Genomic DNA, 70750 nt, shown 5'->3' on the forward strand with positions numbered 1-70750 from the left:
ACTGTTAATACAGGAATATTCAGGGGTAAATGTTTAGATCATGAGAGCTGTAACCTAATCAGTCTATCCTAGTTTGAATGACTGGTTGGTAACTGCAGGGAATGGGTGCAGCTGGAGAAGGGGGGTCACCAGAGGCATGTCTTGGAGGGATGCATTTTTATTGTGGCCCCTTATCTTCTCTCTCTGCTTTTTGCCCTTCCCTAAGTGAGCAGCTTTTCTCTTTGGGGCTTTCCCCCCATCACTGGGCCAGAGCAGTGGAGTTGGCTGTCTGTGGACTGAGACCTCTGAAATTATGAGTGTCAAACTTTTCTTCCTCTAAGTTGTTCCTGTTGTGTGTTTTGGTCATGGTGCCACTTGAGCTGAGATCTGAAGAAGAACTTAATTATGTAAAAATCAGAGGAAATAGCATGTCAAGGACCAGCATTTGCAAACACCCACTACAAGAAATATGTATACCAGGAGTATAGAAATCTGGGACAAAATTATCCAAGGTTTGATTATGCAGGACCTGTGCAGCCCATGACGAAACTTTCTGTCTCTATTCTGGTTATAGTAAGGATCCATATGAGTAGATAACTTGTTTGACTTGTAGCAGAATGAGAAACAGTAGGAAGAAACTAGTGCTTGGAATTTCTCTCTAGCTTGGAAGATAGGAACATGACCTGGTCTTTGCTCCCTTAAGCACTCCTTTGTAATATGTTCTCCTTATTTTTTTCTGTGGAGATTAGTTGCTGAGAACAGTAGGAGAGCCCTGAGATCTTTTCCTTCTTTGACTAGTCTGGTTTCATATGCTGCCTATCTAGCTGTTCAGGGAGATCATGTAATAGCATCTTATCCTGGGGCCTAAGGTATAGGCATAGTATAAATCTTTCTCTTTCCATACACAGAAATCAAAATATTTCTTCCATATTGTGGGTATATAGAAAAACACATGAAGCACACCTACCTGCATTAGTTTTCTATGCTGTGTACTAAATCACCATACATTCAGCAGCTTCCAACAATACACATTTATCATCTCACAGCTTTTCTGGCCCAGGAGTCTGCACATGGCTTAGTTGTGTCCTTTACAAGTTTCCTATCAAGGTATCAGTCAGGGCTGCATTCTCAGATGGAGGTGCCAATGGGGAAAGGCCCATTTCCAGGCTCACTCAGGGTGTTGGCATAATTCACTTTCTCGTGGCTGAGAGATTTACAGGATTTACAGCAACATACTTCTTCAAAACCAACAAGGAAAGCAAAACCCTAGAGCCAACTGGCTAGCAAGATGGAGTCCTATATAATGTAATGAAATCACAGCAGAGACGTCCCATCAACTCTTGCCATATTTTATTCTTACAGTTTCTGTCCACACATAAAGGAAGTTGCTAAAAACAATGGCATGAACCACAAGAGTCAGGGATTGTGCAGCCAGCCGTCTGCCACACTACCTGTACCTCAATCTCACAGACACAGGCACAGGGAATACCTACGCCACGCGTGCGCTCTTCCCAACTGATTCTGCCAGGGAGCTTCCTACACCGCTTGGTTGCACCTAATCGCACGGGTAAACCTTAACAGCCAGTGAAAATCCTCCCTGCACAGCATCTTTCCCAGATCTACATCTCTGCTTTGCTTTCAGATTTCTCAAGCTCTTCTTAGCTCTTTCTTCTTGTTTGACCAACCGTACATTTTCATTCTTGATAAGCACTTAATAGGTCAAGCTCCATCTTGCTCTGGTTCCTATCTCATGAGGCCAGTTTGCTTTTTCTTGAGTGCCTTCAGTACCACATTTATCCACTGTGTCCCTGGGCAGTCGCCTGCCCTGTCCTGACCAATCAGACAAGCTCCTCCTTCAGTGGGAGCTGCAGTACTGCCTTAGTGTCTGTCACAAGCAGGTGAGAGAATAAAAATCAGCCTGATGTCATGCAGTAGTATGATTTGTCTTTTCCAGTTTGGCATATATATGGAACCACATACTAGGAATTCTGTTGAGTCTACCTTTTCCCCCTCACTTAACCCAATGGCTTTACGATGTCTCCAAGTTGTTACACTTGTCAATAGGTTGCTTCTCTCAACTGATAAGTATTCCATTTTAAGAATGGTCAGCTCTTTTTTTTAAATTTAGCAGTTGAGAAGTTGGCAGTTTGGGACAATGCTCAATAATGCTGGATCCAGGTTTATATATATATATATGTTTTTTGGTAGACATGTGTTTATTTCTCTTAGATAAATAGTTGGGGGATGACTGCAACCAAAATGATCTTTTAGAGGTCAAGTGATGAACGATCTACATACCACAAGTATGACATGTTGAGGAGATGGTATTTGGGGGGATGCAACAAGAGATGGCTGAATGCTTTTTCAAATAAGAATATTGCTATTGCCTTAGTATTATTCTTGTGTGTGTGTATGTGTGTGTGAGTGTGAGTGTGTGTGTGTGTGTTTGCCAAAGCAGAACTGGATAAAAGGGTAGAGTTGATTTCTCAGGGCCTAATCTTTGACTATGAAGATGAAATTCAAGATCATTATCCTTTTCTAGTGTGCTCTCCATAGACTTGTGGATTTATTTTTGCTCTGTCTCCAAGGCTGAACCTTCTGGTAGGACATGCACACCATCTTCTAAAGATCCCTTTTTAAAGATGCTGGGGCTCACTGAAGGTTCCATGTTAAAGATGCTGAGGCTTTCTTGGAAAAACTTCCACTAGCTCTCTTGCTTTGTTTTCTGTCTCTGTTATGGACTGGAATTCCTCTGCTAGCATCACTGATGTTCTCTCTCCAGGTAGCCCTTGCTTCAGCAGTACAGATTATGTGTTATTCCTTGACTACACCTCTGCAAAAGTAGCCCCTCTCCTGTGACTTTCTGTTTTTTTCCTCCTGAACTGATAGACCCTCTTCTTCCTTTCTAGAATAATACTTTTACATTATTATGACATTCTTACTTGACCAATGAATCACAGGCATTTACACAAATGATAAGAATATTTTCTTGGATTTTTTTTCTTTCTATATGGCTTCTCTGGTACAACCTGTGTCTTTCTTTATTCTTTGTGTGTTAGTTTGTGTCTCAAAGACCTAGTCTGGGTCCTTGTGGATTGCATAATAGATGGAGCACCAACTGTTGTGGTTGATGAATGAATGGTAAGTTCTTCAGGGATTTTTCTCTAGTTCATCCTCATCCTTTAGAGGAGATCAGCAATTAGGTGGGTAAACTGACACCAAAAAATGAACAGGACTCCTGGATGTAAAGGCAGGTTTGGGGTGGAAAAGAACTGAGGCTTGAGTCTGGAGCCTGACTCTGTTGCCTCAGGTGGGTTTTCTTGCTCCTAAGGGATGACTGATGAATTGAAAGAAATTATTAGGAACAGGTTATGGTGATGGTGGTGAGACAGAGACAGAGAAAGGCACATTAGGTCAGATAGGGCCAAATCCTCAGCTGATCCAGAGAGTGGGGAAAGAAAAGGAAGGCCACAGAGGCATCATATGCTGGACTATGGCCTTTGGCATTGTTTTATCATCCTATAAGATAAAAGATTCAGCAAAAAAAAATGTTGCAAGGTGTTGCATTAGCCAATTTACAGTTGTTTTCTTTTGATTTCTCCTTCATTTCTTCCTTCACCATGGCTTGCTAGCCCAAGGAGGGAGGTTTCAGGATACTCTAAGGAGGGCAGGAATAAAGGGGAAGATGAGAATTGCTTAAAGGAGTATTCCACGACTCCTAAATAGAGGAGAGGACTGTTTCAGTCTTTTACTTCAGTGAGGCATGTGGCTTTCTCCTCTGACCAGAAACTTCCTCTTTTAAAATGTGACTCTGGTAGATGGTGGCATTCAGGCTGCCCTTCACTCTATACCCTGAATGGGAGGCAAGTTTTGCTTTACATCATCAAAATGTCTGTTAGATGTGGTACACCATACAGAACATTTTGCAGGCTGGTGATCTTACTTTGGCATCTCTTTGAGCCTATGAGAGCTGGTATGTAATCCTGCCATGACCTGAGCTCCTGCCAAGACAGGGATGCTGATAACTCTGTCATCTCTTTATAGAGAGACCAGCTCCCCAGTGTGTCACAGAGGAGAGAGTATCACCCAAGCTTCTTGATTAGTAATCTTAGGGATGCAGATGGAAACAGTAATTAGTCACAATTTCCACCCATCAGAGTAACGCAAAATGAATCAACTACTGAGTAGTGTATGCATGATAGAGTCACTTTGGAGAGCAATTAGGCAGTTCCTGAAAATAAAACTAGAAGTGCACATACATTTCACTTATAAACCAATGTCTCAAAGTAACTTGGCTTTTATTTATTTATTTTAATTTTTTTATTATTGGTTGTTCAAAACATTACAACGCTCTTGACATATCATATTTCATACATTTGATTCAAGTGGGTTATGAACTCCCATTTTTACCCCATATACAGATGGCAGAATCACATTCGTTACACATCCACGGTTTTACATACATATTTTACTAGTGACTGTTGTATTCTGCTACCTTTTCTATCCTCTACTATCCCCCCTCCCCTTCCCTCCCATCTTCTCTCTCTACCCCATTTACTGTAATTCGTTTCTCTCCCTTTTTTTTTTCTTTTTCCCTTTCCTCTCACATTCTCTTATATGAAATTTTGTCTAACAATGAGGGTCTCCTTCCATTTCCATGCAATTTCCCTTCTCTCTCCCTTTCCCTCCAACCTCTCATCCCTGTTTAATGTTAATCTTTTTCTCATGCTCTTCCTCCCTGCTCTGTTCTTACTTGTTCTTATATCAAAGAAGACATTTGGCATTTGTTTTTTAGGGATTGGCTAGCTTTGCTTAGCATAATCTGCTCTAATGCCATCCATTTCCCTGCAAATGCCATGATTTCGTCATTTTTTAGTGCTGACTAATACTCCATTGTGTATAAATGCCACATTTTTTTATCAATTCATCTATTGAAGGGCATATAGGTTGGTTCCACAGTCTAAATATTGTGAATTGTGCTGCTATGAACATCCATGTAGCAGTATCCCTATCATATGCTCTTTTAAGGTCTTCAGGGAATAGTCTGAGAAGGGCAATAGCTGGGTCAAATGGTGGTTCCATTCCCAGATTTCCCAGGAATTTCCATACTGCTTTCCAAATTGGCCACACCAATTTGCATTCCCACCAGCAATGTACAAGTGTACCGTTTTCCCCACATTCTTGCCAGCACTTGTTGTTGTTTGCCTTCATAATGGCTGCTAATCTTACTGGAGTGAGATGTTATCTTAGGGTGGTTTTGATTTGCACTTCTCTGACTGCTAGAGATGGTGAGCATTTTTTCATGTACTTGTTGATTGATTGTATGTCCTCCTCTGAGAAGTGTCTGTTCAGATCCTTGGCCAATTTGTTAATTGGGTTATTTGTTTTCTTATTGTTTAATTTTTTAAGTTCATTTTGTACTCTGGATATTAGGGCTCTATCTGAAGTGTGAGGAGTAAAAATTTGTAACAAGGATGTAGGCTCCCTATATACCTCTCTTATTGTTTCTCTTCCTGAGAAAAAACTTTTTAGTTAGAGTAAGTCCCATTTGTTGATTCTTGTTTTTAACTCTTGTGCTATGGGTGTCCTATTAAGGAATGTGGAGCCCGACCCCACAATATGTAGATCGGAGACAACTTTTTCTTCTATCAGATGCAGAGTCTTTGATTTGATATCAAGCTCCTTGATCCATTTTGAGTTAACTTTTGTGCATGGCGAGAGAAAGGGATTCAGTTTCATTTTGTTGTATATGGATTTCTGGTTTTCTTAGCAAAAGGCTGTGAGCAAAATGTCTACTCGAGTCCCTAGTCTGTCTTTTAACTGGGCTGTGGGGTTTTCTAGTACTGCATGGTGGAAGTCCTTTACATATTTTGGAGATCAAGCTTTTATTAGGTATTTGACTTGGAAATACTTTCTCATCCGTAGGCCACGTTTTCCTTTGCTGACTATCTCCTTTGCTATGCAGAGGGTTTGGAATTTGAGGCAGTACACTTGTTCATGTTTGTTTGCTGCCAATGTGTTATATCCATGAAAGCAGTGATAAAACCAAGTTCATGAAGGTTCACCAATGTCATAAAGGTTCCCTCTATATTTCTTTCTAGGAGTTTTGTGGGAACACCCAAAGATCCACCAACAAATGAATAGATAAAGAGAATGTGGCACAACGTTCAGTGCAATACTAGTCAGCCTTAAAATAGCAGGAAGTGCTTCCACATGCAGCAACACAGATGAACCTTGAAGGCACTATGCCAAATGAAATAAGCCAAGCATGTAAGGTAAATGCTGCATGCTTCCATTTATAAGAAGTATCTAAACAGTTTTAAATTCATAAAATTAAGGAATAAACTGGTTGTTGTGTGGGGCAAGGGATTGAATGGGGTGATAAGAGAGATGTGGACTTGACGACATTGGGCATAAAGTTTCAGTCAAGCAGGATGAATGAGCTCTGGACATCTACTGTTCAACACTGAACCTGCAATCAACAATGCACACTTTTAAAAATATTATAAGTTTGCTAAGAGGGTAGGTCTTATGTCACATGTTCTTATCATAATAAAACTTTAAAAAGTAAGCTTCTAAAAGGGAGGTACTGACACAACAGCATAAACACCATCACTTACCAAGTCACAGGGACCACATGTTGGGTACTTCATGACCTAACACTGTTCTTATTCACCATAGGAGGCAGGTACACCAAATTCATCTCACAAATGAGAAAAATCAAGGCTCACAGAGGTTATATTGCTTGCTGGAGATCAGAAAATTGGGGAATATATTGTAATTCTGATGTGCGTGGCTCCAAGCTCCAAACCCTTCTCCTGCACAACATTCAGATCCTTGTCCCATTCTACAATTCCACTCCAACATCCCAGGGCTACTGTAGAGCAGGGCTGTTGCCTATAGATGATCCTGTATAACTTACATTAGTGCTGACAACAATAAGGAGAAAATGAGGAGAAAAACAATCCTCTACTGCCCCTATGCCTGATACCACTATAACAGGGACAGCTAGTCTGAAACTGCATTTTTCCTACCTTGCTTCTGGACAAGACCTGACAACATGTACTTAACAAGGCTGCAGAGGCTCAGCAGTCTCCATCAAAAGCCCCCTGGTCTCATGACTGCTAAAGATTAATTTAGCAGTAGACCAGGAACAGAACCCAGAAAGTTCTTCTCTGTCATGCCCTACAACCCAAGCCTTTGCTGTGTGGAGGGAACATTACTGTTACCAATCCATGTGTCTCTCACAACCTCTCCACACAAGTGTGCACACACACACACACACACACACACACACACACACACACACACACATCCCAGCCCCTGCTTCACCACCTCCTGCACCTATCGCACTTTCCTTACTGTGAAATCAACAGCCCATTCCTGTCCCAGTAGCACTCCTCATTTTCCTTCCTACAATTCACCAGAGCTTGAAAATAATTTTCAGCAAGTCTTCTCACCCTCTCCTCACAATCCCTAGCTCATTTTTCCATTTATAACAGAGATGCTCCAAAACCAATCCTCTCTTCTGGCAATACCAACCAGCTCAGGTCACCATGTCCCCACCACAATTGCCTTCCAATCCCTATTGGCCCTGAGATTACCTTGAAAGAGGACAAGAGAAAAACACTGTAGAGTTTCCCACCCCTGCTCAATTCTTCCTTACAAAATGTCCCAAATCTGTAGCCAAATTCTACACAAAATCCAAGCAGTGCACTTAATCTGTTCAGCTATGCCCCTACTGCTATACTCTCAGCTGATCAGTCCTAGACAAATCATCTTATTTACCCCCATCTATGCCCCAAATTCTCCTTTTACTAAGGAAATTGGTTGGTCAGAGCCCAATTTCCCATCCTCAGCTGTGGTTTACATCATTCTTTATGACACTGCTTAATTCATAAAGTACTATTTTATATCCATAGCTCTTAGAACTGTAATTTAATAATTTTTGTGTCATTGTGTACAATTCTTAAAATGCCATCCCCACCTGCCCTTCCACAGAACAAGGAACCTATCAGTTCTGTTAAACAGTAACAAGTAAACAGTAAACAGTGACAAGTTAACAGTAAACCCAGTGTCTAGCATATAAGAGGCACTAAATAAACATCTGTTAAATGTAGAGGAATGAAAAGCAAACCTCTCACCTATCAGCCTTAGAAACAGCCTCAATGGGCTTATCATAGTTCAATGGTAACCTAAGCCAGGTTGCCAAATAATTTTATTTCTTTTACTGACAGAGTTCTGAAATCAATAATACTAAGTGGGTAAAAGCATGTATTCCTCTTCTGTGCATTCTTTAAGTACATAGGATAAAGTACTCATCTCAAATGGATGAGACCAAGCACTTGTTGAACTAGAAAGGCAAATGATGACAATGGTTTACTTTGAGAAGAAAAAGCAAAATCAGTCCAAGATGAGACAAGAAACTACACAAGGAACTGCAGGGTGTACTCATCAGTCACACCAAGATCACAAGTGGCTCTGGGATGCACAGATTCTCATTCCACAGCAGCTCTCCTGGTACAGAGCCAGCCCCCAAATTGTTCAGTTTCTACTTTTTCTAAACTAAAAGAAGGGTGATGACTCCCCAAGATAGGTGGGGACTTCTACAAATGCCTGAAATCTATAACACTTCAGCAAACTCCCTAACCCATTTTTTTTTTCAAAACACTTGCACAAAGGATTCTGGGAGGAAAGGGCAGATGGGGCACTAACAAAAAATACTAAGCCTTATTAACTGGTCTTCCATGTGCCATATTTCAGTTTGGACAGAAATAATCTACTCCTTAATCATCCTGAAGAATTAGTAAAAAAAAAATCTTTTCCACCTTTGTGACATTTTAAACAATTAAGCATCAAAAAGATGAATGGATGAATGACAGCATCCTAGCATCCTATAGTTCAGGAACAAGATTTCTTGGAGCACTCCTCTCAACCACAAACCAAGTCTACTTTTAACCATCCCAGGAATGGAATTTGTCTCCTTGGTAGGAGGCTGGCCATCAGAAATAGCCACAGAAAGTCCCTAACACTGAGCTACTCCAATACTTTTCTCTCCTTCAAGGCAAAAGAATTGAAGAGCAAAGTCTTTCTGACCTCAAGGTCAGCTTGGCTGTGCTACTTTTATCACCCAAGGTACCACAGGAGGGTTGAAAAATAAGATTTTGAGCCAGGCATAGTGGTGCACACCTGTAATCCCAGTGGCTCAAGAGGCTAAGGCAGGAGAATTGCAGGCTTGAGGCCACCCTCAGCAACTTAGGGAAGCTTTAAGCAACTGAGATCCAGTCACAAAATTAAAAAGGTAGGGGGGGTGGGAATGTGGCTCAGTGGTTCACTCCTAGGTACCAAAAGTAAATAAATTAAAAAAAATAAGATTCTGAGATGCTGGTGTTTCCTACTGAAGTCTCTTCTGATATTATTCAAACTCTTAAAGGTATTCTGTTACCTACAGAAGACTGCATTCCTCCCCCTTCCTTCACAGGACACTGCAACTACTCTAAGCATGCATACAGACTGACAATATCCAAACTGCACATGAAGGAGCCCAAACAGTACTAATAGCAACAAAAAATGCACCTGTTAATTCAAAACCACAAATTCCATCTTGTAAATTCTTCTCACTTCAAAAAGTATTGCATCAGCTCCATGATCAACCTACTTCTAAATGGTTGTCTCAAAGGCCTCTTTTCACTTTGCATTTTAAATAATTCAAAGGTCCAAAAATTTTACAAGAGGAATCTAAAAGTAGGTAATGATAAAAGCATTGAGTAGCTAAATACATGATTGAATTACTTTTTTGTTTTCCAGAGTACCCACACTCAAAACTACTCAATACTCAATGGGAAACCCTTATTTCACTTTTTCAATGCAAAATATTTTAGAAGCAAGCATGTTTCCAGCTGTAAAATCACTGCTATTTCTGTTCTACCAAACAAAAAAAAAAAAATCTTTTCTATCACATATTTCTCCCAAATTCCAGAACATGATTTTACTCTGTAAATACTTTTAAAGATGATTTGTATTTATTTAAAAATAGCTAATTCCAAACTATGCCTGAAATCTAAAGAATATATAATGCATAAAACTTTCTTGTCAGCATATTATTCCAAGTGAAGTGGAAATTACACTGTTTTTCCTTTGTTTTCCCTCTACTTTCTGCATAGGTTTTTATTTACAAGGCTATAAAAATATAAATTCCAAAACAATTTTTTATTTAAGAGTGATATAACTGGTAAAATTTAAGAATCAGTAGCTTAGTGTGTGCATCTCTCTCTCTCTCTCTCTCTCTCTCTCTCTCTCTCTCTCTCTCTCTCTCTCTCTCTCTCTCTCTCTCTCTCTCTCATTCACTCACTTGCACAAACACCAGGACAACCCAACAATAAATCAAGCAAAGATACCTTCAGCCACAAGGTGTGTTTGGGTGGTATTCCCATGAGTAATCTTTTCCCACATTTTTTCATTTTTTAAATAAATATACACAATTTCATTGTTGAAAGTTCTAAACTTAAAATCACTAGCACTTTGAAATCACTAGACAAACACCCCAGACACTATTTCAACTTAAAGCAACTCAGACAGCTAATATGTCCAAAGTCATGGAGGGGTAGCCTGCCAAGGGGGTAAAAAAACTGATATATCTGTTAGCAGGGAATCTCGAGTTGGACCCTTCTAATCAAGAAACTTCTCTCTGCTGTCATTGACTAAAATATTTTTGCAAGAAAGGGTGGATATGGCTATATCTGCACTTTATCCTCTGAAAATAATTTCTCCTCAAATTTTACAAAGGTTGATTCTATCCCTTACGTATATTAAAACTTGAACATATTAAAACTTCTCCTAGTGATCTAAACATGCCTGGGGGGAAGTCACAGAACTCAAAACTGGAGTACTTTTTGAATGTGCAAACATCATCTGACACACTGGTTTCACTGGAGTAGCAGAGACAGATGAGTCAAATCAGAAAAGTTACTTGCAGTCTAGAAACTGTCACCTTTTAATTGGGGACAAATCCTGGCGACTCCGCCTTTGTCTGCCGGGCTGGGACTGGCGTCCAGCAGCTGACTCGATAGAGCCGCTGGGGCAGCCAGGGCGAGCGAGAGCCAAGGACCGGGCATCTGCCCGTGAGCGGCCCGCCCGGAGCAGCGCAGCCCACTTAAGACAGTCTAGTCTGCAGGGCCAAGGAGGTAACAATGAGCCGAGCAGCCACCCGGGCACCCCTTTCTCGCGTCGCCCCCGTCTCCCTAGCGCCTCTGTGCCAGGGCCGCTGCCCACACCCACCGCCTGCCAGCCCCGACTCCCTGCACCTCCCCGGGGGCGGCACTGGGTGACTCAAGCTCCCACACGCCCACTACCCTTCTGCGCACCAGAGACCCCCGCCCCACACCGCTCACCCCTCCACCGGCCTCCTGCCAGGAGGGTCCCTCAGGCCAGGGGTCTGGGCAGGCCACCAACGCGCCGCATCCCTGCGGGCAGCCAGCCTCCAGGAGACCCTTGTCTTTGTGTGAGAACTAAGTGCCGGGCCAATCTACCGCACTTAGCGGTAATGCGGTTGGGATTTCTGGAGCCAGTTAAAGCAACAAAGAGGAATGAGAAGTAGAATCCAAGGACAAGGTTATATCTAGGACCAAAGCAGTGAAATAATGTAGGGCATGCATTTTAAGACAGGGCCTTGGAGGTGTTTCTAACTTAGGAAATTAGAAAAAAATTCAAGGAGATGCAAGTGGAGATGAGTCTTATGTAGAAGCAAGTTCAAGAGAGGACAAACCCAGGACCAGGTGAAAGATAGGAAAGGCAAGGTGACAGTGGGAAATAGAGTGGCTAGTTCAGTACCCCAAGGCCCTGGGGTACGTGCAGGAGAGCAGGGAGAAGTCTGAAACCCTAGCTGAAGCCAGAATAGAAGGGACTTTGAGTATTAACACTGAAGAGCATGCATCTCAAAGAGAAAATCCTTCAGTTATTTAAAATACCAAGTGGAAAAGAACTGAAATAAAAAATAAGTCCTAAGACTTTCAGAAATGGTGACTTACAGGAAGAATTGGCAAATATGGCCTTATTTACCTAGTTAGTTTTTGTCTCAAAAAAAGCCACATAAATATACAGAAAAGGTTGTCTTTTCTAAAACCACAAAGGAAATGGATTTTGCAAACAATTGCCAATTCATTTGAAAAGTTAAAGCACACTTTCTAAAATGTGATATAATTTCCATATTTAAATTCAAAGTCACTTATAAACATTTCCCTTGATTGGATAAAAGAGATTTCAAAATTTAAACCTTATTTGTGGTTTAGTTTCCTCTTTCTTCTTTCTCTTCCCTTCTTTCTTGATCTTTCTTGTATTTGAGCTGGGTTCACTACTCTGTCCTAGACAACAAGTGTTTTCTTATTCTTTAATTCTGATCTCTTCTTCCTGTTTTGAATGTTGTCATATGAGATTTCATATTCATTGTGACATGAGTCCTCAGCCACTTGGAAGTTTAATATCCCTAAGCAGAGTTGAACGGAGCAATAGAGATTACTCCCAGCTGAGAAGACTAAGGCTTAGAGAGGGAATGTGACTTTTATAAGAATATGGAGCCAAATCAAAGCAGGATGAAGTCTGAGCTTATTCTCTCTTACCTTGTGCTCATTTCAATGTACTATCTGAGCACATGTGCATTCAGGGGCTTTGTGGAAGAATTAGCATCATAGAAATGGTTCAGAAACTCAGAAGATTCCTTGTGTACTATTTCAAGACTTTATTGAGTATTTAGAACTGAGGGGAACCTGAAGATCAACAAGTTTGCCAACCACTTTGCTATGGCTTGAATGTATCCCCCAAGTGATTAATTATTTAATTTCATATTTGGTACTAGGGATTGAATCCAGGGACACTTAATCACTGAGCTACATCCTTAATCCCTTTTAAGTTTTATTTTAAGATAGGGTCTCACTAAGTTACTGAGGATCTTGCTAAGTTGCTGAGGCCGGCTTGGAATTTGCAATCTTCCTGCCTCAAACTCCTAACACATTGGGATTACAGCTATGCCCTCTGTTTTAGTCAGCTTTTATGTTATTGATTTTTTTTAAAGAGAGAGAGAGAGAGAATTTTTAATGTTAATTTTTTAGTTTTCAGTGAACACATCATCTTTGTTTATATGTGGTGCTGAGGATGGAACCCGGGCCGCATGCATGCCAGGCGAGCGCACTACTGCTTGAGCCACATCCCCCACCCACTTTTATGTTATTGTGACTGAACTACCTGAAAAGAACAACTTAGAGAGGGAAAAGTTTACCTGGGGCTAACAGTTTCAGATGTTTCTTTCTATAGTTGGCCAACTCCATTGTTTTGGTCCCATCAAGTCAACACCACACATCATGGGGGGAGGGCCCAATGGAGGAAAGCTGCTCAGTTCATGGCTAGGTCAGAAAGCAGGGAGAAGGGGAAGGAGCCACAGGAAAGGTTAACCCTTCCAGAGGAGGCCCCAGTGACCTACCTTCTCAGTCATGGCCCACCTGCCTACATTTACCACCCAGGCTATTCAAATTAAGATACACGTTTCACAATTCAGTCATTTTCCTATAGAAACACAGAGCTTTGGGGGAGAGACCTTATATCCAATCCATAAGAACCACCATAATTGACTGTCCCCACAAATTAGTGTAATCCCAAATTCAACAGTGTTTGAAGGTGGGGCCTTTTGGGAGGTGTTTAAGTCATGAGGACTCTGCCTTCATAAATAGAGTAGCACCATTATAAAAGGACTTGACAGAGAGAGCTTGGCACCTTTTCACCCTCTGTTCCTTTTACCACTTTATTTTTATTTTTTAAACTTTTTATAGAGATAGAGATGAGAGAGAGAGAGAGAGAAAATTTTAATATATATATATATATATATATATATATATATATATATATATATATATTTAGTTTTCAGCGGATACAACATCTTTGTTTGTATGTGGTGCTGAGGATTGAACCCAGGCCGCATGTATGCCAGGCGAGCGTGCTATCGCTTGAGCCACATCCCCAGCCCAATACTTTTACCACTTTACGACACAATGTTCCTTCGCTCCAGAGGATGTAGCATCAAAGTACCATCTTGGAAGCAGACAACAGCCCTCACTAGAGAGCTGAACCTGCTGACTCAATGATCTTAAACTCCCCAGCCTGCAGAACTGTGAAAAATATATTTCTGTTAAATTGCCCAGTCTTAGGCATTCTGTTATCATAACACACACACACACACACACACACACACAGAGAGAGAGAGAGAGAGAGAGAGAGACTAAGATACTCCTCTTTCAGAGGAAAAGATTGAGGCTGAGAGAAATGAGGGGAACTTGCCCAGCTTACATGGCTGGTGAAGGGGCAGAGCAAAGTCAAAGATTCCAATCTGCTGACTCTCAAGAGCACATATTCCTTCTGTATATGCTCATCCTTATTTTTCAAAGTCTCCATTTCAAGAGTCCATCTCTTTACAGTCACATATACTAAAAGGAATTCCACTTCACAATGCCTGGAAGAACATCAAGTGGAAAGTCTCCAAACCAGGGAGAAACCATTCCCTTCATTTTCCTCTGCATGGTCAGTTCAGACTAGTGTGTGGCAGGGGAGGAGGTGTGGAAGGGTGGATAATTTGGTGTCAGCAAGTTCTTTATCTTTCTATACCAAGAAAGTACCACAGTTACTGACTTTTTGATGAAACCAGAATCCAAAGCCATTAAAGTGGAGCTGTGATTCTGGAGAAGAAATAACTTGATCCAGCAACTGCAAGTTTATTTGTATGGAGCTTCTGGAGACATCTTGTTCTTCATGGTCATAAATTGAACACATTACTGAAGCTCAATGGTCCGGCTATGTAGCAAGTAAGGGATGTGCACAAGTGTGCACATGTGTGTAAAAGCACTGTGCAAACACTAAAACATGTACAAAAGGAAAAAAAAATCCATGTCTCTTTCCCATAGCATTCTGTTCTTTCTCCTCTATCATGGATTAGACCCAGAGAAAAAAATATGGGTCCAAATCTCCAGATTTGAAGTTTTCAACCTTGCCTGTCTAGTAAAACCACCTGGAGTTTTGAAAATAATATTGATGCCTGAACTTTACCTTCAGAGATTCTGTTTCACTTGATCTGGATGAGGCCTACATATATGATTTTTTAAAACTCCCCAGATAGCTAACCTACATCTAGGGTAGAAAATTACTTACATATACTTTGTTATTTTTGTTGGTACCAGGAATTGAACTCAGGGGCACTCAACCACTGAATCAAATTCCCAGCCCTATTTTGTATTTTATTTAGAGATAGGGTTTCACTGAGTTGCTTAGCACTTCACCATTGCTGAGGCTGGCTTTGAACTTGTGATCCTCCTGACTCAGCCTCCTGAGCCACTGGGTTTATAGGCACGTGCCACTGCACCTATCTTACATAGACTTTGAAGTAGATTTTCTTGACTACTGAGATCCATTCTTGTGCTATAATTATTTTGTAACCATTTATGGCCAAATACACTTAAAATGTAGACATTTACTGCATTCATTCAATTTAATAGAAACTTGTTGAATGCCTTCTGGCCCACAGTCAGATGGACTGCAATATGTGTGTGTGAATGGAAATGTCCTCTGCCCTAGAAGAGCATAGGGCAAAATAAAGGGCTCTGTCACTTACACAAATAACTACTGTCTAGTTACTAAAGGGAGCAATTACTTTCTGCTAGAAAAAATTCTAAGGGTCTCATGGAATAGAACCTTAAACATTCTGTAGTGTGTAGGAATATTTTTAATAATTTTAGGAGAAGATTCCTTTGTAAAAGAAAACTCACTTGATTGAAAAGTTGCTTTGATAAGTCCACCGTGCTTTAACAATAAGTCTTAGACTAGCATTTGGGTTTGGAACATAGAAACTTCTCTACATAAGAGAGTGGGAAGAGGGGAGCAGGGATGAATGCTATGTGGGGAAGTGGTCACAAGAACACTCAGTGAGTTTCTGAACAAGAACAAGGATTCATAGGTCATTTTTAATGAGAATTTTAAAGACAAACTATTATGGAATATAAGCAAAACTATCCCCAGAATCGGTGCCTCACAGCTGGCCAGAAAGACCCTCTCTTCTCATCTCCCAAGTTCTTGCAAATAGCAGGTCTCACCCCTAGAAAGGTGCTCTGGGCTGCCATCCCCTGGGCCCATGGGAAGTGACCAGACAGGTGTGGGGTGACACCAGAACCCCCCCCCCCGTGCCGTTTCCTCAAGAGGAACCCACATGCTATCCTGTGTCCCTGCGCCATGTTGTACCTACACGACCCGTGACATCCCCATCATGTACCCAGACCAACAGGCCACAGAGAGACGCGAGGGGGCTCCTGGTCTCGCAGAACGATGTGGCCACCAGTGCACCCCCCCTCGCAGGAGCTCGCGCTGGCCTCTGAGACCCTCCAGAGCTGGAGGCCGCTCTCCTCAAGGCCAGATGCGGGGCGCACACGTCAGGTGGAGCCGCCTGAGATTGGATCAGCCTCTGCGGAGTCTCAGCACACGCCTCCTCCCCCACGGGTCTCCCTGGGGTGACCTCGTGCAAGATCTTCGGGGTTCAGAGGGGTAGGGGCAGCAGCGGCCACAGCACCGCTGGGACCACCCTAGAGGTTGGACCCGCGAACCTGCCTGAGCGCACAGTGTCCTGTCCCCGTGGTCCCCTCCTCCACCCCCGTGGTGCTGGGTCCAGGTCACCTGTGCCCTGTGAGTGCGCAGTGTGCGCTTGAGTCCCTGGAACCGCCTGCAGGGCTCACCGTGGCCACCATCATGGGTCCTGGTCCTGAAGTGGCTGCTGGCAGCCTGAGCTGGGGTCCTGTCACACTTGTCTTTGACATCCTCGCTCCCTCCTGAGTGCCTCATACCCCCTCAGAAAGCAGCCCATGAGACCTGCCAGGCCCCACGATTGTGCAAGGTTGATCACATGCATGTGTGTTTGCCCACGCACACACCCAAGACGCATCCGTGTTTATGTGCACGGGTACATGCATGTGTATGTGGCTGTGTATGTAAAATATGCATTTCTGTTTCTGGGAGTGTATCCACCTTAGGATTCCCCAGGGAGGCCCATCCTGGGGTATCTGTGGGTCAGTGACCACTGTCTGGACCGTCCACCTGCCTGTGTGTCATTCTACCACCTCTACTGACCGTTCTGTATTTGCATTGATTCCTGTATTACGTGTTTACCTGGGTGCTGAGGGGTCTCCAGGGAAAGTGAACCTTTAGGTACCCATCAATCATCTACCTCTGTGTCTGTCCATCCACCAGATCCAGCTATCTGTCCACTCATCCACCCATCCACCCATCCACCCACCCATCTGTCCACCCAACATCCATCTGTCCTTCCATCTGTCCATGAACTCTGCCATCTGTCAATCATCTATCCATCCATCCACCATTTCCCTATCCTATCTCTCTCCTGGATCCATCTATCCATCTGCCCATTATCTGCCCATCATCTGTCCATCTCCCCTGGGCTGCCCCTCCTATGGTCCCACCACCTCCCAGTAGGGTCACCCCAGGACTGAGTCTTCAACACATGAGTTTGTTTTGGGGGTAGACACTCCAGATGTACATGGTGACCGAGGTCAAGGTCAGCTGTCAGAGAACTTAGGCAGAGTGTCCTCCAAGGCAGGTGATTCTGTGGTGGCCCAGACCCCGGGCATGGGGTTGAGCAGCTGGCATTATCTCTCTGGCTGCTCAAGCTGAAATGAGAAGCAAATTATCTCCAAGGATCAGGTAAAGGAGGAAATGTCACTGAGAGACAGCCATAAACAAATGCAGATGGAGGTCCCTTGAGAAACAACTGGCGGCAGAGGAAGTCAACACATTACAACATGCATTGCAAGCCCCTAAGAGGAGGGTGGACATGGGCAGGCGCTGGGCCCACTCTGCAAGCCTCTGCCACCTCCGCCTCCCGCCTCCTGTTCTGGCCAGAAGGGGGTAAATTTCCCAACTCCAGGAATTTGTGGCGGAGAGGGCCAATAACCACGGGCTCTCCTGGCGCCCTGATGCTCGCACCATGTAGAGACGCAAGCAGGTGAGACTCCAGCACATCAACTCGGAGGACCAGGGCGAGCAGCCCCGGCAGCAGTCGACTCCAGTGCAGCCCCAGCGGCGCTGGCAGCGGGGGAGCCTGGTGAGTGGGGCTGGAGCGCCCGCCGGGGCACTGGAGTTTCCCGGACCTTCTCGGGACCCTAGAGGATGCGGGCTGCGTGCGGGGTGCTGCGGCTTCTAATGTGGATTCTGGAACCGGGTTCTGGAGACTCCCTCTAAGGGAAGGGAGGGAGCCTCATCGCCCCCAACTCCGTCTTTGCAGATTTTACACTTTTTTTTCTCTTCTCTTGTATGTTTCACCCCCAGCTCTTTCCCCTCTTATTGTAAAATTGACCCCCACTCTCTGCTGTCTCCCTCACTCCTAAAAGGGTTTCCTCTCCTAGTCCTCAGCCTCTTTCTTAATTGGTTCCACTCCTTTAACTAATAACCCCGCCCCCTGCCATAACTTCGGTTCCCCAACTCTCTTTGGCGCCGGTTTTAAAAGAAAGAGACCTCAAGGCTCTCTTCCCTGTCCACCGCCTCTTGGGGGATTTTGTAGGAGGGTGGAGGAGGGGCGCACCCATGAAAGACCCCCCTGGAGGAGGGCGATCTGTTGCACACGCCCCTCCCAGGCCAAGTGAGGGAGGGGGCGCGACCTCTGCCCACCCGCAGGGGTTGGGGTGCTAGCCACCCGCGCTGTGGAGGGGGCTGGAGCGCCCTGAGAGTTGGTGGAGAAGAAAACTCTATTTCTCCTTTCATGTTTTCTTTTTCTTTTTCTTCTGTTGGTTTTCGCCTTTTCCCTGAGGCTACGCCGCCTGCCAATCTTCGCCCTAAACTTTCGGGGTCTGACTTCCAGCCATCTTTGATTTCCGACTTCCTAAAAATAACTGCGCTAACCAGAGGGGTGCTGGCCCCAGGGGACGAGGGCAGCCGGTGCACAGCAACCCCGCTGGCTTTATTTTGCCTTGCTCTTTGAGAATGCAGTTGGGGTGGGGAGGAAAATGAAGTCAGGGTAATAATTAGCAGGTCAAAAAATCTGCAGGTCGTCAGGGAGGGAGCTTACACTAACTACTTAGGTAAAATTAGCATTTTCTTAAAAGACTTTCAAATGCCCTTTGTGCTAAACCATCTATGTTCAAGTAACTTCCTAAAATGACCTACACTGGCTTTAGTGAGGTTTCAGGCCAATTCATCTGAGTTCCCCTCCCCCCCCAAAAAAAAAAGAAGAGCGGACTGAAATTTGCCCACAATCCCTTTTATTTATTAAAAAAAAATTGCATTGTTAAATAAGTTCCTCAACTGTAAGAACCAGACCCTACACTCTTGGATTCAAGTCAGTTACACTTGTGAGGCTCCTTCAGTTAGTGAGTTTCCTTGTAGGTAGGGGCTGGGAACCATTTTGGGAGGCTGGAGATGATTAGCTTTTCCTCTTTTGAAACGTGAAGTGTTGGTGGGTGCTAGGGAACTCATTGGTGGTGTTTTTTTAAGGCATTAGAGCAGGGGATGTGTTCCTGTCTTGTTGCATGAGCTTTAGTAGTGTGAACAGGAGGCTAAATTCATTTTTTCCCCCTGAGTTTTTGGGTTCCTTATTACAACAGTGATAAGATGATAGTTAGATTATTTGCGTTGTAGAAGTGTGTTAGGAATGTGAACAATGATTTTGTTAAAAAGAAAATGTTTTCAGGTTTTCTATTGTGTCAGGATGGTGTTGTGCTGCTCACTGAAATAATTCTGCAGAGAAAATAGCCTGCTCTGTGGTCGACCCACTCTGGACCTCAGGTACATGATCTTTAGTTCTCACAACCAGTTGTGGCTTCAGGTTGGGATGACTTTGCCCATGGTGCCTGGCCTGCTTGGTTTTTTTCAGCCTTGCCCTAAATCCAAGGGGTTGCGTTTGTGGTTGTCTTTGAGCAGTTGGTAGTGGGATGGGTTATCTTTCTTGTTTCCCAGATGAAAAAGACATGTCAAGTGTTTGAAGCTGGTTGGGTTTGGTAATCACCCTTTCAATTTTTTGAATATGCCCTTCCAGGTTTTAGATGAAGAAGTTCTAGGGAAGCAGGTTGAAAATGATGTTGGCACTTGGTTCCTTTGAGGCTTACTGCCCTGGAAAAAGTGATAGGAGGAAGAATTCAAAAATTAGATCCCTTTCATAGCACTTTTAACCTATTATACTTTGGATTATTTGAAAATAAAAATTCTAGATATGTTTAAAGGCCTCTAAATCCAGATAAGAACTGCATCACTAGTCATGCCATTAAAAATTTTTTTTTACACTCTTGTCAGGCTTTGTTCAGGGAGGGATCCTCAGGAGGGAACAAAGCCCCTTGCCCTCTGGAGTTTTCAAATTTCAAAATGGGGCACATCTCTAACCCCATGGCCAGATGGATCACACTTCTTAGCAGTCTTTTTTGATCTTCTTACTCTTCCTTTTTCATAGAGCCTCCCTGGACATTGATCCAAGGCTCCTTGAAACATTTTAAGATTTTTAATTAAGTAGAAATTTAATGTGGGGTCTAATTTGCCATCTACACGTTTTAAAATTAAACTGGTTAACAGGGCTCTTGACATTGGCTCAACACTTGGGGATCTAATTTCCTTTTTTTTTTTTGGTAAGCCCTTATCTGGGTGGTGGGGGTGGGTAGGAGATGTTGTGTGCCTTAGATAATCTGCGCATAGTCATTCTTCTAATATAGGAATGAGAAAGCAGATAAGCCCCCTCAAGATACACAGGTTTTAATTTTTAAGTGTTTTGGCGTCTCCAGAATTTGATTGGCCTCTAGCAGATTAACTTTCTTCTTGCACAATACCTGGAGTATTCTCTATCCATTTGACTGTGATTGAATCTAAGACCCCTGCTGGGTTTACTGCATTCTTCCAACTTATTGGATAACTAGATGCCCAGAGATAACATTCTTACAATTCAGGGTAGGGGTGGGGCAGAGGGATGGAAGAAGGAGTTGCTGTGTAATTCCTCTGAACTTTGCTTTTTTCTTTCCAGGTTAATTTAAGCATACCCAGCCATTGTTCCTAACGGAGTCCTCTTACTCCTTGGCAAATACGCCTTCAAGATGTGCCTGTGGTGGTGGGGATGCATGAGTACTTTTTACTGCACATGCAAACAGAGCTGCTGCTGTTTTAAGACTCAAGCGGGATGTTGCTGGTGTGGCTTTGAGGGTTATGTATACAGTGAAGGCAGCTGATTTGGGGGCTGTAAATCACTCTGGGAACCATTAGATCCTTCCAGCAGAGGAGCTTAACCGTTTTTATGCTTTTTTATGTTGAAGATCCACAGGATGCCAAGAGAACAGATGATAGGGAAGTGCTGTTCCCCAAAACTAGACCTTCGTGATGTGCGCCTGGCCCTCCATGTCTGGGGCTCTGCATCTGCAGATTCAACCAAGAACATGTCAAAAATGTTTGAGGAAGGGCTGGGACTGTGGCTCAGCAGTAGTGCACTTGCCTTGCATGTGTGAGGCACTGGGTTTGATTCTCAGCACCACATATAAATAAATAAAATAAAGGTCTATCAACAACTGGGGGGGGGAAATGTTTGGGGGAAACCTTGCATCTGTACCCGCCATGCACAGGCTTTTGTCTCTTGTCCTGGTTCCCTAAGCCACACACTTTAGAACAATGATTTCCTCTACATTTACATTGTTTTAGGGGTATTATGAGTCACCTGGGGAGGATTCAAAGTATACAGAGGGATGTCCACGTTATATGCAAATGCTGCACCATTTTGTATCAGGGACTTTAGCAGGCATGGATTTGGGTATCCTCCGGGTTTCTGGAACTGGGTCCTGGTCCTCCTGCTTGTACCTAGGGACCTATATTAATTAATATAATACAATAAGTAACAAGATCAGCATCCTGTCAAGTAACCACCAAAATGTGTGTGTTTGTTTGTGATAGTGTCACAGGCTCTGCTGATACCACTGTAACTTATTCCTCACATGCCAAATTAAAAGAAATGCTCATTTTCAGTTCTTACACAAGTATTTTTTTTCCTAATTTCATGAACCCCTGTTTAAGAATGTCTGATTTAGAAGCTGGGGTTGTGGCTCAGTGGTAGAGAGCTCACCTGGCATGTGTGAGGCACTGGGTTCAGTTCTCAGCAGCAAGTAAAAATTAATAAATAAAATAAAGGTATGGTGTCCATATAAAACTAAAAAAAATAAAAGACTGCTTTTAGGAGCTGGGGTTTGTGTAGTTCATTGAGAGATCGCATGTTTAGCATATACAGGGCTCTGGGTTCAATCCCCAGCACTCTGCCCAACCACAAAAGTTCCTGTTTTAGAATGTACCTTCAGTGAGAGAATATTGCCCCTAAAATGATTAAAATCTACCGGGGAGAGGGACAGAAACATTTATTGATATGATACTGGTTTGTGATGCTCCAAAGAAACCACAGTATGATATAATTATGATATATTTTAGCAGGACATGGTGGATCATCAATTTACAGAGACCTGTCTAAAAATAAGGGGCTGGGGATGTGGCTCTGTGGTGGAGCACCCCTGGGTTCAATCCCAGTACCATGCTGGGGTGGGGGGGTGGACTAGGTCCCTTGTCTTATTGTCCTCTTTAACTAGTATCTAAGAACTCAGTACTTATTTATTTATTTATTTATTTTTAGTTTAGCTGTATGTCACCTTGAGCCACTTAATTATTTTTGAGCCTCGGTTTTCACATCTACAAAACGGCAGAAAGATGCTTGTTTGGTTAAGTGGATTTGAAGATAAATGAGTTCAGGTGCAGGCCTTTGACGAGTATAGGTGGTGGGTAGAGGTTTGCCTGGGCCCTAAGGAGCAGCATGGAGAGCTTGACATTTTTGCAGGAACTTTGAGTCTTCAGAAGCAGGAGAGAGACACAAGGGTGATGTGAGGAGTTAGCTTGACCCAGGAGTTTATTTATTTATTTATTTATTTTATTTTTTTAAGAGAGAATTTTTTTAATATTTATTTTTTAGATTTTGGTGGACACAAAATCTTTGTATGTGGTGCTAAGGATTGAACCCGGGCTGAACTCATGCCAGGCAAGCGCACTACCACTTGAGCCACATCCCCAGCCCAACCCAGGAGTTTTAGATGTGTTTTAAATGTTTAATGTCAATCTAAAAGAAGCTGTATGACAAAGGTGGGTACAGTTTATAGTTTTCTCTTCCACCTGAGTTCCCAGGTGCATTCTCCAGGAGGTGGATACCAGCAACTGTTTCTCTTGTATCATTTTTCGTTTCCATGTACACATTTATGTCTTTATCTGTGAGCCCAAATGGGAGCACATTATATACACATCCTGTTCTCTTCCCCTTTTTCCCTCTTATGAAATAACTCTTGGGCGGTTGTTCTGTGGAGAAGCACACTAACACAGTCTACTTGTCTTGGTAGGATACAATGTTCATCTTTTGTGCACTGTAATTTATTTAACCAGAAACTTCCTGATGGACAGTGTGTGTCCATTTGTGTACTTGTTCGTTAATATGAGAAATGCTGCAAGAAATACCTTGCAATACAGGAAGTAAATTCCTAACAAAGGAATTGCTGAGTGGAGGAGAATTAAACTAAAATTAAGATGTTGCCAGATGACTCCCTGAAAAAGTTATATCCATTTATGTTCCCTACCTGTGGGTGTATTTCCTTCAGAGAAAGTTTTTGACACATAATTACAAAATTGCTTTTCCAGAAAGATTGTGCCAGTTAACACCACCCCCATTACCTACCCATAAGCACTGTGTTTGAGCACATGAATTGCATATACAGATACCATTGATCTTGGAATTGATGAGATTTTTTTTCTTTCATCTTTGTTTTTTAACTTGACTCTTAACTTAGGACTGAGTCAGAGTGCTATGGAGGCCTTAGGTCTTTGTGCTCTGCCTCCCCTATGCAACTGTCTCTGGAAGTAGACTTGTAGCATCATATCCCTTTTGAGGCTGAGGATATAACTTAGTGGTAGGGCACTTTCCTAGCATGCATGAGGCCTGCATTTAATACCCAGTACTGCAAAAAAAAAAAAAAAGGAAATGGAGGGAAGAATAGTGGTGGCACATGGCTAATCCCAGTGACTCAGGAGGCTGAGGCTGGAGGATTGCAAATTTGAGGTAAGCCTGGGAGAATTAGCAAGGCTCTATCTTCATATAAAAAATAAACATCCCTTGTTCATCCCAGTGCCATAAAGAAGTAATATGTGTGGTTTTTCTTGTGTGTGTTTTACATGTGTTCGTGTGTTAGAAGGAGGGACACTTTGGAATCTCAAAAATATCCCTGAGAAAAAATAGCTGCAATGTAAATACATGAAAGGAGACATACAAATGGTGGGCCCATCGTTGCCCCCACAGCCCTGCTTCCTGTGCACACAGTAGGTGGCGAGTGTGGTTGGTGAGGTAGGCACTGGGTGACTTTGGAAGTCTTTTTACTCAGTCTGAAATTGGTAAAAATGAAGTCAGATTATTAAGGTTGTTCTTCAAGATCTATCCTTCCTCCAAACTATTGGAAGCTTTTCAGTCAAAACCCATGGATTACTAACATAAAAAGCAATTGTTTATTTATTTGAAAGTGGTGTGCATCCTTGCCTTGGCTCCATCTACATGGAAAAGTCACACATAGGCTTCATTTTAAACAAAAGAAGTCCTGCTACTTCCTGCTTCTGGAGCTTACATCACATGACTTGTGCAACATGCAGAACTTATACTCATTTTTTTGCACTCTGGGTGAAACAGGATTACCTTTGTCATCGCTGTAAATAGTTTTGCCTTTAAAAACAAACAAACAAACATGCACACTTGATAACGTATGGATCTTTGTGCTTGTGCAAATGTGTGCATGGCTCAGGTTCACAACTCCAGAGGTGCTAGGTCGGAGACTCCAAGCTCCAGTGCCTTCTTAGGGAAGGGCCTAGCCTACCTGATAGGGTGGCAGGGGGCTGGACAGAGACTGCCCACTAGGCTTTAGATACCTAGGACCCAAGCCTCTGGGTATATCACAGTCCTCAAAAGGGAATCAGAATGTGTACACTAATACTAACCCTAATCTGGATAGGATCCACTTGCCCAAAAAATCCATGGGTCAGTCATTTTTAAGAAGATAAGACTCAAAATAGGACTTAGCTTTTGTACACAGATGTTCCATGACTTAGAGTGGGATTACATCCCGATAAACCCAGAGTAAGTTGAAGTTATCGTGAGCAGAGAATGCAGTTAATATGCCTAACTGACTGAGCACCCCTGCCTAACCACGTTGTGGTGCTGAAGATTTCACTTGCTGCTGCTGATTCTGTGGATTTCCAGCATCACAAGAGAGGATTCCCAAGCAAAGGTCAAAATGTAGAATTCCAAGTACTAAGCCTGTGTTGCTGTCACACTGTCATAAGTTGAAAAAAACAGCTGAAGGATCCTGGATCAGGGATCGTGTATTTCATTTCAGAAAAACAGAATTATAGCAGAAGTTTTTAGTCTGTGTATGTGGTGGGGGGTCCACCATTCCTTTCTCCTACTTCTATACTTCTCACTTTCTATAATGACTTTATTGTCCTTTTAAAGTCCTAAATGTTAAGACACTGCAACGGGTTTGTCATAATCTGAAAAAGTCAATGAAGTCTTTCTATGTTTGTGTCTTACTTGGCCATTGCAGTCTATTTCCATGTTTCCCACATATGAAGCTGTTCTGGAAACATTCTTCTTGTCCTTCCTATCTCAATTCACCCAAGTTGCTGTGCTTTGTATTTCAAATGAATTTAGTGTTACCATCTGAATTGTTGGCACCTTTAAGCTTTTGTTGCCCCTGGAAAGCGGGTGCTGGGTGCATTGGTTGAATGAGTCATTGACTGCCTTTCATTACTATGGGCTGAAGAAGGAGGTCAGCAGCCATGATCTGAGCAGGTTCAATGTCCTTCTCTTAGACAGCATAACCCATCTGTTTGCCTCTGCAAGCTGACTCTTGAGAGAGGTGCAGGGATTGAGATGTGGATTGTTTGGATAAGTTATATTCACTTTCTAGGGTTGCCATTAACCAACTGCCTTAGACTGGATCACTTAAATGAACTAAAATATATTGTCTCACAGGTATGGAGGCCAGGAGGGTGCACATGTAGGTGATAGCAGATTTGATTCCTTCTAGAGGATCTGAGGGAGACACATCTGGTACATCTCAAATCTCCCTTTCTTAAATAACAGTACCAGCCTTGGATAAATCCTAGGCCCAATCTAGTTACATTTGCAAAGACCTTATCTGATCAGGTGACATGCACACGTTCTTGGGGGGGGGAGCCACATGGGGAAGTAAGACCATCTTTTTTTTTTTTAATTTGTCCCCCGCCTCCCAGTGCTGAGATTGGAACCCAAGGCCTCACATGGATGAGGAACATGCTCTACCACTGAGCTGGCGCTGGCCATGTCTTTTGGGGGATCATAATTCAGCTCACAGCTTTGTTCATTCCCACCTTTTGGGTGCATCTGTTTCTGAGTCCAGCCTTCTCTTGTGGGAATGAGGAGTGCCTGTCATTGAAGTCATGGTTCTTTCCGAGGTGTCACCATGTCCTTTCCTTGGATTGAGTTCTTAGCTTTTTCTCTCTTGTCACAGGTGCTTCAATGAACCACACAGGCAATGGCGATGAAGCAGGTGGGGACAAAGCCACTGCGAAGCGGCTCCACCAAGAGGACCCTCATATCTGTGAGAAATGCTGTGCCGAGTCCTTCAGCCTCTCAGAGTTCTTGGAACATGAGAAAGATTGCACTAAGATTTCACCTGTCCTCATTGTGAACGACAGTGAGGGACCAGTGCCTTCAGAGGACTTCTCCAGAGCGGTGCTGAACCACCCACCAGTCACCCCAAGCAGTAAGGATGGTCACCAGGGGAGCAGTGGCAGTGCCAAGGAGAAGCCAGGCACAGAGCCTGTCCTGTACTTGAAGGCAGAGGCTGCCCTGCCGCCCTCTCCCCAGGACAGAAACTATTTACCCAAAGACAAAGTGGCCAACACTAACGTGACTCTTCAGGCACTCTGGGGCTCCAAGGTGGCTGTGAACCAGCGCAGCGCCGATGCCCAGCCCACCCCCTTGCCCAGCGCCCATGCGCGTGGGTCCTGGAGCAGATCCTGTGCCTGCAGCAGCAGCAGCTCCAGCAGCTGCAACTCACCTAGCAGATCCGCGTGCAGGTGTACATGTGGGCAGCGCACGCCCTGCACTCCAGCGGGACCGATGCCCTGAAGACCCTAGGCAGCCATGTGTCCCAGCAGTTGTCTGCCACTGTGGCTCTGCTCAGCCAGAAGGCCGGAAGCCAAGGCCTGTCTCTAGATGCGTTGAAACAAGCCAAGCTACCTCATGCCAACATCTGGCTCTCTGTCCCCAGGGCTGACCCCCTTTGCCCTGAAGCCAGACAGGTTGCGGGTGCTCCCGAATGTCGTGTCTCAGTTCCCAAGCTCTTTGCTATCTCAGGCCCCAGGTTCTGTGCTCTTCCAGAGCCCTTTCTCCGCCATGGCGCTAGACCCATCCAAGAAAGGGAAAGGGAAGCCACCGAACATCTCCGCTGTGGATGTCAAACCCAAAGAGGAGGCGGCCCTCTTCAAGCACATGTGTAAGTACTGAAGCAAGGTTTTGGGGAATAATAGCTCCTTGCAGATCCACCTCCTCTCCCATACTGGAGAGAGAGGCTTCATGTGCTCTGTCTGTGGTCACCGCTTCACCACCAAGGGCAACCTCAAGGTACACTGTAACCGACACTCCCAGGTGAACCCCCAGCTGTTTGCCGAGTTCCAGGACAAAATGGCAGCAGGCAATGGCATCCCATATGCACTATCTGTTCCCATCCTTGTAGATGAATTGAGTTTCTCCTTAGACAGCAAACCTGTCCTTGTAACAGGGACCCCTTGTGTGGGGCTACCTCAAAATCTCTCTGCAGGGACTAACCCTAAGGACCTCCTGGGTGGCCCTCTGCCCAGCGACCTGCAGCCTGGGCCTTCTCCAGAAAGTGAGGGTGGACCCACACTATCTGGGGTGGGACCCAATCATACTTCCCTTCTGGTGCTGAGGATCGAACCCAGGGCCTTGCACATACTAGGCAAGTGCTCTACCACTGATCCACAACCCCAGTTCCAGCAATTTAGCTCAGCAACTTAGTGAGACTCCTATCTCAATAAATTAAAAGGGCAGGTAATGTGGCTAAGTGGTAAAGCACCCCTAGGTTCAACCCCAGTACAAAAAAAAAAAAAGAGTTTGTGCTGAGAGTCACACAGGAGGGAGTATTTAGTGCAAGGGAAGGTTCTCAGGGTGGGGGAGACCCTATTTTCCCAGTCATGTTTTTAGATGTCTTCCCAAAATCCAACCCATTTCTGGCTAATTCTTTTAAAATATCTGAAATCCCTATGTGACTCCGTGGCTGGATGCTCTGGGCAGAGTAGCTTGCTTTGTGGGATCTCAGGTTACCTTGCATGCAAAGCAGATCTAACACTGGGTGCATGGAGTTAAGAGTGAGACTGTGTAAGAACTGTTTAGAATTTGCTCCAGCTCTGGATCAAATGGACATCTCTGGTACTGATGGGGGAGGTCACAGGTCAGAATGCTGCTGGCAATGGATACCACCTTTACCTTAAATGTTGTCCAAGCTTATGAACATCCATTTCCTGGCATATCTAATTGTCTCCTGATGGTTGGCTTTAAAAATACAAAATTGAATGGCCAAGCATGGTGGCGCATGCCTGTAATCCCAGTGGCATGGGAGGCTGATACGAAAGGATCATGAGCCAGCTTCAGCAATAGTAAGACACTAATCAACTCAGTGAGACCTTGTCTCTAAATAAAATGCAAACTAGGGGCTGATGATGTGGCTCAGTGGTTAAGTGTCCCAGAGTTCAATCCCCAGTACCAAAATAAATAAACAAATAAATAAAGCAAAAAAGTCTCAGGGGCCAGGCATGGTAGGAGGCTGAGGCAGGAGAATTGCAAGTATAGGGAGGTCCTAAGCCATTTAGCAAGACCTGCTAAAAAAAAGGGACAGAGATGGAATGTTCAACCCCCAGTAACCACTACGGGAAACAAAAGCAGCAGCATGGGGGTGTAGCTCAGTGGTAAAGCATTCAGGTTCAGGAAACTAGGAATATTGATTTGAATTTAAAAACAGGCAAAACATGGACAGTAGCCACAGGGCAGATAATGAGCTATATTTGGGGGGAATTCATTTGCATTTCTATAAACAATCATTTGCATTACTATTAATTTTCTGCAACTTACATAGTTGCAAAATAGCCCAAAGTTGGTGAAGGGCACTGCTAACCATGAGGAGTCCTTTTGTCAGGTCCTTGTCACCTTCAAGGTCATTTACAGCTCCTCTAAGAAGCAGGGTTTGTTTCTTATTAACTGTCTCTCCCACCTGGAACATTCTAAGACCTGAGTGGTTGCCTCTTCTGTTGGTTTTCTCCTGGTGCTGATTTAGCATGCAAAAGGCCCAGGGTTCCATCCCCAGCACCCCCCCCCAACAAATACACACACAATTTCCTAGCTCTATATGTTAATTGTAGAAAGCTGTTAACCTAAGGTGTTCTTAGTGAGGTGGTGGACAGGATTACCAAGTGTTCAGAGACAAAGGTTTAATAATTCTTTAACATCACCTATGGCTCTGTGATTCTCAAGCCAGGGACAATTTTGTCCCCACCTGATGTTTTACAATGTTTGGACACATTTGTGGTTATCACACTGGCACAGGGCTGCCACTCTCATTGAGTAATATCTTTCCATGCAGGATGGTTCTCTAACAGAGACACTCAGTCCAATGTCAATGCTGCCAAGGCAGAGAAGCCACTCTGGGGCATACCCAGAGTGTCCATTTAGAGATAATTCATTCAGGCAGAAGATTCTAGGCTCCAAGAGAACTTCATGTCTTTTCTCCCCAGCCTTGACTCCTTGCCAGCTTACAACCAAGCACCGCCTCCCTAAGGCAGATCCAAGCAGCCACCAGCCAGCATGGAGGTCTGTGAACTGAGACTTTATGAGGTCAGAATGGAGAGTCTCAGGGATATTCTGGCCCATACCTGACATCATGGGGTATGTTGTGTGAAGTTTATGGACCAGTTTCTTTGGTTTCTGGAAAGCAAGATTCCCAGTCCTTTTCATTTTTTTTTTTTTTTTTTTTTTTTTTTTTTTTTTTTTTTTACGTTTTGAAACAGTTTTAGCTAAATTGCCCAGTCTGGTCTCAAAACTTTCGAAAGTCCTGCTTCAGTCTCCTGAGTAAACTGGGATTAGTGTGCACCACCTGCCTGGCTAGACTGCTTTATCTTTCAGAGACCTTTCCAGGAGTCTAGGAGTTAGACTTCTTGTACCCAGGGCCTGTTGGTTGGAGAAAGCTTTTATGCACCCCCCAAAGGGGGGCTGTTCCTAATAAGGCTGAACTATGAGGTGGTACCATGGGGCCAGGAAGAGACACTGTGTCCCTGGAGGCACACCCCTGTCTAACCTGCCTGTTCTGTCCCTGCCCAGACCCTGCCCCTCTCCTAGGGTCAGAGGGATTCAGGACAAAAATGAGAACATCTAAGAAGCACTAAGTACAGGGCCTGACACATGCTCAGTCCTTCCCCAAGGTCTGCTCTTAAGCTCTTACTGTTATTACCATGAACCATATTAAACTGTGTCATTAGATCACATGATGTACCACATTAAATACCTTCAGGAACTGCCCTGGAGGAACTCCTGGCCTTTTTCCTGCCTCATGGAAGCTTCTGAATCTTTCCCATGATGAGATAAAATGAAATAAAAGCCTTTTAGAGACTTACTTTTGCAGTGACATAAGCCTGTAATCCCAGCAGCTTGTGAAGCTGAAGCAGGAGGATTGTGAGTTCAAAGACAGCTTCAGCAACATTGAGGCACTAAGCGATTTAGACCCCATCTCTAAATAAAATATAAAATAGGGCTGGGGATGTGGCTTAGTGCTTGAGTGCTCGTGAATTCAATGCCCAATACCCCCCCCCCCAAAAAAAAGAGTCTTGCTTCCTGAGGCAGCCTTGCTGGAAGGCAGTTTTTAAAAAATGCCTCCTCTCCTACTAAAAAGAATATTTGGAGAAGCAAAAGCAATAAAAAACCACCCATGATTTCCCCCTATTTTTATATGCAGGTGTTACTACCTTTAGAGGGACTTCATAGGGACTTTTTTGGTCTTTAAGATTTTTCTGTTTAATGAAAAAAAGTAAAGAAAGTTTCTATATAGAAATTTTATTTCAGGCTGGGGTTGTGGCTCAGCGGTGCAGCGCTTGCCTGGCACATGAGAGGCCCTGGGTTCGATCCTCAGCACCACATAAAAATAAGTAAATAAAATGAAGGTTCTGTGTCCAACTACAACTAAAAAATAAACATTAAAAAAAGAAAAAAAAATTATTTCACAAAAACATTATTGTGAAAGTAATAATATATGTTGACTAGAAAAAAAGTGTATTGATAAAATGAAAAGAAAAAAGTTTCATCTGGATGTGCATACATACAAATGCAAAATGTTAATGAGAGAAACTGTGAGTCAAGTCTGGGGTTGATTATGGAACATGTGGCGGTCTCTTTTCTGTCTGATCTAGTTTTCTGTAAACTGAAGACTACTATGACCAAAAAACAAAACAAAACAAAAGACTATTAATTATGTTTCAAAATCCATCTGGCCTATTCCAATAGCACATGCTGGTAATCCCAGTGACTATGAACTTTTTTTTTTTTTTGGTGGGGGGTGGGGTACTGGGGAATTAATGCATGGATGCTTAACACTGAGTTACATCTTCAGCCCTTTTTTTTCTTGGGGGTGTGTGTGTGTATGTGTGTGTGGTGCTTGGGATAAACCCAGGGCCTTATGCATGTGAGGCAAACACTCTACTAACTGAGATATATCTTCCTCAGGCCTTTTATTTTTTATTTTATTTTATTTATTTTTTGTGGTGTTGAGGTTTCAGTCCAGGGCCTGTGTATGTGAGGCAAGCACTCTACTAATTGAACTATATCCCCAGCCCCTTCCCCAGCCCTTTTATATATTTTGTATTTTATTTTGAGACAGGTGCTCTGTAAGTTGCATAAGGCCTCACTAAGTTGCCCAGGCTGGCCTCAAACTTGTTGTTCTCTTACTTCAGTTGCTGAGTTGCTAGTATTACAGGCATGTGCCACCATGCCCAGCTAATTTCAGAGACCAGGAGCCTGTGTCAGAGGGACCATAAGTTTGAGGCCTCCCTAGGCAACTTAGTGAGGTCCAAACAAACAAACAAAAAAAAATCCATCTGAACTATTTTATCCAGAGATAACCATTGATAATACTGGACATTTATTCTTGGATTGGGGGTAAACAATATTCATAGCCATAGTAGTAGCAATCATAACAGGTGACTTTTCCCATGCTCTCATAGCACTGAATCCTTCTGACACTCTGTCGTGAGGAGCCTCACAGAGCTTCCTTTGTGCCAGGAACCCTCTTAACATGCATGATCCACTCATGCACTCCTTCTAAGGAACCTAGGAGGCTATTACCATCACTATCCCCATTTTAAGATCAGGAAGCCGAGGCCCTGCAGATCTCCAAACTTACCTCAAGCTCCGAAGCTGGGAGGAGGTGGAAGTGACATTAGCACCCTCGATGAGGGGGCCATGCCTGGTACCGCATATTTTAGAAAATAAGGCAATTGGGAAAGTAGACAGGGGTTCCTCCTTAAGGACCAGAGGGAGACTGAATGTATTTGGAATCAGGATTAGTTAGTGCCACAAAGTGTCATGAAAAGTGTGGCTCCTGCTTTCTGGAGAATAAAGACCCGGCTTTTAGCCCAGCATAGCTGCTGGCTAACCTGTGGCTTTGTGCAGCCACTCTGAGCTTCTGTTTCCTCACTTGTGAAGTAAGTTTGATCATTAACACTTGGATTACATTTGGGGGAACATGGAACTCTGTGCAGGTTGTAGGTGCTTGATAAAAACAATATCTCATGTTTATTGAATATATCAACTGGTTGCAGCTGATCTGAGGGTGGGGCTTGAAGGGGCTGGCCCAGGGAGATTTAGTGAATGGCTATGTGTCCTACATGTTGAGCATCCTTTTGGATGTAGGAGAGAGAGAACAGGAAGAAAAGGCCTATTAGCCAAAGAATGCTATTTCCTCCTAAAAGTTACATGCAGGAGCTTCTAACGATGTTTCCTTCCTTTCCTTTTTTTTTTAATGGCAGCCTTGGAGGATTTAACCTGGGCCATCCCCAGCCCTGACATGCTTCCTTTCTTAAGCAACTTCTTTAGGACATAAGTCACACATCTTAGGTGGGATCCTTATAGCTCCACATTTTTTTTTCAACCCAGTGCCCCAGACAATGGGGTATTTGGTGGTTCCACCCTATACAGAGACAAACATACTAAAAGCTGTCCACATCCAACATGAAATATAATTACGTGTAACTATTTTCTTTAAGCCAGGCTTGGTGGCATGTAATCCCAGTGGCTGAGGAAGCTGAAGCAGGAAGATCGTAAGTTCCAAGCCAGCCTCAGCAATGGGGAGGTGCTAAGCAACTCAGTGAGACCCTGTCTCTAAATAAATTACAAAAATAAGGCTGGGGATGTGGCTCAGTTGTTAAATGCCAGAGTTCAATCCCTGGTACTCAAAAATAAATAAAATAAATTAAAAATGAAAGTTTGCTTTAGTTTTAGATTTATTATTATTACATTTTGAGGCTTTTTACATATTGACTTAACCTCCTTCCTCTTTCCTAAACTATTTTTTTCTTGTGTTCACAAAACTTTATCAGCCCTTTGGAAATTTTGTGGCTCACAGATATTATGTGGGTGCAAATGTGGATGTGGAAGGGGTCGGGGGTGACTGTGAATCACAGGACACATGGTAGAGCCTGACTCCATGTCTGAGGACTGAGTGTGGGGCACATGTGTAAGTCCGAAGAGGTGGCTGGTCGAGTGAATGTGGGTATAGAGTGTGCCAGGTAGTGTGAGGGTGTTCCGATGAATGAGACAGTGTGTGAGGTTGTGAATTCCAGGAGTATAAGTGGAGAGTGAGGGTGTAGATCCAGACAGGGTGAATAAAGGGTGAGGGAGTCTGAAAAGCTGAGTGTGCCAAAGTGTATGTCCCCATGTGATTATGATTCTTGGGGGCACACATGTGTGAGATGTAAGGTGTACAGACTAGGGTGACCAAAAGGGGGTGAGATGTGGTTGGTTGTGCCTGCGTGTGCAATGCACGTAATTGAGGATATGGGGTGTTGCTGGGGGTTGAGCATGGCAGGATGTGTGCATGTGTGAACAAGACTGTGCCTGTGATGGGGTGAGTGTGGAAAGGTGCGGGTGTGACTTTGATCGCTGGAGATGGGTAGGCCTTGAGCAGGGCTGGCTGGTGGGTAGGTGCTGGGGGTGCCACAGCAAGGCGCCCGCATCTGGCGGAGCGTGGCCAGGGGCACATGGCCGGGTGGGTGCGCTCAGCGGGCCTGGGAAGGGAACACTTAGGCTGCCCCAGCGGCGCTGACACAGCCTGGGCGCCCCCGTGGCAGTCGCGGCGCCGAGCAAGCTGGCGCAGCGCGGAGCTCAGGCTCATGATGCGCCCGTGTCCATTAGTCGGGCTGCGCGGGTGGCTCCGCGAGTGGCCCGGCGCTCGAGATCTCGCCCCTTCTCTGTGGGCCGGGCCCGCCCGCTGCTGCCACCTCCTCCCCCGGAGCAGCGCGGCGCCTCCTGGCGGCCCAGCGCCGCGGGGGGCGTGGCGGCCTAGGCGGGCTGCGCCACCGAGACTGACAACGTCCCCGCTGCAGCTGGTGCACCAGAAGAAGGGGATGGACAGCAAGCCCCGCGCCGGGTGAGTGGGCTCGGCGGGCCGCCCCTCCTTTGTCCGTGCGCGCCTGGGAGCCTGGGTGCCAGCGCTCGGGCCAGCTGGGCCTGACAGGTTGGCTGTGCGCCGCGGGCAGGCGCCATGAGCTGCGGCAGGGCCGGCCCAGGCGGTGGAAAGGGACTCTCTGAAGCCATCCCAGCCTGAGCCTGTCCCTTTGGGCCAGAGCGCCTGGCTGCCTCACTCCCTCGCCCACCTTTCTCTGGAAACCTGGGAAGCCCGCCCGCCCAAGGCTGTTTACCGGCGTGCGGAATTAGAATCCTCCTTGCCTTTCCCTCATTTTATTGTTTCGAGATCACTCCCTGCAGTTGTAATCTCGACTTGGTCTGGAGGAAGGCTTGCTGTGCTCACGGAACATTCCTCACGAGCGCAGATGTGCTGCCTTATGGGGGGAGGGTGCGGCCTTCTCCGCGGGGTCCCCCATCAGCGCCTCCAGGTCGCAGTCTGTAGAGGCTAAGGGGAGACCACCTGCCTCCCGACCTTAGGTGGGCCGGAACTGACAGCTGCAACACGGTGGGAGGGGCTCCTGTTGGCGGATTGACGACACTGTCCCCGCAACCCTCCCCAGTTTTGGGGAAAGAGTCCCCTGCTAGGGACAGGATTTGCCAATGCCATGCCCTTCCCGCAGCGGCCGACCGCGAGGGCAGTTTAGGTGTGGAAGAGGCAGGCTGGGCTGTGGAAAGGGACTCTCTGAATCCATCCTAGACTGATGGGTGTTTCCTTCCTTAGAGCACGGGTTGCTACTTTGTGTCTTGCCGCTTTCCCGTGCAGTGGATGCAGGTGACCTGTTGAGGTTTTGAGGGGCTGTGGCATGGCCTGGAACAGACGCACCTGGGAATGAGGACTGGGGGAGCTCATGAAAATGCAGATTCCCTGGCTTAGCCCAGATGCACCAATCAGAGTTCCTGGGGGGTGGGACCTGGAGACGGGCATTTTCACAGACCACGCCGGTGTGAGTGATGCCCATTGATGACTGAGAACGCAGCGGGGCGGGGTCTGCATGTTCCAGGCCCAGGCTTCAATCCCCCCACTACCAAAAAAAAAAGGGGGCCAATGCATAACACTCCAGATACATGATTTGAATCGAACCCAATGCCCCAAGCATATTAGGTGAGCACTGTACCTCTGAGCCACAGCCTTAGCCCCACAAGGAATTATTCTTAATTGATAATAGAAATATGCACTCCTCATGTGGAGGTCTGGAGGTTGTGCTGTACATAATTTTGTATTTTAAAAAGTAAGATTTCTGGTTGGGATTGGAATGGAGGGTAATATTCATTTTAGAGTTTGCCAGTTTGGGAACTGATTTTTTTTTTGGAATTGATTTATTTTCTTTTTTCTTAAAATATTTTTATTAGTTATCGATGGACTTTATTGATCTATTTCTTTTATATGTGGTGCTGAGAATCGAACCCAGTTCCTCACACATACTAGGCAAGTGCTTTACCACTAATCTACAATCCCAGCCTAAGAATTGATTTATTTTCTAAACAGTGATCTAGATTCAGATTCAAGTCATGTATCTGGAGTGCTATGCATTTGCCTTTTTTTGTGTTGGGCGGGGGTAGAGCTAGGGGATTAAAGCCAGGGCCTGGAGCATGTTAGGCCTGCACTCCACAGATATATATAACCCCAGTTCAGTTATAATCTGCATTTTTTGGAGAGTAGCAATTTCAATGTGGGAATTCTGGTGTTTGGAATACCTTTTGAACAAAGGCTTCCTGAATGTAACTGTGAGGGTGGGAGGGTGTGCTAAAGGAAGGAGAGACTCCTGCCCGATAGTCAGCCTCTCCTGGGCACTTGAGATGAACGGCCTGTGTCCATCCCCACCAGAAAAAACATGGTTTTGAGGTCAGTTTCTAGTTTCTTCATTTTGTAGACAAAGATGTAATGATATTAAATGTTCAAATGATCACAGAGATAATCAGTGAGGGAGGCATAAATGTGGATCCAATCTACTCATTTTGCCTGATGTCCCTCATAATAAAGCTATGAGGAGGCTGGCAGCAGAGGCCTATGCCTGGGAGGCTGAGGCAAGAGCATAGCAAGTCTAAGGCTTTCCTAGGAATTAAGCAAGAGCCTGTCTCAAAAACAAAAGGAAAAAAAAGAAAGAGCTGGGGATGTGGCTTAGTGGCAAGGTGCCCTGGTTTCAATCCCTAGTCCCCAAACCAAAAGATAGAAAATGCTGTAGGTTGGGATTTAGGTGAAAAGTCAGAAAAAATGTGCCATATGTTCCAGGGGACAGTGTTACTCACACTTCCCAAGATTTGCCTGTTTGCTGAGGCCTCTGGCCCCAAGGTTCTTTCCTCCCATGAGAAAGGTTCCTCATCTGGGGACCGAGGACTGTCGAAATGGCTGAGTTGGGAAACTAGGCGGTTGTGCCAGTCTGCTGGGAAGCATTTTATGACACTGCGACCTTTGCTTGTGATGGTGTGGAGTCCCTCTGGATGAAACACCATGGACTGGGTGTCAGATGCCTGGACTCAGGATTCAAGGAGCTGGGTTCCAGTCCAGGCTCTGCTCCTTACTAGCAGGGTGATCTTGGGAAGCCTGCTTCATCTCTGTGGGTCTGGGTTTTTCATCTGTTCAGTGGGAGTAAATTGTACAATGGCAGGGTCACTTTGACCTTTGGTGCATGTAGAGTTTGGAACAGTGATGTTTAATTTGCCTTAGGTATTTACTGGGGCTGGTAGTAATAATTATGTGTGTGTGTGTGTGTGTGTGTGTGTGTGTGTGTGTGTGTGTGTGGTTTGCCTTTGGGGATCTCCAGGATTCTTTGTTAAGAGGAGGGCCTGCCTTTGATGGTAGAAAATTTAGAAATGTCACAACTTCATTGTTCTTTTCTTACCAAATTCAGGAAAATAAATAACTATGTCAAGTATTTCCTCCAGGCATGTGGAAGCCCTGTGCTATCTGGGAGGTGCAGTGAGCACCAGCCGACCGAACACTTCACCTGGCCATGATAATTCCAGGTTTTGTGGCCTGGTCAGGCAGGGATGCTTTGATGTTTGATGTACTTGCACTTGGGAGATGAGGAAGTCTGGCAGATGAAGTAGGTTGAGAAGGAAGAGCTGCTCATCTGGATACATATTCTATCACTAGGATTTAAAAAAACAGCTTTATTGAGGTGTACTTTAACATAACATAAAATACACCTGTTGTAAGGCTATGGTTCATTGATTTTCTTTTAAAAATAAATCCACAGAGTCATGCAATCCACTTTGTGAACAATTCCTTGACCCCTAAGTCCCCATTAATTCCTCTTATAAGTTCCAGGCAACCACTGACTGCTTTCTTTTCCACACACTTGCCCTTTCTGGAAGTTGATATAAATGGAACCTTACTTCATCTGGTTTCTTTCACTTAGTAGAATGTTACTGAAGTCCCTTTTTACTGCTTACTAGAGTTCCATTGTGAGGATGTGCCACTTTGGTTTATCTACTGGCCTTGATGGACGTTGGGAAGGTCTTGAGCTCAGGGCTTCCTAAATAATGCTGCAGAGAACATTCCAAGCCTTGTGGGCCTGGCGGGCATGTGCTTTCATTCACCAGGTCTACCCTGAGTCATTGAGACCCTGTATCTTGTCCTCTGTGTCTTCCCCACCAGTACTGTGGGTGCTCCTGCCCCACCACCCTCGGTTGGCTCCTACATGTGGCAGTTGCCCATGGTTTGGTCCTGGACCTCCTCCCCTGCTGGCGAGGGCATCTGCACCCACGGCCTGAATGACCACCTTACTCAGGAGGCCCTTCTCTCCTCCCCTGACTGCTCCGTAGCGGACCAGAAATATGCTGGTTAGTGAAATCAAGTCTTCATCTCTCTCTCTCTTTTTAAATTTTTTATACTAAGGATTGAATTTAGGAGTGCATAACTACTGAGTCACATCCCCAGCCCTTTTTATATTTTATTTAGAGACAAGATCTCACTGAGTTGCTTACAGCCTGGCTAAGTTGCTGAGGCTAGCCTCAAGCTTGAGATCCTCCTGCCTCAGCCTCCTGAGCTGCTAGGTTTACAGATGTGCACCACCATGCCCAGCAAGTCTAAGTCTCTTAACACACGGATTTAAGAGTGTTAAGTGTTAAGTGTTAACCTCCAGAGGTCACAGCTTGTGTGGAGTGGGAATTGGAGTAATTTCCTAGCTTTGGTTCACCTGATAAGGTATTACAGTAGGGGCAGAGGAACCTTTCAGATGAGAGGAAGTTCATGACCTTGATATGGAGAACCATCCTGGATTGTCCCTGTGAGCCCATTGCAATCTCAGGGTCCTGAAGAGTCAAAGACAGAGCTAGGAGGGTGTCAGGAAGATGAGGCGGTGCTGTGCTGCTTCCTGGAGAGGAAGGTGCAGCCAGGAGGCCAGGAGGCCGGGTCTGTGGGGAGGCCACAAAACCAGTTTTCCCTGGAAGGAACAGAGCCTGTTGACCCCTGGCATTAGCCCTGTGAGACCCATTTTGGAGTATTACTCTCTGGAACTGTAATAGAAGCCACAATATATTTGCTTTGCTTTATTTATTTTTTTCCTTTAGTGGTGCTGAGGATGGAACCCAGGGCTTCAGGCATTCTGGACGAGCCCTCTACCACTGAGCTGTGCCCAGCCCACATATGCATTATTTTTTAGCCACTAAATTTATGGTAGTTTGTTATAGCAACCATGGGAAGCTCGGAGGGTTGGAGAGACCTTGGGCACAGGCTCTCACCCTAGCCTTTCCATCGCCTGGGGTGGCTGGTATCAGCAGGGAGCCTGTCTGGGTGGGTGCCTCCAAGGCATTTCCAGTTTGTGCTTACCTTCTACTTGAGAGCCCAGAACTTAAATCACCATGTTTGTGTGACTCACTACCTATCCATGGAGGAAGAAATAAATGTGTATTTAGGACCTGCAGTTTCAGGCTGTTAGTCAACAGTTTCTCATTTATAACACAGTGGCCTTTGATATTGGCCCTTTTTTAAAATCCTTGTTTTACTGATGAGGAAACTGTGGTTCAGAAAAGTTAGGCAGTTATTTAAGGCCAGAAGTGAGTGGAAGAAACCAATTAGAACCCAGATCAGTCTTGAAAACTGCTGTATAAAAAAAGAAAAGAAAGATCAAAATGCTGTATAAAACAAAAGATTTTAAAAAGATTTAAAAATAGATTGATTTGTTTGTGTGCATGTGCGTGTGCACATGTGTTTGCGATAATAGGGATAGAACCAGGGGTGCTCTACCACTAAGCTGTACCCCCTTTTTTTTGGGTACTGGAAATTGAACCCAGGGGTGCATTATCACTGAGCCACATCCCCAGCCCTGTTTTGTATTTTATTTAGAGACAAGGTCTCACTGAGTTGGTTGGCACCTTTCTTGTGCTGAGGCTGACTTTTATTCTCCTGCCTCAGTCTCATGAGCTGCTGGGATTACAGGTGTGTGCCACTGTGCCTGGCCCCAGTCTTTTTTTATTTTTTATTTTGAGACAGGATCTTTCCAGGTTGCTGAGGCTGACCTTGAACTTGTGATCCTGTTATCTCAACCTCTGGAGTCCATGAGATTCAGGTGTGTAGTACTGTGCCTGACTCATTGTATTTTTAGCTAAAAGCATAAAAGTTGGGCATTATTAACAAGCTGTAATTCCCAGAACAGGATATGTCTTCATTGCCTGTGGTAAAGAGTTTGGCTCTAGGGTTGGAGAGACCTAGGTTAATGGGCCAGTTTTTTCCTTCTCCTAAGTGTGGAGAATCTGAAATGCTTGGAACTAGAAGTGTTTTAGACTTAGGAATTTTAAAATTTTGAATATCCTGGGGCTGAGATCCAAGTGTAAACACAAAATTTATTTGCATTTGATACATCCTTGTATACATAACTCAAGGTTGTTTTGTACAGTAACTTATTTTGTTTTTTTCTTTTGAGATGGGGCCTCTATGTTGCCCAAGCTGATTTTGAACTTGTGGGCTCAAGCAATACTCCTGCCCCATCCTTCCACATAGTTGGAACTTCAGCTGTATGCCACCAGGCCTGGATTTTTAGAATTTTATTCTGCCACCTTATTGTTATTATTATTGTAGTGGGATTGAACTCAGGGCACTTCACCACTGAGCCACACCCCAGCCTGTTTTAGTTTTTGAGACAGGGTCCTGCTGAATTGCTAGACCCTTGATATGTTGCTGAGGCTCCCTTGAACTTGCAATCCTCCTAACTCGGCCTCCCAAGCCTTTGGGATTACAGGTGTGCACCACCGTGCCTGGCTGGGATTTTCCATTTGTTGCATGGAGTTAGAGACCATCAGGGTTTGGAGTTTGGATGTTTAGAGTACAGGTGCTCAACCTGTTCTTGTCTTCCACAGGCCGCTCCCCCCATCCCCGTGCCTCAGTTTGATCTTTTGTAAAGCAGGGGCATGGAAAGGGTGCCTTGTGGGTGTGAAGCTCACAGAGGATGAAGAATCCAAATGACAGGAACTCTGCAGCCCATAGGGGAGGGAGGAGCCTTGGGCAAGTTTCCATTTTGGGTGACAAGATGCTCTTTCTAGGATACTGCATAGGGTCTGACGAGAGCAAGAGCTTAGGTCAGCAGTGGCCACAGAGAAACCAGAGCCACCAGAAGTGGTATTGGACCCTCATAAACACACCTCAGGTTGCTGCGCCTTGAGTAACAGGGCTGATGCAGGCCCTCAGTATGGTACCAGGACCAGGGTCCATCAGATGTGAGATTCACTGTTCATGCCACTAAGAAAAATAAGGTCAGGGAGGGAGGAGTTCTTACTACAGATAGGGCTGTTTTTTTTTTTTCCTTCTTTTTCTTCCTGAGGCAGAGCCTGCACTGCCGCAGGTCCTCAGCACCGTGTCACCACACGGCTATCATGTCAAGGCCATGGGAACCCTTTGTCTGTCTCTACAGGTTGGTCACGCTTTGACCAGGAGAGAGCAGAAGTACCCTGATTCTCCTAGGTGTCAGGGACCTCTCCCCATGCCTGGGGAAGGGACGGCAGAGTTGGGGGTATCACATTCTCCTCCACAAAACTCCCAACGGGGCCTCCCTTACCTTGCACCATCCAGGCCCCTGGTTGCTGGCTGGGGGGGGGGGTAACTCGATCTGGGTCAGATGGTGCAGTATGAGGTAGTGTCTAGCTGAGCATCATGGTATTTTATGAAGCCCGAAATGTGATCGGTACTGTTGTCACACTTTAGCATCCCCAACAATCCCCTTGCAAATGAGTAAAACAGAGCCTCCCCAAATGCCTTCCCCCTGACATCAAGGAAAGCCCGTGGAACCCAGCCCGGGCCGAGCCATTTGACCCCTGAAGGACTGTGGAGCCTGGGGAAGGACGGGAGGTGCTTTTCCAGTGCACTGGGGAATGTGCTGTTGGTCTTGTGTTCTCTGTGGCCTGTCTGTAAAGTCAGCACTCTCCTAAAATGCAAACTCACCAGCACGTGGGGCCTGCTGAGCCTAAGGTCCTTCTAGTTACACGAAAGCTATGAGTCAGAGATCTCCAATCAGATGCCAATGGGCCAGGTAACAGGTGAATCAAGCCCAGCAGAGACTGTGGGTACCTGCAAGTAGATGCCCCACAGCTCAGCTCCAAAGGACAGCGCGGACACAGGGATGTGGGAAAGAGCGGGACAGACAGAACTCCCCAAAGCCGACCTGTTGCCCATCATTCCAAAAACATGTTTTGCAACCCAGGGCAGGCTAAATGAGGAGCTCTCTGCTCCTCCCTGACTGAACTTACTACCAGGGTAAGTATCCTTCTAGAGCTGCACTGCCCATAGAATTTTCTTTGATGGTAGAAATGAATGTGTGAAGAATCCAGTATAGAACTCCCTGGGTACAGGTGGCCACTGAGCACTCAAGGAGGACTAAGGAAAGACAGGAGGCCATGGGGCCCATGGGTAGTGGAAACAGCAGGCCTGGGACCCAGTGTTCAGTCAGTGATGGTCACAGACTTTGGGACCCAGAGGGTAGCCTCCAGAAGCTAACACTGGGAGAACACGGGGTTCTTGGAGACAAAGTCAGTAGAGCATCCAAGCAGAGGGGACAGTGAGGCAAAGGCCTCCACCTCATCATGGCCAGGGCTGCCATTTTTCCTGGAGGCTGGGAGGCTGGGGAGGCTAGGTTTGCACCTACAACACTCAGTGTCACACACATCACCCGCAGTCCCCTCTTCCTTGCAAAACTGTCTCAATTTGGATGATAAATTTTCTGCTCGACCTCTCTCAGGCCAACCAGCTGCCTAATAGGAAACTAGAGAGAAAGAGAGAGGAGACCCCACAGGAACACTTCTTACCCCCAGTGGCAAAGCCCAGCCTCGGACTCCAGCATGGGCTCCCGACCCAGCTCACCCACCCCCATGGCTAGAGGAGCCAGCTCTGCAAGGCACCATCACATCAACCAGGCCTGTTTCTTCTTTCTCTTCTCCAAATTCCCCGTAGGATTATGACCAGATCCACGTTGATGATGTCTCATCAGATGACAATGGGCAAGATTTAAGGTGGGAATCTGGGGAGTCAGAACTGTCTATCAGTTGATTCTCAGGAGGGGAGGGCTAGTCACTGGACCAGATGCACCTGTCACTAGCCATATCTGGACCCTGAGCCCCTTTGAACTCAAAGCACAACCCTGCCCCCCTCTGGAGCATCTTCTGTCACCTCTGACCTCAGGTGCTGCTGCGTCACTCACTCTCCATCCCAGTGTACTGGAGTTGTGGGTGCATACCATAAAAACTCACCCCTGCCCCCCTCAAATCATTGCCATCAAGAGTTTGATCCAGGGGCTGGGGATGTGGCTCAAGCGGTAGCGCGCTCGCCTGACATGCGAGCGGCCAGGGTTCGATCCTCAGCACCACATACCAACAAAGATGTTGTGTCCGCCGAGAACTAAACAATAAAAAACATTAAAAATTCTCTCTCTCTCTCTCTCTCTCTCTCTCTCTCTCTCTCTCTCTCTCTCTCTCCCCTCTCTCACTCTCTCTTTAAAAAAAAAAGAGTTTGATCCACGTCCCTTTGGAGACTTCATGATATTCGTTAGCTGGTATGTATTTTTAATATAAAAAAATTCATTCAGTCAATACTCAAGAAACACTTTCTGAACAAATAAGTGGTGAGTCTGGCTTTCACGGGAAAACACTCCTAAGACGGTTTCTGGAAATCTGGTAACTGGCTGCCTTGGTAATGAGCCAGCTTTCAGAGGAGTGAGATAGAAATGTCCCAAGCCTGCCCCTGGGGAGACGTGACCAAAACAGAACCACAGGTCCTCTGTGCCAACCCCAAATCATCACAGCTCAGCACCTCCAAGCCGTCCTGGATACGGTGAGCAGGTTCTGGTTACGGGTGTGGACGTATCCCCACCCACGTCTGAACCAGAACGGAGTCCCTGCCGGGTGCTCTGCCAGTCTCTCCAAAGCCCAGAACTATCAGAAGTAATCTCATCAGCCATCCAGAACATCCATCTGTCCCCAGGCTGGTGAGGAGCAGCACCATTCTGCGGCCCAATTCCTGGTGTAAATAAGGCCAGGTCAGAGTTAATGGGTCATTTCTGTGAAGTCATCTCTGGGAGCCAGGCTCCCTCTCAAGACATTGGGACACCAGGGTCTGGGGTTAGTGCTTCCCCTGCAGCTGCTGGGAGCCCACCTTGGGCTGCGCTGCCTGGTATCTTGTGCCAGGAATCCATCGTCTGAGGGTGTTTCCCCAAGTCAAATTCCCCATTTAATCATTCAGGAAATATTCACTATATTGATCCTACTATAGGCTCAGCACCAAGCATCAAATGTCTCTTTTTTTCGATGGGTACAGGGGTTCAGTTGGCAGTGAGACTCAACCTCAGGGCCCTTGTTGAGCACCTGCCCTGCTTTCAATGCTTCCTGTGGGTTAACCCCTGGCATCTTTGAGGGAGCCCTAAGAGACTCTCCTGTCACTCCCTGTCATAGTTGATGAACTTGAGGCACAGAGAGATCAAGACACCTGCCCAAGCTCACATAGCTGGTGAAAGGTAGGATCCAAACCCGAGCAGCCCAGCTCCAGAGACCCACTCTGGGACAATGGGCAAGATTTAAGGTGGGATTAAATCCCACCTTACTGACCCCTCGGTCCTGCTGGGCACCCCACCCCACCCTCCTTAAGGAGACTCTATCTCTGGGCATCTACTCAGGTCATCCTCCAAATTAATAGGCAGTGTTAGTTCTTTAAGAATAAGTCCCGGCAAGATGGGAGCCTTGCTGAACAGGGAGGGTGGCAGGGTGGTCAGGAGTTGGGGTCTGGACTCAGGGGACTGTGATGGCTAGAAGTCCTGCCCCTTCCTTGGTGGATAGAGAATGAGCTGGAAAAGTGCCCAGTGCGGTCCCAGAGGATAGCTTCTGCCCCCTTTTATGTGGGATGTGTTCCTTGACCTTTGGAAATGCCACTTTTTTGTCACTTCTAAAGTTTCCTGGCCACACAGAGAATTCCTTAGCCTAACATGCTTCTCTGGAGGTCGAGGTACATATCTGCAAAGCACCAACTGGGCAGCGGAGTGCGCCTCCTTTGACAAAAGTTGGGAGAAAGGCTGTGGGAGGGAGGAGAGGTGGGGCCAGGTCTTCCCAGGGGGACTTGGGGATCCCCGTAGTGGGGATTAACTGGACTCTTTCATCAGGATGATCCGATCACAGCTGTTTATTGTAGAATTCCCTTGGAGCTCAGAATTCCAAAGGGAGAGGACAGAGTCTTTCTTGGGTTGGCCACTGCCTTCAGGGGCAGCCATTGTGTCCCGAAGAAGCTAGAGGCTCTGTTGATAAAGAAGAAAGGGGTGTGGGCTGCTTAGAGAGGAGCAGGAGACACGGCCTTCTTGGGGTGCCAGTGCTGCTCCTCTCAGGTGCTCATGTGGTACCTTGAAATCATCCAGGGGTGCACAGGTACCCCAGATCCACCCGTGGGTCCTCAGGCCCTGTGTCTCCCAGTGCAAGGACACTAATCCCGCTGTGCCCTCACCTGTCTCCCCAGCACCTACAACTTCTCCACCAATGGCTTCCACAGTGCAGCCCCGGGGGCCGGCCTGTGCCTAGGCACCAGGGTGTATGGCGGTGTGGACTGGATGTGGAATCTGGCCTTCCACTACCGGCGGGTGAAGGAGATGTACAACACCTACTGGGACAACATGGGCGGTGAGTGCAGGGACTTCCACAGAACGGACTGGGCAGTGGGAGAGCAGCGACAGTCCCCAGGACCAGCCGGTAGCATTTGATTCCCTGACTTTGAGGGGGAGGAAGCCTGGGACAGAGGGCACCTCCTGTCCCTGAACACAGGGCCCCCAGAGCATAAGCTGGGCGTGGTAGAGTACCCCTAGCTGGACCTGAGGCTCACCAAGGTGCTCCCCATGGCAGCATTACTGAGCCCGGAGTTGGCTGGGTTTTTTGTTTCATGAATTCAAAGAATGAGACTCGCAGAGTCCGAGGTGAAAGGCAGCTGTAGGAACTTACCAAGGCCAAGTGAAGTAAGCTCCAGAGGCAGGAGAGGACCCCAGAGGACTGGTCGGGCATTTTCCCTTCCTTGGAAAGGCTGCGGACTCCAGGTCATGTTTTTCCCGATTTTAAAATAAACATTCCCCAAGTTTCTCAGCAAATCCCTGCTGCTCAGGGGCCAGTCTCCTCCTCCTGATCTCACCAGAAGCCTCCACCTGAGGACTCATGAGAAATGCAGGGTCTGTGCCCCCTCACACCTGCTGATCCAAAACTCAAGAGCTGGGCCAGGGTCTGTTCTCCAGCAGGCATCCAGGCAATGCTGGGGCCCTGCGGCCTGAGGGCCAGGGCTGGGTCCAGAGCAGTGCAGAGCTGGACAGAGATGCACAACCCCAGGCCCTGTTCCAGGCCACTAACTCAGAATCTGTGTCTTTAATATGATTCCCTCAGTAACAATGGGGCACCAGGAGCCACTGGTTCCCAAACAAGTTTCCCTGTCTCCCTCACTCAAGAATGTCCACAGCCAATTCTCTGGGTTGGCTGATTCTCTGGGTCTGGCTGCAGCTGCCTGAGGCTTAGGGTCCTCGGGTTGTCACATGCAGCCTTTCCTTGCCACCTGAAGGAGGTGTCTGAAGGGGGCTGGAGGTGGGTTGCTGGGCAAAGGCCAGGTCCTGGGTTAGTAGTTCAAGGATTCTCCAGGCCAGTGGTTCTCAATGGGAGAACCTCAAGAGGTTGTAGGGTCTCCAGATGGCCTGGCACCTGGAGGTGAACGAGGGTCTAAGACAGCAGGGCCGGGTCTGCCATGTCCTGGGCCCTCCATTCCCAGGACCAGGAAAGTCGGTTTTCATCCTGGACAGGACCCGTCTCTGCCCCATGCTGACACATCCTAGCTGTGGGGCCTTCGACAGGAGGGAGCCGTGTGCTTGGGTATGGAGACAGTGGAGGCCCTCTGCTCCCCCGCCACATCAAGGCCCAGGAAATGCCCTGGGCTTTGTCAGTCTGCTCTGTTCTCCCCAAGCTGGGGTGAGGTACCCTGGTGTCAACAGGGCACCACCGCTGGCAAGAGCCAGCCCTGCCCCCCAGCTACTTCAGCACCAGAGAATGAGCCAGGTGCAGGACCCTGGCCTCCAGCCAGAGGCTAGCACAGACCCTAGGGTGCCCTGGGGGGGGTGCTCAGAAGGGGTGACTGCAGGACACAGGCTGGACAGGAGGCACTTGGGAGTCACATCCCAGAGGCCGAGGGTGGACTTGGAGCCTGTGCCTGACATTGTCCTCTCTTTGACAATTCCAAGAAGTCACATAGCACTTCCACCGCTCACCTGCCAAAACTTCCATCACAGGAGCACACATAGTTGAGCAGAAGTTGGCAATGGAGACTTTTAGCCTAGAGAGCACCAGCCCCTTAAAAACCAAGGGTTTTATTACAAATGAGGATTTTAAAAATTTTTAATATTTACTAAAAAGAAGGATGGATGGTGGGAGGCCAATCACTGTGTTTCCTCTACAAACAGCAAATGAAAAATCCCTGAGAACATCGATTCTTCTGCTTTTCAGGAAGATAAAGAGGCGGGGGCAGCTGGAAGGGCTCAAGGTGGGGGATGGGAAGAGAGTGTCTAGATCCTGCGGGGCCTTGTGCGGTGGTGGGTCACCCAGTGGAGACAGTGATGGCAGACAGCACAGGCTCAGGGCAGGATTGTGTCACAGCGAGGTCATTGTCCCTGCACACACAGCCCTGCCAAGTGGATGGATGGATGGATAAGTGGATGGATGGATGGGTAAGTGGATGGATGGATGGATGAATAGATGATGGATGGATGAGTGGATGGATGGATGATGGATGGACAGATGGATGAGTGGATGGATGGATGGATGGTGAATGGATGGCTGAGTAGATAAATGAGTGGATGGATGGCCTGATGGAGGGTGAAAGTATCGGTCAGTGGATGGATTCATCAACCCATCAGGTGACCCCAGGAGAGGTTAGGAGGGGCTGCTGGGTTGAAGTTGGCACTGGGTGCCATCTGGTTGAGTCCTCCTGGTATAGTAGCTCACTCCCCTTCCCTAACTCTGTCCCTCTACCATTATTAATATAACCATGGCACCTGTATTTCCTTTCTCTGCAGGATTGATAGGGGCTCCCAAAAGAGAGACCTGGCTACAGCTCTGAGTGGAGCTGGAGGCGCTGACATATCTCTGGCTCATGCACTCCCTGAAGGCACTAAACCTCATCAACTCCTGGCAAGTAGGAGCCCTGTTTCACTCTGCACCACTGAGCTTTCCAGGAGACAGTGGTGGCTCCACCTCCCACACATAGGAGAGCTGGATGCCTCCAGCAGCTTTTCCTAAGCTTCCTGTGGGAGGCACAGTGGCTGCCTTGCCCCGATAGCATAGCCCAGCAAGTAGAGGCAGAGACTTCTTGGGGTCCAGCAGGCCTCAGGGTTCTGGATTCTCTCCAAAGACCAGAAGGGGCTGGGCACAGTGGTCCACACCTGCAGTCCCAGTGACTCAGGAGGCTGAAGCAGGAAGACTGCAAGTTCAAGGCCAGCCTCAGCACCTAGCAAGGCTCTGTCTCAAAATAAAATAAAAAGGCCTAGAATGGAGCTCAGAACTGGCACTTGTTCTCCAGTTTGCCCCTGCCCCCACCCTCCCTATGGTCCTACATTCAGTCCCTGTGACCCAATTACATCACCTAGACACTTGCAGCTAATTATACAAAAACATTGATCTAGCAATAAACATTTGCTATTAAATAAGCAAGGTTGTGGCTCAGTGGTAGAGCACTTGCCTAGCATGTGTGAGGCCCTGGGTTCCATCCTCAGCACCACATAAAAGTAAATACATAAAGGTATTGTGTCCATCTGCAACTAAAAACGTTTTTAAAAATAAGCAAAGTACTACACCCATGTTGCATGTTAACATCAACCATCTGGAGGCCTGAAGACAGGAAGAGCTGGGGAATCCCTGGGCTTCACCCACACCTGACTATGGCCAGAGAGTCATCTCCAACTCCAGGCTCCTGCTGCAGGGTGGGGTGGCCTGGCCTGGGTACCTTTGAGTTCTAATCCCCAGTTTCCTTCCTCAGGCCCAACTGTGTCAACGTGCTGGTCACCACCACCCAACTGATCCCTCCCTGGCCAAAGTCCTGCTGTACTGACTAGGCTCATCTACAGTGCCACCAAGACAGGTAGGGTGAAGCTAGCCTTCAGGGAAGGAGGGGCAGAGGGGGGCTGGCGGAGGGTGGCAGGTGCTGGCCGGGGGTGGCAGGGGCTGAATTCCCATCCTGGGAACAGGGCAGCCAAGAAAAGGTCACCAGGAGGTTTACTGACCTGTCCATGACCCTCACAGCCCTTTCACCAGGGTGGACAACTAGAATTGGATAACAGGAAATTAATAGCACTGAATGGAACTGAGGGCTCTCCTCCTGCATGACTAGAATGAGCAGCTGATTTGCACCACTTATCTTCTTTTTTATGACAGGGAATGTTGATTTTCTTTTTTGTGTGTGGGGAGCTGATTTTTTGGGGGTGGGGGTAACCTGGAATTGAGCTCAGGAACACTGGACCACTGAGCCACATCCCCCAGCCCTATTTTGTATTTTATTTAGAGACAGGGTCTCACTGAGTTGCTTAGCGCCTCGCTTTTGCTGAGGATAGCTTTAAACTAGTGATTCTCGTGCCTCAGCCTCCCAAGCCGCTGGGGTTACAGGTGTGCTCCACTCTGCCTGGCATTTTTTCAATTCTCATATCACCTAGAAATGTATATGAATACAAAATAAAGCTAGTTAGTGGACGTGTTTTTGACCAGAAATTCTTAACTTTTTTTTTCTGGAGAAGAAAAAAAAAATCGATCTCTAGTTCTTTGGAAGCAAAGTGTAGAGCAGCTCTTTGCTTTTTGCCTGTAGTGATTTTCTAAGTCTGACCATGACTTAAAAGGAGCCTTTGAGTTAAAAATAACTGCAATTCAGGCCAAAACGGTTATTAGACTAACATTTGCAAACAAAACCTTGGGGGCCTTCTCATTTTCTTCCCTGGCTCCTCTACGCAGGTGTCCTTGGTACCTCTTACTTTATGATATTTTCAAAAATGTAATTGTGGTAATTTAACAATATAAAATATTGTTTGTTTATCTGTGGGTTTGGGGATTTGGTTTTGCTTTGGTTTTTGGAGCGGCTGGGGTCACCCAGGGCCTCGCTGGTGGGGCAGGTGCTCTGGACCCCGCCCCAGCTGGGGATCTGGGTGCTGCATGGGGTGCTGCAGAAAGTGCACCGACTCCTCGGGCTACCCCGAGTCTTCTTCCTGATGTCGCCCGGGCTTGAGCAAGTGCTGGTCCTCCATGGGGTTGCGTTGCCATCCGTAGGGTGGGGATGGTCCCAGCGCTGGTTGTCTGGGTGAAGGACGGCCTCAGGCGTGGGCTGATGACCACTCCCGGGTCCTCACGGAACAGAACGGAGGTCTCTTCCTCCCTCCCTCCGTGTGTACAGGGAAGGAGACCTGCTTCGAGAGGATAATGCAGAGGTTCAGCAGGAAAGCCATCTACATCGTGATCGGTGTCGGCGTGGAAGAGGAGCAAGGAGCCAAAAAGGTACCCGCCACCCAAAGCGCCCTGCCCGCTCTCCTCCTCTAGCTCCAGGCGAGCGCTCCCTCTGCCTCCTGCAGGCAGCCTGCTCCTCCTGGCCATCGCTGGCTAGTCCATTCCTATTTGCAAATCGCAGAAGCATTCTGAATAATATGCTTCTGCAAATCCCCCTTGTGCCTCTGGCTGCACCTGTGGTAGCCCTGGACTGTTTCTTGGCTCTGCAAGGATCCCAGAGGCACTCGGCAGGGCCTGGCCGGCAGGGCTAACTCACGTGTGTGCTTTTTATTGAATGCTCTGCAGATCCGTGTTCCAGGAACGCTTCCCAGTTAATAAAGACAGTATTAAGCTAATGAAAAAGAAAATCCCTCATCTGTGATCTTGGGCATGGGGAGAGGGCGGGGGTTCTGTGGCTGCCATTCATAGGGGGTGGGGGCCTGCTCCGGACAAATCATGGACCTAGTGTGTGCACATGAGGATGGATCTCGTGATTCTTCAATCATCTAACAAACAACTTAGTCAGCCTCTCTAAACGTCAAATCCACCCTCCAGATCAATTTATTTTAAAAGAAATATGCCTTTAAAAAGAAGTATATAAGCCACACATGGTGCCTGTGGAAGGGGGGCCTTGGGGAGATGGGGCACCCAGGACTTTCCCTCCCTGGATCTGGGCAGCTCTGCTCTGTCTCCATCTCCACTCCAGCCAGGAACCAGTCCATCCAATAAAATCCTCTGTTCATCCCGGAAGAAACCTGAGCTTGTAGCCCATAGGAGCCTGAGCCAGGTGCTCTAGGCAGTGTTAGAGAGCGTCACCTCCTGGGCCATCCATTCACAGGCACCCACTCCGTCACCATGCCACGTGTCCATTCAATGACCTTGGTGGCCATCTGTCCCTCCTTCCAGCCATGCCCTCATGCACCATGCAACTGTCTGATTGTCCCTGCGATTTTCCATCCCACAGTCCACCCAACTACCCTCGAGACATTGTTATCCACCATCCTCTACCTGCCCAAATGTTCTGCCATTTCCTAGTTGGCCAGCTGTCTAGTTACCTTGCTCTTGTCACCCCTATGGTGAGGACCGGGAGTGCAGCTCGGTGTGGGCACCCCTGGGTTCATCCCCAATGGTGGCGCAGGGACAGGAAGGAGGAAAAGAGGAAGGAAGGAGGGAAGGAAGGAAGGAGGAGTTCAGAGCAGCTGTGCTCTTTCCAGTGGAGCCAGCCCCATCCCAGAGAGCCCAACTCCCTTGGGGAGCAGGACTGGAGACCCTCTACACCACAGCGGGTGAGTTCTGCAGCGCAGGTCCATTGGCCAGTAGTCCTGGGGCTGCAGGCCTGCATCTGGTGTCCTGTGCATCTTGCAGAAGTTGGGACTCCAAGCAGGTTCCACCCCTACGCCACCGTCCCTCTGCTTTTGGGGTCCCCCTGGACGGTTTCTGCGATGGCCACTGGACAGTCCTCAGGGTGCATCGCTCTGCCTGGGGTCCGGTGTCCAGGCCTTTGGGGCGCTTAGAGGGGAGGCTGGGCATATAGTGGCCCTGTGGGTGTGGCAATGGCAGGTGTCAGGTGTTGCTATAGGTACTGGAGCTCCACCGCATGCCTGAGCGCCTCCAGGTCAGCGAGGCAGGAAATCCGCCAGAAGGGCATGTTGTGCTGTTCACAGAGTACATTTTTGCATCGCTGCCAGCTGGGCACCCACCAACCCTCCCGTCTGCCTCCTCGGATGCAGGCCACAGGGCCACAAGGCCATGTCACACATTGAGGGAGCAGTTCCTGTCCAGACTCTGCTCTCGCTACGTCATGAGGCCCCTCCAGGCTCTTGTTGGAATTTGATCCCCACCGTGAGGCCTTGGGGGCCAGAGATCTTCAGGAGGTGACCAGGTTGTGACAGCAGTCGCTGATCAGTCCTTATGCTGCCATCTTGTTTCCTGGGGAAAGAAGTACACTGGGGAGGGAGCAGTACTTTGTGATGGATAAAAGGCATTAAATAAAACCAGGTTTACAGTTTGCAGTGGGGCAGGCAGGGCCTGCACTGGCCTTAGGGTCCCCCACGCCCTTGGCTGGGCCTTCTGGCACCTAGATCCGGGCCATGCCCGTGAAAGCATAGCCCAGGGCCGCTCCCACTTGGCCTGCTCTGAGGGGCACCTGAGCTGTCCACAGCCATCTTTAAAAACAAAGGTGAGCCAGTCTTTCCAATAGCCCAATACCTCCCTCACAGATGCTAGAGAATGATTGTCCCCCCAGAGCACGACTTGAGCAGAGAGCCCTGAAACCAGAGCTGCCCACGAGCCCCCATGCCATGTTAAGCTGCCAGACCAGCCACTAAGGAACAAGCACGGTGCCAGAGCATGGCCAGAGTGCAGGCCAGGCTATAAATTAACAACAGGACAAAACGAAGCCACCTGCCCTCCCCCAATCACCAGTTCCCCCTGCCTAGAGCACCTTGCTCGGGCTCCTATGGGCTGCAAGCCCAGGCTTCTTCTGGGATGAACAGAGGATTTTACTGGATGGACTGGTTCCTGGCTGGAGTGGAGAAGGAGACAGAGCAGAGCTGCCCAGATCCAGGGAGGGAAAGTCCTGGGTGCCCCATCTCCCCAAGGCCCCCCTTCCACAGGCACCATGTGTGGTGACAATCTTTCCACTTCCCCTCTGCTAGCACCAAAGCTTACTACCTTGGAAAATAAAATCAATTACTTATTTAAAAGACTTTTTCATTTAACAGGTGCCCATTAGACACACTAATGGAATTTCAGTTGAGCACACAGGAAAATTATGAGCAAAACAGATGGACCTTCCCCTTATCATTTGAAGTTAATGGGTGTGGACTGCTTTTCTGTTGTAATGACCAAGGGTTGAAGAGGTGGCAGTCCAGTCTTGACACATCTGAGCTGGGATTCTGAATGATTCAGAGCTGCTGGAAGAGAAGGACGGCATCTTTCTCTTCTCTGTATTCTCAGTCCCTACCATAAAGCAGAACTTTGTGCATGTTGGGTGGACAGGTGTGGGTGGCACATGGATGGATGCATCCCTGATGAAAGACCGATGGTTGGCTGAATGGACCAACAGGCAAATCACCAAGTCCATTGTCCCAACCTGCCTGTCTTTTCTGTGTCCCTTGCAGCTCTCCAGAACATTCTAGAAGTAGATGAGGTCGACTCTTCTGGACTTGCCTCTCAGAGGTGCCGAATGACTCCAGATCTTCCAGAGAAGCCCAGCAGGATGGAGACCCCACAGATGTCCCCAGATTGGCCTCTGGAGTGGAAGCAGGGATTTGCCTGGCCGAGGGATTTAGAATTCAGAGAGCTGTCTTTGGGCTTTGTTTTTTTCCCATTTCAAATGACAGAAACAAAGTGGCTTAAAACAAAACAGACTTCCTTGGCTTGTTGGACTGAAAGTTTCAGGAATGGGTGACCTCAGATAACCCGCCCCATACAGAATTCAAGACATGTCCCTCAAATTTACCATCTTGCCCTCCATCCTAAATTCTGTTCCTCTCCTTTGGTTTTGTCTGTGGACCACATGGACACACTTAGAGATGAAGCTGTGAGGCTGTTACCCAACCAAGATTTTCAGTGGTAAATCACTGTCTGTCCTTGCTTGGGCTGGCCTATAACTTGCAGTGCTCCAGCCTTAGCCTCCTGAATCACTGGGATCACAGGAATGCACCACCACACCAGGCCCTCTCACGCTGGCTTTGAGGTACATCCGTGTTGCTGGGGCCAAAATTCATTCTGGATAAGGGTTTAAAGCGCTGGACAGTATTCCTGGTGCTTTGAGTCTAGGTTGAGGCAATCGTTGCTAAAGCTGTGCATACCAGTGACCACCAGGGGGCAGTGCAATCCCACAGCTGGCTGGCGCTGCCCTTAGATGCCCTGAGGTGGGACCAAGACACACACACCCCCACCAAGTGTGTGCACATGTGCTAGGGGACTGCAGGTCACACACCACCAATGTGTGTGTGCATGTTCTGAGGGACTTCAAGTCCTCTCTTGAACAGATTCCCAAAGCATATCCTTTAGGCTGTGCTCACTGCTGGGATCACTCTGATGTGATGGCAGCTTCATCTACAGCCTGTTCAGGCCCAGGAGTTCCCATGAGGTCCTTTCTGCACTGACCGGACCTCAGCAGACACAATGTGAGGGGGCTGGTGGCTTCAAGCACTATCAGGCAGCCCGCAGGGATGGGAAAGGCAGGTCCTGCCCTCTGCCCAGCTCTGAACCTGGGCACTCCATGTGTGTGTGCTGTGCTGGGGACTGAGCCCAGGGTGCTCTAGCCCAGAGCTGTGGCCCCGTCCTTCATGTTTTTTTATCTTGAGGCAAAGGCTCACTGGATGTCAACCCTCCCACCGGCCTCCAGGGTGTAACAGTAGATGAAGTGAAAAAATGTGGGGGCTTACTTTGACATCCAGAAGTTTCTCAAGGATGGCACTAATCTGACGAGTGTCAGACAGAGTTTAAAAGTCATCTTGAACTATGTGGCGAGCTGTTTATGGGGAGGGCACCTCTTTGCCTGCTCTCACCTGCTGGTATCTGTGCCCACAGAACCCCAGTTCAGGGAGCCTCCTGGCCACCTGTGGGGCCAATGAGGGCACAATCTCAAGCCTGCTTCTAACCCTGCCACATACCAGGCCCTGGGCAAAGCCCTTGCCCATCTTATCCCCATTCTGGAGAGGAAGAGCCAAGATTCGGGGCCCAGGTGGTGACCCAGCCCTACCTTTCCAACCACAGGAGCTTCCCTTCTCCAAACCTGTTTTCTCAGCCATAAAATGAGATGATAGTGGAAAGGCCTTCCAGCATCACTGCCAGCCCTGAATGCCCTCAGACACGGCACTTAGAACAGTGGCTTTCAAACCTTTAGGCTGCATAAGACAATCAGGCACAGTGGCCACCCTGCAGTGCCAGCTTCTCAGGAGGCTGAGACAGAATGAGCACTTGAGCCCAGGGTTCAAGGCCACCTGGAAAACATAATGAGACCTGAACTCTTTAAGGAAAAAAAAAGAATATATTCTGAATATAGCAATAAACCAGAAGAAAAGATTGCATTAAGACTCAGTGTAACATGTGTGTATAGATAAGCACCAGTGTATATACCTTTAAGTATTTCACAAAGTCACACCCACTGTACCACTATACACATCCTGCCACTCCACCCTTGAGTTTTTAATGATGCAGGTCACAATCTTTTACATCAGTTTCACAGACCAGGATTTGGAAAACACCAGTTTCAAACAGACGTGGCAAACGAGCTCATCCAAGGACTCATTGATCTTATAAGCCCTGTTTTACAGAGGGGGAAACTGAGGCCCAGAGGAGCTGGGGCCTCGCAGCTCGAAGGGGGATAGGTAGTCTGGTCACAGCTTGTCCCTAGTCCCAGAAGGCATCGAGCCAAGACTCTTTCGGGATGAGGCTCTTGGCGCTGGAGCTGGGGTCCAGCTCGGATTGGGCCGACCCTCGCTTCTCTTCACTGTTGCCCCAGCAACTGGACTTGCTACTCCAGGAATAGTCTGCAGAGGGAAGGCACCCATCAGCATCCCTGCCTGCTCTGCCGGGCATGAGCTCTCCTAGCTGGGAAGCCATCTTCTCCCTACCCTGTATGCCATGGACGGTCCAAATCCCTCCATGTCTATCTCCCCAAATCTGTGGCTCTCTAGAATACAGAGGTGGAACTTAGGACCTCTAGCTTAGGATTTTTAAGACTTAACAGAGCTTGCTGCAAAATCAGTAGGGTGTCAAGGATGAAGATTACTGGAACAGGAACTTAGTTGCCCAGGAAGGATTTCCTAAGCCAGACCTGTACCCTCACTACATCTTGTCCTGGGCACTCCTGCATCCAGGCTCAGCCAGGGAGGCAGGCCCTGGACACTGGCGGGCAGTGTGCTTCCACCCACCATGGTCCTCGAACCAATCTAGAGGCAACTTGAAAAATAAAACCTATGGTCAAATCACGAGTGTCCACACAAGGGGGAGGATTATAAAAAAAGGACAACTGTGGATCAGACGGCTAAGCCCACTTGGGTGCACAGGCCCAATGGCTCCCAGGAAGGACACATGTAGGGGTCAAAAAAGGATGCAGAACCAGAGCAATACCTAGGATGGCTTCAAGGACACATAGATACAGCACTAGGAAGGAAGCTGAGTGACAAGTGAGGTGACAGAAGAGTCAGAGAGGAGCCAATGATGGCCCTCCTCCAGCAGTACAGTTCTGCAGGCTTCACAGCCAGCAGCCAGATCCAGCGGCCTCTGGTCACTTACCAAGTTACTACTTCAGACAGATTTTTAAAGCATTCTTGAGGTGAGGTGAGGACACTGGGCTGGAAAGGGTCATGGATCAAACTTAGAGGCAGAATCGGGGTGGCTGAGGAAGGGACCCTACTGTTACTTAACAGAGCTGCAATTCTTATTGCCTAGCAAGAGGCATGTGAGGTAAGTTGGGAGCTCTGTATCTGGAAGAAAAGGGGCAGGAGGGTTGGATGGCAGCCAGGTGTCACCAGGAGAGAACTTTTTGGCAACTTATGTGGCTGTCCAGAAGGGGGCAGTGTTGTGGCTAGCAGAAAGGGGGCTGGGGTGGAGCCTTGATCTTCTGGCCCCTCCCCACTAGGCATCCCTGCACTTGGAGCTCTTCTGGAGAGTCCCTAGGGGGTGATGCTGCTGGTCATCAATACACATGAGAAAAATCCCACAAGGCAGTCACCCTTGCGGCTCTGGAGACAACTGGGACCAGCTGGGGTCCTGGAAGACCCGGGCAGCGGGCCAAGTGCAGCATGGCCACATATCCTGGCAGAGGGGGTGGAGGGAGCTGGGGGCCTGGTGGATTCGTCTCACCGGTGGCGGAGAGCTGGTGTCTTGGGATCAGATGGAGACTGACCCTCCAGAAGCCCAGCCCAGCTGGCTCTCACCCTGAAGCAGCGGGCAGTGGCCTGGAGAGGCACCACTAAGAACAAAGTTGCAGAGTGAGGGGAGCCCACGTGACAGGACAGGAGGACATGGCCACAGAGAAACACGAACACACACAGGATGAGGTTTGGTGAGCTGAGCTGGCTGCGGCTGGACAGGGTCATACTTACACTTCTGGGCAGGGTAGTTGGGGTGCGGCTGGTGGTCTGTGGTGGTTGGGGTAGAGGCAGGATGCTTGTCACACTTTTTGCTAACTGAAGAGATACCAAGGCAGCTCAGAGTTGGTCATGGGCAGGTTCCGCACAACCCCGAGGGTGCTAGCTCTGGAACCCGCTGGCTCCTGTGCTGGCACCCTGCGCTCCCACCCGGGGCACCGAGGACCACTGCGGCCTTCAAACACGTGATCAAACCCAACAAAACCCACTGCACACAGCACATGCCACGAGGGGGTGGTGGGGGGGGGACAAGGTGCTTGATAACGGGAGTAGCCACCGGCATGGCACTTGATAAGCCCCAGGGTGTCAGGATTTTTGAAAGCAAAATCCTCAAAACCACTTGATCTGCTAACAGCCTAATCCAACAAGAAGACAGGCAGGCGCTGGACGCGATGGGAGGAAGGCAGCACCCGGGTCAATGAAGACAGTGGTGACCTGGCCAGGCACAGGGAGGGACAGAGGATGCTGGAGAAGCTGGGGGGAGACAGGGCTACAGAGGGGCGAGGGCCACTCCTTGCCCACAAACCAAACCTGCAGCTGAAAGAGGTGAAAAGTGGAAGAAAGGGGTCTCGATGAAATAATTGGAGTGGTCAGCAGTTTGGTGGAAAAAACTGAAAATAAGATTCTGAAGTGGGGGACTCCAGGGGCAAGGAAGCCTGAGAAGAAAATGGACCACAGCAGTCCAGGGACTCCGGAATGACCCCACCACCCCAGTCCTGCAGGTGGCCACTGTCCCTTCACCTTTGCAGACCCAGACGGACAAAAGGAGACTTGACCATGGTTACAGAGCAGATGCTCCTGTCCCCAAAAGTGTACAGGAAGGAGGAGGAAGGAGATGGGGGTCAAGTTGGGTCAGTGGATGGTGCCTCCAGCAATGGCGCAAGGAGAGGGGGGTGTTGAGGACTCAGCCTGCAAGATAGCCCCCAAGTAGTAGCCTAAGTGTCACTGAAGGAGGAAGTCACAAGAGGACCTCACGTTCACCTTTTGTCTAAAAATCAAATCAAGAAATGGAGGTACAGGACAGGATGCTAATAAGAATCAGAGCCAGCAGGACACTGTTGGGGAGAGACCCCTGTTCTAGTTTCTATTCTCCTCTGTCAGCCTGAGCAGCTGCTTTAGGCAAAAATCGTTTTTTTTGGGGGGGGGTGATGGGGGTCCTAGAGAGTGAACCAGGGTGATTAACCACTGAGCTGCATCCTCAACCATTTTTGTATTGAGAGACATGGTCTCACTAAGTTGCTGAGGCTATCCTTGAACTTGTGATCCTCCTGCCTCATCCTTCCAAGTCACTGGGATTACAGGCATACACCACAGCACAGGCTCAGGTGAAGTCTTAAAAGATGGACAGTAGAGGGGCTGGGGTCGTGGCTTAGCGGTAGAGTGCTTGCCTAGCATGCGTGAGGCACTGGGTTCAATCCTCAGCACCACTATATATATATATATATATATATATATATATATATATATATATATATAAACAGGGAGGCCTAGGCCACCTACCAAGGGAGATCACGCCTCTACTTAAACCTCTCCTTCCACACAGACTCCTCAGTGCCCCCCTGGCACAGGTACTGGAGACAGCTCAGGTGCCCCCTGTACGGTCCACCTCCTGCACATCTCCCATGCACTGACCAGCTAGCCAGATGGGTAAGGGGACTGGAGATGAGAGTCTTGCTGCTCTCATACGACCCCTCACGTGGCTTTGGGAAGAAATGAGAGCACTCAGGTCTGCAATCCCATGGGTCCACAGCCCATGGACCTGTCCACACAGCCTGCTGCTCAACATGCAAATGTCACCAGTGCCTTGGCGCCAAGCACTCCTGTCCTTCCATTTTGACGATGACCCTCTAGTTGGTACTCCTCCTCTGCCAAAATACTTTTTAAAAAATTTTTAATTATTTGGGGGTGCGGGTGTTGGTGGGGCTGGGGATGGAATCTAGGACCTCATGCATGCAGGGCAAGTGCTCCACAGTTGAGCCACACCCCAGCCCTGCTGTCCTTGCCCAGCCTCTTTCCAAGCCCTAAAATAGGGGACCACATCTCCTTTAGTGTAGTCCCAATATTCACAACAAATACCTGAGGGAAGGCCCCTTTAGACATGGAAGTTCTGTGAGTCACACCACCCTCAAGTGTCTGAGACACATCCCCAGCCCTTTTCTATTTTGAGACAGGGTTTCACTAAGTTGCTTAGGGCCTTGCTAAGTTTTAAGGCTGGCCTTGAATTTGTGACCCTCCTGCCTCAGCCTTCTGAGTTGCTGGGATTACAGATGTGGCTCACTGCACCTGGCAGAGCTACTGTTTAGTCAACTAAAATAAAATATGAAACTCCACTCCTAGTCACAGCTTGAGGGTTCCACAGCCACAGGTGGTTAGTAGCTACTAGTGTGCACAGTGCAGATATAAGACACGGCCTTCAGGGTACAACATTCCATTGGCAACATGGGCAGTGGAGGAGGGAGCACGGAGAGAGAGAAGCGTATTAAACACCTGGGAAGGAGGCAGCTGAGCGAAAAATCTGGCTATGACAAAGGACAAGAAGCAAGAAGTGGTCAGATGCTGAAGGTGGTCAGGAGGGAAAGGCAGATCGCATCACCCATGTCACACAGAGGGCAGCAGGAAGGACAGGTGGAGTCTGAGACAGAGCAGGGAACATCATCATCTCTGCAGGGCAGGATGGGGGCTGGTGAAAGGGGTTTGGAGAAAGGAAGGATAAGGAGGATGAGGAACTGTGCCTCTGAGGTCATTGATCAAGATTAAACGAGCCATGGGACAGATCTGTGGTCCTGGGGAACTTCCTCCAGCTGCGCCAAGGCTCAGGTACAGGTGAGGAGTCACACTGGCACACTGAGAAATCAGGAAGGCTGGGGTGCCCGGGGCCTGTGAGCCAGACTGCGGCCTAGGACTGGGCTCAGACACCAGGCCACCTAGGCCACGCAGGCCACACAGGAGGAAGGAGTGGGGGAGCGGGAGAAGGTGTACACCAAGACCAGGGCCACATCTGTGGCCCCTGTGACTGAGCCCCATGTGCCATGACACAACCACTTCTGACTTCCAACAACAATGCTTTGTTCTGAGTCTCATGGGTGAAGCTCGGGTTTGGGGTCACCTACATCCTCACTTGGCAAACACTCTCCAAGTGACTCGGGCAAGGCCTCTGAGTCAGCTTCTCTGGGTCTTGTAGGACATAGTGACTTCTCCCCCAGGCACTGGCCATGACCATGAGTGCAAGTGCCTCTTATCCTTCAGGAAGCACCAGTGAGCACTCCTCTGCCACCCTCATCAACACAGGCCGCACACCTACACCTGGGCCTCCACATAAAAATCCCCGATATTTAGAGCTGTGGGTCTATTCTCACCCCCCAAAACAGGATCGACCAGAGTACTGCTGACATGGGGGCCGGCCCGCTGTCTTGGGGCTGTCTTGTGCCCCTCGGATGCCGAGGACCATCCCTGCCCTAAGAGAAGATCAAAAGCCCTGCACACTAGTTGGCAGCCAGGATCCCATGATCAGCTCAGTCTGTGCACCACGCTCACGCTTGCCCTCAAAACCCACACTAGTCAGCTGGCTGCCCTCAGTGCAAGGTCCCCAGGAGCCCAGGCCCCAGCCCTGCCTCCTGGGGTGCGTGTTACCTGACTGGGTGCAGGACTTCATGTGCTCGGGCCAGTGGGCCTGCTGGCAGGGGTAGGTAGTCGCAGTAGCTGGTGTTCCAGCAGCAGTAGAAGATGGCCTCCTTCTTGCAGTGGGCACACCACTGCTTCTTCTTGGTCTTGTCCACCGCCTGCTGCTTCTCCAGTTCCAGCTCTTTCTTCACCGTGGCAATGAGCAGGTCCCACTCCCACTCCAGGCTCTGTCGTATCTCAGCCATGGTCAGTTCTGGGGGGCGGGGACGGGGGCACAGGCTGCATCACTGACCCCGGCTAAGCACAGGGTGGCTGCACCCCCACACTCAGACAGGCAGGGGTGTAAACCCCGACTTGGAAAGGCCCCCACAAGCTGTGTGTCTCTGGGCCCATAACACAGCCTCTCTGAGTCCAAATGTCATCTGTAAACAGGGAATCCACCATTCAGGCTTACAGAGCCACATGTGACAGTGTCCATGAGGTCCCCAGTATGGAGACAAGAGGAGACCAATGGTGATTCTCAACCCCACAAGACGTCACAGGAATTCCTCAAACAAACCGTTCAAGTAATTATTAGCATATACTTTGTTTCCCTATCAAATACTTACACAGCTTCTAATATCTGCAGGTGTGGCTTGAAGCACTTAATTAATTTGTGGAACCCTTCTAATAATTCTGAGGGGTAATGACTACCATTCCGCTCCTCTCCCAGAGGAGAAAACGGGGTATAGCAGAGCCTGGGACTCAGGGGTGTGTCTTGTGGCCCTAGATCCAAGGCATCAGAGGAACTCTGGGGCTGATCACTGTGCTAAGGCCAAGTGTCAGGTCTCCCAGTAATGAGAGTTCTCTAGGTTTACATCAGGCAGTCAAGACCAGTTACTTCAGAAAATAAGTCCACTTGCAAATCATTTGCAAGTGACCTGGGTAGAAATAAAGGAAAATGAATCATTGTTCAATTCCTGAAATACTCTCTCTGAAATTTAAAAAAAATCAGAAAAATTAATCCCTCATAAGGAACACAAACACAGTGGGGAGCTGGGGTGCAGACCTGTGATCCCAGAGACTGGGGAGGCTGAGACAGGAGGATCCAAGTTTGAGGTTAGCCTCCAGAATATAGCAAGGCCCTCATCAATTTAAAAAAGACCCTGTATCAAAAATTAAAAATAAAATAAAAGGACGGGTTCTGTGGCTCAGTGGTTGAGTTTAATCTCTAGTACTCTAATAAGGGACAGGGACAAAGAAAACCACCACATGGTGGCAGATCTGAGCCTCCCAGCCACCCAACTGACACAGGGATTCAGGATAGAGAGGAATGCAGACTCTTAAAGGAGACACCACAAGCCACTGAGATTCAGAAAGCAAAGTTGCAAACCCTGGCCCATGCCCCTGTGAAATGAGGGAAATATGCAAACCCAGGAAAACCTGGGGGAAACTGTGTAGCCCCACCCAGGCTCCACCTCCAGCCCAGCTCTGACGCAGCCCCTCTGTAAATATCAGCACCAGTCCAGGCCACGGCTGCTTCCCTGTCCTGAATCACCCTGGCTCTGCCTCTGTCTGTCTTGTGCTGAAAGTCTTTTCGGCCATGTACCATGTGGTCCCCGTTTCCTCTGGGAACCCCACAGACCCTTCTCAGGAGACATCTCTTCGGATTTAATCATTTTTCTATGCACTGGCTAATGCAATTCCTAAAGAAACCCTATGTGGAGGGTTTGTATTATGTATCCAGATTTCAAGTGAAGAGACTGAGGCACCAGCAAGTTATGGAGGAGTTGAAAGGTGAACCACTGTAAGTCAGTGACCATCATCGGTAGCCTCAAAGGAAAGCAGAGTTTCCACCAGTGACCTCTCTGGGTGAGCCTCCCCAGGGTTCCGTGTGCCCACCCCATTCAAGCACAGACAAATGGTGTCTCACTGGCCCAGCATTGACTGTCCACTTCTGGGCCCAACTTCAGAGGTGCAAGGTTCCCCCCAGCCCTGCTCAGTGCAGGCCCAGCAGCCAGGACCTACCCAGGTTGTGCTTCATCTTGGAGAGCTCCTGCTGGTGCAGCGATTGCAGCATCTTGATCTCAATCCTCAGCCTGCAGATCTGGAATGAGAAAAGCAGGTTTTGACGAGGCCCTGAGTGGGTCCAGCTGCTCCCCAGCAGGCCCCAAGAGCTCAGCCTCTCCTGACCAGAAGGGTCACAGGTGCCACGGGGCTGACTCAGGCAGCCAGGCTGGGTGCTGACCTTCCCCCAGCACCTGTCCAGGGATGAGAGTCCCAGGTTGACCCAAATTCACAAGAAATGCTGGCTCTGAAGACCAGCGGAGAGTACCACCTACCATGGAAAGACCCAGCACTAGAAAAAGCCACTTAGAGTGAAGTACCAAGTCCCCCAAACAATACATCAAAAGTCTGAATAGAGGCAGGCACAGTGGCACAGCCTGTGATCCAAGAAGCTGAGGCAGGAGGATGGCAAGTTCAAGGCCAGACTTGACAACTAAGCAAGACCCTGTCTCAAAATAAACAGAAAGGGCTGGGGTGAAGCTCAGTGTCAGAGCACCACTGGGTTCAATCCCCAGCACCCCAAAAATAATAAAAAAGTTTGCATTTTTGTCTAAGAAAATTAAATAAAGGTAGCTGTGACTTTTCACCTAATAAAACATCCAGGTGGAATCCATGATCATTCATCTGAAATCCCAAAGCCCAACGTCTTTGAAATGAAAGGGAATCTTGGGGGAAGGAGGATAACCCCAATTTGGACCATATTGATTTAAAGGGAAAAGTAAGCTTGGACTGAATTGATCTAAGGGTTTTAATTATCAAGCAGCTTGATCACACATGACAATGACAATGTGGAGTCACTTTGGTTGTCACAACTGAGTATTACTACTGACATCTAGTGGGTAGAGGCCAGTGGTGCTGCTAAGGATAGTCCCCAGCACAAACATCACAGGGGCTGAGGTCGAAAACTTCTGATTTACCCTCCAAGGGTGAAGAACTTCATTTCAGTGCCAAAATCTCATGTCTAGTGGGCCGGGGAGGGAACTGAATATCACCTCCCAAAATGGGAAAACAAGTGCGGCCCACATCTGACCAGGGCTTCGGGTGAGACAGTATGAACCCGCTCACCTTCAATCATAGGCAGGTTCTTAAAATGAACTCTTAAATACATTCCTCCTGACCCATTGTATTCACACAGTTTTCCTTTAGAAACTGCCAGGTCTGAGCAAACAAAGAACCCTGTCAGAGGCTGTGCATGGGACTCCCACCTCTGTCCTCACCTCTCAGGCTCCAGAAACCCTGCCACCTGCACTTCACCTGGTGACCTGCGAGCACCTGGCCCACGCTGTCCCGGCCACACAGCCAACAGCGCATTCTCCAGGTCTATCAGCTAGAGAGGGAATTCTGCAAACTGTACTAGAAAGTCACTTTCCCAAGGGACAGTTTATGCTTCACCATTAGTCTGAGGCTTCTCTGGGCCACCTGAGAATTTCTGTATGCAAATGCTTAGATCACAACTGCAGAGAGGCCCAGGCCTATGGAAAGACCACGGCGCTGATTCGACATGAAGCAGAAGGACGGGTCTCCCGTCTCACCCACGGACTAACTCTGGCTCAGACGGGGCTATTTATCACACCAGGCCAAATGGCACAGCTGCGGGCTGGGCATCGGGGAGGAAGTAGCTCACCCACCCCTCAGACAGCAGGGGCAGCAGCGACAAAGGCAGGCCCAGGGGCCCCGGGCAGCTCATGCACCACGCCACCCTTATAACAGCCTCTAAGGTCCAGAGCAAGTAAGGAGTCCTGTCACCTCTAACCTCAGCGATTGTGCTTACAGTAGTGTTCTTGGAAAGATTATTGTATATTTCTGTCATCATTCCTTTTATGGCATCCATCATCTGAAAGATAAACACAAACAATCCAGTCACCATCGACAGTTTCTCCAGGCAACAGAACTAACATCGACATGGAGAAGGCAGCAGTGACCATGTCCCTCCCAAGACACTTGTCTCCCTGCCCTGAAGACTAGTTCACAACTCTGATGCTAGTTTCTACACCCACAGACTGAACCAAAATGGCCAAACCGGTCCACAGATGTGTCCTGTCTAACACGGTAGGCTTGGGGGAGACAGTCTTGCTACTGTTGTTGAATCTTCTCCCTCCCTGCCCCCTCCCTCTCCTGCGAATGAAATCCAGGGGCTCATGCATAGTAGGCAAGTGCTCTACCACTGACTTACACCCCAGCCCTAATTAATTCTCTTCTAAAAACACGTTTACTAGGGAGGCTGAGGCAGGAGGATCACAGGTTAAAGGCCAGTGAGACCCTGTCTCAAAGAGGCTCAGTAGTAAAGTGCCCCTGGATTCAATTCAAATCCTAGAGAGAGAGAGGAGAGAGGAGAGAGAGAGGAGAGAGGAGAGAGAGAGGAGAGAGAGGGGAGAGAGAGAGAGAGAGAGAAGAGAGAAGAGAGAGGAGGAGACAATCCACAACATACCATGTAAACTGTATATTGCAATTTTATTAAAATGTAAATTTATTTATTTTTAACTTTTTTAAGTTGTTACTAGACCTCTATTTGGTTTATTTATTTGCAGTACTGAGAATCAAACCCAGTCCCTCACACATGCCAGGCCAGTGCATTACCTCTGAGCCACATCCCCAGCCCCTAATGCAGTGGTTTTTAGGGACTGAGTGGCCAGGGTCATAGCTCAGAGACAGGATAGGTCCACAGTATGTTTAACAGGCACAAAGGCCTGGGTTCAGTCCCCAGTGCATGCTCAAACATGCTCACAAAACACCAATGGCTTTTAAAATATTTGAAGTGACTCATTCATCACTATAAATTAATTCCAGAACATTTTCATTACACCCCAAAGAATGCTAGCGCCCTATTAGTCTCCACCCCTCCAATGTCCCCGTCCTGCACCTCCCAGGTCTCTGACAAACCTGGCCCTTTTCTGGTACTAGAGGCTGAACCCAGTCAGGGGCACTTTCCCTCTGAGCTTACCCCCAGTCCACTTTATATTTTATATTGAGGCAGGGTCTCGCTAAGTAGCCCCCATTGGCCTCAAACCTGTGCTCCTCCTGCCTTGGCCTCACACTGCCAGGATCACAGATGTGCCCAGCTGTCCATCAAACCTCAACCTGCTCTCTACCCCTACAGGTTTGCTTATTCCAATCATTTCCTATAAATGAACTGTGCAACACACAGGCCCTGGTGCTAGCTCGAGGCCTGCCCACCTGCAACATCTCATTCCTTTGCAGCCTGCCAGGTGGATTTGGCTATTTGCCATTTTAATGCCCTCAGCCTGGGCTCTGCCTTCCTACTTTATTCCCATCTTCTTTCCCTTTAACGAGTCTCTCAAGGCATCGGTGAGCCTGTGAAACCAGCCAGGACATTGCGGCAGCCATCCAGAGACGTGCTGACCAAATGTGTTTATGGGAAGACCTTCTCTCCTCCTTCCCCCACCACAGGGGCCAGCAGAGGTCAGGAGAGAGGTCATTCAGGCCTTCTCTGACCCTGGCCAGTCTCTCCTGGGCTTTCCTAAGCTCCAGCTCAGAGGGAAGGCGGGACAAAGGACACCCTGCCTCCAATGCCTCTGTCCGGCCATAGTTCCTCACCTTCCCTAAGCTGTGGTTTCCCCATGGAATAAAGCCAGGTGCCAACAGAGCACCCGGTGGGGTGTGCACAAGGGACTGGGAAAACCAGGCCAAGGCCATCCCGGGGCCTGCCCACCAGTGGGGAGGTGGCCATAAAGGAATGCCTGTTCACATTCTGTTTTGCACAAAAACAAATCCATGTGAGCACGCGACTGCATGACAGGTGGCGTGCCCCAAGAGAGGAACCCAATTCACCCCAAAATGGGAGTCAAATGAGTGAAATATCTGTTGTGAGTCCCGCCTCTGCAGGCTGCTGCCAGGGTACACACTTTCTGCTGTGCGTACCTCTGAGCTACATCCCCAGCCCCTGGACTCTGCTGCCAGGCACGTCCACAGAAAGCATTGGACCAAACAGCCTCACAAGAAAACGCTGGACAGTGTGGGAAACTCAATACGATGTGAACGCAATGCTGACTTTCCATTATTAAAGATGGATTTGTGGAGTGTCTTCTATTCCTACTTCCAAATACAGCCAAGACCTCGGAATTAATAAAAAACACATTTCTGCCAAATCACAGAAACCCAGGCCTCCAACGTCAGGTCACCTGAGAGACAGAAAAGTCAGGAACACTCCACCCCCCATTCCCCAAAATGACCTGTTCATTCTTTTAAATGGTGAAGGAAATGTCCCTGGAAACAGGTCCTGCCTCAGAGGAAAGGGGACTGCAGGGGGCAGTGGAAGGCACATGACCACAGGAACCGGGAACATGGGCTTAGTGTCAGGGATAAGCCTGACCACCCGGCCGGCCTCAGTTTACCTATCTGTAAATAAACAGCTGAGGCCAGATCAAAGGAGGGGGACAGCAGGGACAAATGCACATTGAAAAACAGACAGACAATACCAGATACCACCTTACATCGATAATGAAAACACGTCCCCATCAGCCCTCTTCCAACCCCCAAGAGCCGTCAGCAAGAAAGGCTCCCCGGGGGTGGGGGCCGTGACACCCCGGTCAGTCTCCCTCCAGTCCAAGCCTTGACACAAACAGTATCTGGTGAGATTAAGCTTCATTTATTTAGGTTTTTAAACTGAATGGATTTAAACAACAGGAATTAAGTTTAAATAAAAATATTAACTTAAAACTGGCTCACGTGATGAACAGGCCAGAAAACCATCATGAGTGGCACGGCGCTGACCCTGGAATCCTCACAGTTCAGAACCTTGGGGACCCTGAACTCCTGGGTCAGCTGTCCTTTGCTCCAACACTCAAAGAAAGCCTGTCCTTCATGAGCAGCCTGAATTCCAAAGGGGACTCCAGCGCCTTTTGGATTTTGTGGGCTGGTTTTAGGATGTAAGCCTTCCTGGCATGAGATTGAGTCTGCCCTACAAAACCCTTTGAGAAAGGACTTCAGAGCCAGTGCGTATCTGGGCTGGGAGTAACAGGGTCCTCTGCCCGGGCCCCATGCAGCAGCCCACCAGGAGCCCGCCACTCACTTTGCTCGAGTACTTGGCGAAGTCGGTGTCAACGTCGGCCAAGGCGGTGGCAATGGGCAGGTCGGCGCTGACTGACGACGTGAGGGTGCTTGTGCAGCCTGAGCTGCTGATCAGGGGGGATGTCTGTGTGCTGGTCACCAGAGTGATGGTGGACGTGGACGGGCTCTGTGTGACCTTCTTCTGCTGGACAGCTTGGAGAAAAAAGGGTCCCGGTCACCCCAGAAACATAGGAAGGGCTGTCCCAGCACAATGCTGTAGTGACAAGTGCAGCCCAGCCCTTGTGCACCCTGTGGGATTTTTTACTCTAAAGTGACCAAAGGAGCCAGGCTAGGTCCCGACCCCAGTAGAAAAACTCGAGGAAACATGAACCATCTCTGAGAGCTCAAGGTTGTGAGGCAGCCCTGGTACCCCGAGTGCCCAGGGCAGACTCCAGGCTGCCCAAGGAACCCCAGCTGGTTCCGACCTGCAACAGGGCAACAGAAGAGGGGGCTCTGTCTTCTGGCCCCATGGGAGGGGAGGCGCCTCTCCACCCTGGATGTCCCAGCCCTTCTGCCCCCATATTGTCCAACTTTCCTGACTCTCCTGATCCTCCACTTCACCCTCCCTGTTCCCTCAACCTACCTACAGGCCCAAAACCTCCACACAGGTCAAAGCAGAAGTCAGTTCACCTGGACTCCCTGTCTAGTGCACCACTGTTTGATTACACCTTAACTAGTGGTGCGGGAGTGCCCAGCTGATTCAGTTGTGTCTTATCACCTTAACTAGTGCTGCAAACATGCCATCGGTGCTTGTCACTTTATTTTGATAGACAATTGGAAAGCTGAGGACCATAATGTCCATGAGTCTTTCTGGCAGCACCAAGCCTCCCCTGGGGAAGGAGCATCTGCTCACGGGGCAGGAAATCAAGACGTACTCATCTTCATCTCCAGCAACCTAGATCTGTCCCAACAACTGTTCTTTTTTGTACCAGGGACTGAACTCAGGGACACTCAGCCACTAAACCACATCCCCAGATTTTTTGGTATTTTATTTAGGGTCAGGGTCTCACTGAGTTGCTTAGCACCTTGCCTTTGCTGAGGCTGGCTTGGAACTCTTGATCCTCCTGCCTCAGCCTCCCAAACTGCTGGGATTGCAGGCATGGGCCACTGTGCCCAGCTCCAACCACGTTTTAAGCACTAGGTCACTTCAACTCTCTTCCAACTTGACCTCTCCAGTTTTCGACTCCTTCCTCTCCCATCCCCCAATCTTTGGAGGATTACATGGGGCTCCTTTGAGGTGACCTTTTTACCTTGCATCCTGCTGCTAATCAGAAGGCCTGCTCACCAGGGTGCACTCACTAAGAGACTTTCAATCAGGGGCCCCACCTTTCAGGATCTAGAGGAGTTTCCCTGAGGAACCAAATGTACCCCAGCCTCACAAACCTGGGCAAACTGACCCTGGGCAGATCAGCCCTCTGTGTGCCCTGATGTCAGCTGCAGATGGAGTGTCCTGCTTTCTGGTGGGAGTTTCAATTCTGCAACTTCAACAAGCAGTTCCTGCCACTGGCATATCTCATGGGTGTGGCAAATCCCTGGTTTTTAGAGTAAGCTTTGCTGTCAACCTCTTACACTGTACTCTTCCCAAAACAAGGCCAAGGGCTTTGCTCATATGCCTGTGGAAACACTATACAAAGGTACAACTTTCTTTGCAGCACTGCTTATGGTAGGAAAGAAAAATGGAAGTAACCTAAGCCCACAGGGAAGGAAATGCTTTACGTAAACTAGGGAATACTACACAGCAGTCCAAAAGAAGAAGGCAGGACAATATGCTGGGACACAGGCAGACCTCAAAACATGCTGATGGGTGAAAAAAAAAAAGCAAGTACGGTACCATTTTTATGTCTTAAAAAAGAAAAAAAAGGGGAAAATAAGTACTTTTATGGTTTTGTGTGTGGGTGTGTGGGGGTCAGTATGTGTACATACTTGTGCGTACATGCATAGGAAAGGGTTTTAGGTGACTGATCGTGGCTACCGAGGAAGGAAGGACAATTAAATGTAAGGTGAACGGGACAACACTCAACAAAATTCTCATATAAACATCCTGTCCCATTTCTAAGGAGAAGAGAGGAATATATCACCTTAAAAAAATTTTTTTAAGTGAAAAAGTGAGTTGCAAACAAACTTAAAAAAAATA

General features: G+C 47.8%; 1 protein-coding gene and 2 pseudogenes across 4 annotated transcripts in view; 2 read left to right on the forward strand and 1 right to left on the reverse strand.

Moving 5' to 3' along the window:
• Positions 1–25710: 25710 nt before the first annotated feature.
• Positions 25711–31652, forward strand: LOC144372788 (sal-like protein 4 pseudogene; annotated as a pseudogene).
• A 2734-nt stretch (positions 31653–34386) lies between these two features.
• LOC110597295 (uncharacterized) lies at positions 34387–54140 on the forward strand. Of its 3 annotated transcripts, XR_013432675.1 has the most exons (7): positions 34435–34790; positions 43761–43806; positions 45750–45910; positions 48328–48442; positions 49287–49388; positions 50685–50785; positions 53896–54140. XR_013432675.1 is itself a non-coding variant. In XM_078036046.1 (6 exons), the coding sequence occupies exons 1-3, from the start codon at positions 34402–34404 to the stop codon at positions 48369–48371; spliced, it is 594 nt and encodes a 197-aa protein (XP_077892172.1). In that variant the 5' UTR covers positions 34387–34401; the 3' UTR covers positions 48372–48442; positions 49287–49388; positions 50648–50785; positions 53896–54140. The 3 variants fall into 3 exon arrangements, 2 of the variants coding, with proteins under 2 accessions (XP_077892172.1, XP_077892171.1); XM_078036046.1 differs by lacking the exon at positions 43761–43806 and having other exon boundaries at positions 34387–34790; positions 50648–50785; XM_078036045.1 differs by lacking the exon at positions 43761–43806 and having other exon boundaries at positions 34387–34790.
• Positions 54141–55909: 1769 nt separating this feature from the next.
• Positions 55910–70750, reverse strand: part of LOC144372799 (MYND-type zinc finger-containing chromatin reader ZMYND8-like) — a 15398-nt pseudogene continuing 557 nt past the window's right edge. The window contains exons 2-7 of the transcript XR_013432676.1: positions 68579–68769; positions 65303–65383; positions 63511–63589; positions 61513–61756; positions 57838–57921; positions 55910–56277 (exon numbers count right to left, since the gene is read on the reverse strand). The product of XR_013432676.1 is annotated as an MYND-type zinc finger-containing chromatin reader ZMYND8-like (transcript). The remainder of the gene's footprint in view (positions 56278–57837; positions 57922–61512; positions 61757–63510; positions 63590–65302; positions 65384–68578; positions 68770–70750) is intronic.

This window comes from Ictidomys tridecemlineatus, unplaced genomic scaffold, assembly GCF_052094955.1.
Source record: "Ictidomys tridecemlineatus isolate mIctTri1 unplaced genomic scaffold, mIctTri1.hap1 Scaffold_163, whole genome shotgun sequence".
NCBI classification, from domain to species: domain Eukaryota; kingdom Metazoa; phylum Chordata; class Mammalia; order Rodentia; family Sciuridae; genus Ictidomys; species Ictidomys tridecemlineatus.

Bases quoted from the DNA above. Each gene is read 5' to 3' on its own strand.
- LOC110597295 (XM_078036046.1), top strand. From the start codon at position 34,402: ATGGCCGGGTGGGTGCGCTCAGCGGGCCTGGGAAGGGAACACTTAGGC. The intron at 34,791-45,749 runs GTGAGTGGGCTC...CTGTCTCCCCAG, and splicing joins GACAGCAAGCCCCGCGCCGG to CACCTACAACTTCTCCACCA. The intron at 45,911-48,327 runs GTGAGTGCAGGG...CTTTCTCTGCAG, and splicing joins CTACTGGGACAACATGGGCG to GATTGATAGGGGCTCCCAAA.